Source organism: Coregonus lavaretus (genome assembly GCF_964263955.1).
Source record: "Coregonus lavaretus genome assembly, contig: HAP1_SCAFFOLD_352, whole genome shotgun sequence".
NCBI lineage: Eukaryota > Metazoa > Chordata > Actinopteri > Salmoniformes > Salmonidae > Coregonus > Coregonus lavaretus.
Genome location: NW_028164143.1, coordinates 426,334 through 491,742, shown reverse-complemented (window position 1 = coordinate 491,742; position 65,409 = coordinate 426,334). Strand labels below are relative to the sequence as shown.

Genomic DNA, 65,409 nt, shown 5'->3' with positions numbered 1-65,409 from the left:
AGGAGACCGGATGACCAACACTGTGTCTGAACTAAATAACACCCTATTCCCTATGTAGTGCACTACTTTTCACCAGGGCCCATAGAGCAAGGAGCCGTGGTGACACTGCCTGTGTCCCAAATGGCACCCCGTTCCCTTTATAAGTACACTACTTTGGTTCAAAAAGTAGTTCACTATGAAGAGAATAGGGTGCCATTTGGGACGCACACACTGACGCAGCACATGGCTTAGTATTTGGCCCTGGTCTACATTCAAATACCAATGGAATAGGCCTAACAATGCAAACTAAATGCAATCAAGCGCTCCTCCAATACGTGTTTGATTTTGCCTGTGGTCAGCAGCACAGACTGCCGTGTGAACCATCTTTGTCTTTCTATCTGCAGAGTAAAGATGGAAAGACCCCCCTCCACATGACGGCCATCCACGGACGCTTCTCCAGATCTCAAGCCATCATCCAGAATGGTGAGTCGCTGTGAATGCTCTCAACTGAATATATATGAACCAGTAGGCTCTTCAGCATTGTCTTTAGTCTTCAAACCATGATTCACTGGCACAGAGCAATGTTACTTGCAATGTGGTTGAACATGATGCTTCATGATGCCTCTTGGGTCAAGTGGTTGACGTGTGTGTGTGTGTGTGTGTTCTGTAGGTGCTGAGATCGACTGTGAAGATAAGAATGGAAACACACCCCTGCACATCTCTGCTCGCTACGGCCACGAGTTACTCATCAATACACTCATCACGAACGGAGCTGACACAGCCAAGTGAGAACACACACACAGTTTCCAGCAATAATGCAACATGCATCTGCAATTCTGTCATTGACCGAATTGCCGCTTGGAGACTATGCTCAACACATTGTGGTGTGTGGGGGGTTGATAGACAGGGCATTGCAGCATGCTGATGTGTTGATCTGCTGTGGGGTTTAATGAGGACTGTGATGTGGTGCTGTTTCCAATCTTAGCTGAATGAACTGTAAGTCGCTCTGGATAAGAGTGTCTGCTTAAAGTCTAAAATGTAAAAATGTGTTGCAGGCGAGGCGTCCATGGGATGTTCCCCCTCCACCTGGCTGCTCTCAGTGGGTTCTCTGACTGCTGTCGGAAGCTCCTCTCATCAGGCTTTGATATAGACACCCCTGACGACTTTGGAAGGACCTGTTTACATGCTGCAGCAGCTGGAGGGTGAGTGGACTGGTCCAGGCTTTACACCAAGGAATATTTAGTTCATGAACTGGAAAGCCACCAGAAAGAACAAACACATATTCACACTCTTACATTTCACATGGTTTAGCAGTATTGTTTAGAGTTATTTAAAAAATCGTATAGATCATTAGTGCGGTATCATTTCTGTATAATGTGGTTCCATGCCATGGTGGTATTGACTTGCGCTCTGGTCTAAATTGTCTTTATATCTTCTTGAAAGAGAAGAGAAACCTGCAAACTGCTCTTGCTAGTATCACTTTTTATTATTGCTTTTAGTAGCATTATAGAAACAGTGATACTAGCAAGAGCAGTGTACGGGTTTCTCTTTTCTTTCAGGTTCTCATTGTTACCATCCACCTGATAGCTCAGATGAACGAGAGCCTTTCTGAACTTGATATCTTTTTACCATCCACCTGATAGCTCAGATGTACGAGAGCCTTTCTGAACTTGATATCTTGTTACCATCCACCTGATAGCTCAGATGTACGAGAGCCTTTCTGAACTTGATATCTTGTTACCATCCACCTGATAGCTCAGATGTACGAGAGCCTTTCTGAACTTGATATCTTGTTACCATCCACCTGATAGCTCAGATGTACGATAGCCTTTCTGAACTTGATATCTTGTTACCATCCACCTGATAGCTCAGATGTACGAGAGCCTTTCTGAACTTGATATCTTGTTACCATCCACCTGATAGCTCAGATGTACGAGAGCCTTTCTGAACTTGATATCTTGTTACCAGGAACCTGGACTGTCTGAATCTGCTGCTCAACACAGGGGCAGACTTCAACAGAAAGGACAGCTTCGGAAGGTCTGTCTGTGGCATCAAATAACTTTCATATGTGATCTTTATGATAATGGGGAATATAGTATAGGGGCATATAGGAATTATTATGGGAAAGATTGGGCGGCAGGTAGCCTAGCGGTTAAGAGCGTTGGGTCAGTAACCGAAAGGTTGCTGGTTCGAATCCCCTAGCCGACTAGGTGAAAAATCTATGTGCCCTGCAGCAAGGCACTTAACCCTAATTGCTCCTGTAAGTCGCACTGGATAAGAGTGTCTGCTAAATGACATAAATGTAAAATGTAAATGTTATACAGCTCCAATAAGCTGTTTCTGTTGTTGATGTTGAATGGTTTCTGTGCGTTCTTCTAGGAGTCCTCTGCATTATGCGGCAGCCAATTGTAACTACCAGTGTCTGTTTGCCTTGGTGGGGTCTGGGGCCAGTGTGAACGATCTGGATAAAAGGGGTTGCACCCCGCTCCACTACGCTGCTGCCTCTGACACAGACGGAAAGTACGTCTCACACCTCTCTTACTGTTGTGTGTGTTGTGGTGCCATGACCTTTCACATTTCACTGTAGTCTGGAGAGTATGTTGTGGTGCCATGACCTTTCACATTTCATTGTAGTCTGGAGAGTATGTTGTGGTGCCATGACCTTTCACATTTAATTGTAGTCTGGAGAGTATGTTGTGGTGCCATGACCTTTCACATTTCATTGTAGTCTGGAGAGTATGTTGTGGTGCCATGACCTTTCACATTTCACTGTAGTCTGGAGAGTATGTTGTGGTGCCATGACCTTTCACATTTCATTGTAGTCTAGAGTATGTTGTTGGCCGTGTTTGAATGCATACTAGTGTTAAAATCTGCAGTGTGAAAGCTTGGCCACGTCTCCTTTGGGAAAGTGTCTCTGCTTGCTTATCTGTCTGTCTTGATGTTGGTATAATGATTAGTGAACTCTTGACCTCTGACCTCTAGGTGTCTGGAATATTTGCTGCGAAACGACGCTAACCCAGGGATCAGGGACAATCAGGGCTACAACGCAGTCCATTACGCGTCTGCGTACGGACACCGCCTCTGTCTGGAGCTGGTGAGTCAGAACCACAGGGTACTAGACGCCCTGCATTCACAGACCATTTTGTCTGCGTCCCAAATGGCTGTAGGGCCCATAGGGCTCTGGTCAAAAGTAATGCACTATATAGGGAATAGGGTGCCATTTGGGACAGACGTTGATATTCAGTAGGTTTTAAGGTGTGGTTGCATGTTTGTCGTGGCCGCATCGTCACTCTTGATGTTCTTTTTCCAGATTGCAAGTGAAACACCTTTAGATGTGGTAAGTACCAGTTGGTTACTTTTCCTCACACTAGCTTGTTTAAGATACGAATGCAACACCCCAGTATGTCTGCAGGGGCTGGTCACTGAGATTTACAACATGAAACATGCTACTAGACTAACCTTCAAAGTAAATATGTTACAAGTCTAAACTGGCCCGTCCTTGTCTTTCCCCAGCTAATGGAAACCTCAGGGACAGACATCCTGAACGACTCTGATGTCAGAGCTCCCATCAGCCCCCTACACTTAGCTGTGAGTAAAGCCTACCTGCTCCTGTAGGGGTCTCGCCACATGACAAATGGCACCCTATTCCCTATTTAGTGCACTACTTTTGACCAGAGCCTTATGGGCCCAGATCAAAAGTACTGCACTACATGGGAAATAGGGTGCTATCTGGGATGCAGGCATGGTGTTGTTTTTCCACGAAAAGTTGATTGTCCAGACACTCACACACCATGTTCCTATCTGTTCCTGATTAGTGTAAAATACATGCATGTTTTGACACAGTGATGATGAGGATGATTTCCTTATTTTGCCATTTGAGTTAATCAACCTCCAACAGAGGAGAAGTAGAGTGTTTCTAAATCTCACGCTTGACAGGGACCTTCGATGTTGATGCTGGGCGGGAGAAAAAATGGGCACCCGATTTGAGAGACACTGGTCTACTTTAGGGGTCTAGGACTGTTTCTGTTCAGGCATACCACTGGTCTACTATAGGACATTGATTATATTAAGAGTGTATTTCTGTTCAGGCGTACCACTGGTCTACTATAGGACATTGATTATATTAAGAGTGTATATCTGTTCAGGCATACCACTGGACTTTGCTTCAGACTGTGTGTTTGTTTCCATTCAGGCGTACCACGGCCACCACCATGCTATGGAGGTCCTGGTTCAGTCTCTGCTGGATCTAGACGTGAGGAACAGCCAGGGGCGCACCCCTCTGGACCTGGCTGCCTTTAAAGGCCATGTGGAGTGTGTTGACGTCCTCATCAACCAGGGAGCCTCCATCCTGGTTAAAGACTTCACCCTGAAGAGGACCCCCATCCACGCTGCAGGTACGCATAGGATATCACGTAAGACCTAGAGATTCTGTAATTCAAAAGTTTTCCTTACCAAGATGGACATTTGTTTGGTCATGTTGCTAGGACGCCAATGTCCACTCTAGGGATATTATATAGCATAGTGTGAAAATGCCCAATACACACTGATCTAAGGTCATTTTTTGTCATTATTGCTGAGGATCTGGGGAGGGTAAGCTGATCCTAGATCAGTGCACAGGGGGACTTCTATCCAGAGCCAGGTACACAGCTAGCAGGTGACAGGCTTCGAGGGCCTCAGCCCCAAAATGTTTTATTATCTGCTGTGTTAACATCATGAGGATGTCATCTACCGATACCACTGTTCTAGAAATCTGTCTGTTCATGTGAAGGTAATAGTCGTCCAGCAATCAGCTCATATCCTCTCTGTTTAGCCTCCTCTAGCTACCAACGGTCAATCATCTCACATTCTTATATCCCCTCTGTTTATCCTCCTGTAGCTACCAACGGTCAATCATCTCACATTCTTATATCCTCTCTGTTTATCCTCCTCTAGCTACCAACGGTCATTCGGAGTGTTTGCGTTTGCTGATTGGAAATGCTGACCTCCAGAGTGCAGTGGACGTTCAAGACGGGAATGGACAGTAAGTCAATTGGGTTTTGGATACAATTCCTGAAATAAAGAGATTTTGACACTAGGTCAACGTCCCAAATGGCACCCTATGCCCTACTTGGTGCACTACTTTACTTTTGACCTGAGCGCATAGGGTTCTGGTTTAGTGTACCATATAGGGAATAGGTTGCCATTTGGGACTCAGCCTGGTTATTACCAGTTTGTAATATGACCTTGTTGTCTTGTGTATCAGAACCCCTCTGATGCTGTCGGTGCTGAGCGGACACACAGACTGTGTGTACTCACTGCTCAACAAGGGAGCCAGCGTAGAAGCCAAAGACAAGTGGGGCAGAACAGCGCTACACAGAGGGGTGAGGAGGAGAGCTGGCTGTATACGCTCACACACAGAAAGAGACGGGGAGGCTCAAATATACATATTATCTTCAGAAAAGTAGTTGTCCATGGGTAGTGGTGTATTCATCCCTGTAGGGTGACCTGCCTCCAGACATCATTTGTAATAATTGATGATTCATTATTATATCATTGATTATTAGTTATTTCAAATCCATTCTTGTCTCCCCGCCCTTCCTCCCAGGCGGTGACGGGTCATGAGGAGTGTGTGGAGGCCCTGCTGCAGCACAGCGCCAGCTTCCTGGTTCGGGACTGTAAGGGGCGGACCCCTGTCCACCTGGCGGCGGCATCCGGACACATCGGGGTGCTGGGGGGACTCCTACACGCCGCCCAGTCAGTGGAGACCCTCCCCGTCATCACAGACAACCAGGGCTACACGCCACTACACTGGGCCTGCTACAACGGTACGTACTGGACTAACGGAACACTAGATATTTTCTGATTTTCTCTCTTCAGCACTGTAAACATGTCCCTGAATTAGGCAGGCCATACAACGGTACGTACTGACTAACTGGACTGTAGCTCTGTTCTCTCCTCCATGAAGTGTACACTCATTCACTCCCTCTTGTGGCTTGAAAAGCATTCGATTGGTGTGGACGGAGCCATGTGGGGGAATGAACAAGACTACAACAGAATTAGGGGTTATGACTCTCAGTGGGGGTCCTTACACTGAAACAGGACTTTGTCAGGGATTGACATAGCATATGTTGTAGCTAAAACATATTTTGTGACTTCACCATTGTCAGATGTGTAGCTTTCTCTGAGAGTATTGTTGTGGTCTGCAGCGACGTCATCTTTTTCCTGTATGAATCAATCTTCCACTAGGCCATGACACGTGTGTAGAGGTGCTGCTGGAACAGGAGGTTTTCCACAAGACCGAGGGCAACTCGTTCAGCCCCCTCCACTGTGCTGTGATCAATGACAACGAGGGGGCTGCAGAGATGCTGATTGACACTCTGGGGCCGGCCATTGTCAACGCCACTGACACCAAGAACCGGTAACTACAGCACATGACAAAGTCCTTTTCTTCTGGAGAATAATGTTGTCTGGGGAATAAAATGACCTCTGGGGTTGGATGAGGGATTGTAGATTACTTTTAATACATCTATTAGTGATTTTATATTTCTATGGTATAAACAGGGTTAATTGAACAAACTTGTTTAACAGTCCTACATGATATCGGTGAAATAAGTTTCCTCTCTCTCCAGGACCCCCCTGCATGCGGCGGCTTTCACGGACCACGTGGAGTGTCTTCAGCTGCTGCTAGGCCACAACGCCCAGGTCAACTCCCCCGATGCCTCCGGGAAGACCTCCCTCATGATGGCTGCTGAGAACGGACAAACCAACGCTGTCGGTACGCAGCCCCCTCTCCTCCGCTTTGCCTCGCCCAGCCGGCTTAAGTTCAACATGTCTGTTTTACATTTTAATAAGTCGCTTCATTTCCTAATTGAGTTTCTTTATGTTTCTCTGTCTGTGTCAGAGCTGTTGGTGAGCAGTGCCAAAGCAGAGCTCACCCTGCAGGATGCAGTCAAGAACACTGCTCTTCATCTGGCCTGCAGTAAGGTGAGCATCCCCACATGAAGATGACGTTCATCTGAACAGTTGGCTCTCTCTGGTTGAAATTTTGGTCTGACATGTTTGACTCTGGTTTTTAAAGGGGCATGAAACCAGTGCTTTGTTGATATTGGAGAAGATTACAGACAGGAACCTCATCAACTCGACTAACGCAGCCTTACAGACGTACGTATGGTTCAGCTGTATTAATTGGGCTCTGGTCAGAAGAAGTGCACTATATAGGGAATAGTCTGGCATTTGGGAGGTATCCTCATTTGCTGCTGGCTAATCTGACGGTACTTTCTCCTCAGGCCGTTACACGTTGCAGCCAGAAATGGTCTGACGGTGGTGGTTCAGGAGCTACTAGTGAAGGGTGCTAGCGTGCTAGCAGTCGATGAGAATGGTAAGATCCATAACGCTAACACCGTTTTCTTCTGTACTTCTCTTCTCAATGTGTCCACAAATGTTTCTCTCTAGTCCACTGTTTGGTTATTGTCTTAACTTTATATCTCCTAGCCTGCTGTTATTTCATGTTTTTCACCAAAAGTGTTGTAGTAAACAGTGATGCTCCTGAAGTGACCCTCTGCTGTTCTGTTTGAACCCCTCAGGTTACACGCCTGCCTTGGCCTGCGCCCCCAACAAAGACGTGGCGGACTGCCTGGCGCTGATCCTGGCCACCATGATGCCCGTGTCCCCCTGCAACCCGGCGCCCAGCCTGTCCTTCAGTGCCATTAACCACTACACCACCAGCCCCTCCAAGAGTGTGACCTTCGACAGCCTGCCCGTGCTGCGCAGCGAGCACAGCTCCTACTGCAGCTTCAACAACATCGGCCACCGCGACCACGATGGAGGCTTCTACAAGGATGAGGAACTCAACGACTCAGACTCAGAGACATACTGAGGGGGGTGGTGGTCGCTGCCCAGGAGGGGAGCCAAGGGCAGGCGGATGGACAGTGAAGTGGGGCAGAGGCCACAAACAAATACACACATACACACCGTGTCTTAAATCACCATAGCCAGCTTTGGGAGGGCACGAGCCGAGACAGTCCGCACAGGAGCCTTAAGAGTCCCGCAGATGGAGAGAGAGAAATGGAGGGAGGGAGGGAGAGGGGGAGGCACAACAGGCTGGCTGGCCACACTCATCCTCTCGTACCACCAGGTGTCCTTCCAGCAGATACTGGACTTCAGAGGAACGGCTGCTGCTATACCCCACCTTTACCTTTACCCACAAAGGTCCTAAACGGTAGAAACTGTCCAGCCAACAGACAGACGGACACCTTATGACGGCAATAACCTGTAGTCCAAGGGGATAGTAGCACTTCACTGAGTGAAAAACAGACATGGACCAAAAGATGTGGAAGAAGCCTTTTCAAAACCTGTTTTGACAGTAGAAATGGGATTGAGCGTTTTGGCCTGAGAAAAAACATAAGGAGTGATGTTTCATTTAAGTTTTATGAGAGTGATGGTCATGTTTATCCGCACACTAAGACAGTCAGAACGCACCTAGCCTCTTGTCTGTAATCCATGTGGGAGGAGGGGAAATCATTTATTTTTTATGAACAAACATTTTAATAACATCATTCATGTCTTAAGCTCCTGACCCTCTGTGGGAACCAAAAAATCGTAGTATTTGCTCTCATGAGTAATTTCAAAGAAATTCCATCCCCAATGGCACCCTATTCCCTTTATAGTACACTACTTTTGACCAGGGCCATAGGGTTCTGGTCAAAAGTAGTGTACTCTATAAAGAATAGGGTGCCATTTAGATTTTGCATTTGTATGTGAGCGACAGGACTTTTTACATTTGCGTTATTAAACCTACCTGTCCTTTGCCCTCTAGAAAATATTTTAGAAAGTAAATTATTAATTCATGTATTCTTTCTTGTGATATTTATGTCATCATTTTGTGCCTTCTTTAGTTACTGAGGGGAGGTTAGGAGAGTAGAGGCAGCTGTATGAGCGAAAACAATGATGCACACTAAGTACTACAACGTTTGTGAAAAGCACTGATACTATTCCGAGGCATACGAGGCAGAAAACATGCCTCCCTTGGAGAGGAGAAACACTGTAAACCAATGGTAGGACAGCAGCATTTAGATTTTCTTCTGTTGAAAAAAATATATCTATATTATTTGTCTTGGTCTTATAAGCAATGTATTTTGACAGGTTTTGCTTGCTTTAACTTCTTCAAAAAAATGAAACCACTCAATCCTTTTATGTGATTGCTTGTTCAAACCCCCGTTTTTGTCTGTTTTGAAAATCATTTAAACTGGAAATATGTACAATACATATGCTATGTTCGTCAAATCAGGAACAGGAGGTTCACAGATTTTTTCGTGTCCTTTTTTTTCTTTAAAAGGATGAAACTAGCATGTACATATGAAATAGTGACTGAATTCGAAACTCCCATGAATTCTTTCAGTATCTGAAGATTGCTGTATATTTTATGAGTAATAAAATAAAGAAATGAGTTATGTTATTTAATAATGAACTATGGGTTATCTGTTTTATGTGACAACCGCAGTATCAATTTCTAGGTGACAGTGGTGCTAATCCCAAAAGAAAGGCTACATACAACAAGGAACAAGAAGTCTATTGGCAAAGTGATGAATATTGCATGTACCTTGGCCTAACGGTGTGGGTTATGTATTTTATTTTTCATGGCGTCCTCAACATTACAGTTTTAAGGGCAACAATAGCCTAAATTTGTTTACAACTCGCAGGATTTCCATACATGAGCTTTCAACAACACAGAGTGTTGCATCAGCACGAGATCGAAAGTGCGTCAAATCTGTACAGGTCATTGTTACGTCATCACTGATAAACGTTGAAACTGATGAAAAACCGCTGGAGCAGTTCAGTCTAAACCTCCCTAGTGCTGGAGGATTGCGTTTGTTTTCGCTCTGGATGCGCGTTCATTTTGGCAAGGAAATGTGCTGATTTTGCAAGGAGATGGAGAATAAAGAGTTCAAGGTAGGCATGTTATTTATTTTTAAATCTTCAATTATATTAATTACTGTGGATTAAATATTGTTTAACAAATGAAATAATGTGCTATTCATGCTGTAATATCAAACTAGAAAGTCTATGGCCGGGGAGTCATGAGAGTTGGCTAAAGGTACAGTAGGGTCAAATGGGGGTCAAATGTTATGACAGCACCTTCATAATTTCGTCCAAAATGGCACCCTATTCCCTATGTAGGCTAGTGTACTACTTTTGACCAGGAGCCATAGAAGGGTTGGCTGACGTCACGAAAACGATGCCCGCGCATCGATGGCCCGAAGTCGTGTATCTTGTTATGATTCTGAACCTCAGCTAACAACAAGCTGCCATGTGGGGAATCGTAGCTCTGTGGCATGTTTCAGCTTGTTGTATGGTGTTATTGATACCATGTCTTGTTTTGAGGTGTTTTGACTGATATCATGTCTATGCAATGACTCAAATTCGCTACCTAGCTAACCAACAACAACTGTAACAATGTATTTGAGACGAGTTCATTGTTCAAATGTATTTATGTTTGCATTAAACATTTAGAGACTAAATATAGTTTACATGTTGTCAACAGTCTAAGTCAAACCCTGTCTATTTTGCCCCATAGTTGCATGCCAGTTTTGTTGCTTAACAACCAACCCCTCTATAGAGTCCCACAGTGGAGGTGTGATAATACCCAAAAAACCTAGCGGTCAAACAGGGACATGGTTCCAATCGTTTTTCCACCATTCATTTTTCCCATAGCCGATTTTAGAAACACATAAAATAAGGGCTGTATTTCGTGTAGGCTTACCCTGGCGTGACGTTTTTGTAACCATGTAAATCTCTCTCGGACAAGTTGACTTTTATCAGTATATTTACATTTTACATTTATATCATTTAGCAGACGCTCTTATCCAGAGCGACTTACAATGGTGCATTCAACAATTGGTGTATTCAACTTATGATAGCCAGTGGGACAACCACTTATTTTTCTTCTTTTTTTTTATGGGGGGGGAGGGGGGGGGTAGAAGGATTACTTCATACTATTCCAGGTATTCCTTAAAGAGGTAGGGTTTCAAGTGTCTCCGGAAGGTGGTCAGTGACTCCGCTGTCCTGGCGTCGTGGGGGAGCTTGTTCCACCATTGGGGTGCCAGAGCCTGAATGTAAGGAGGTGCCGTTCCTCTCACAGCTCCGTAGGCAAGCACCATGGTCTTGTAGTAGATGCGAGCCTCAACTGAGCGGGGTGACATGAGAGAACTTGGGAAGGTCGAACACCAGACGGGCTGCGGCGTTCTGGATAAGTTGTAGGGGTTTAATGGCACAGGCAGGGAGCCCAGCCAACAGCGAGTTGCAGTAATCCAGACGGGAGATGACATGTGCCTGGATTAGGAACTGTGCCGCTTTCTGTGTAAGGTAGAGTCGTACTCTGCAAATGTTGTAGAGCATGAACCTGCAGGATCGGGTCACCGTTTTGATGTTAGCAGAGAATGACAGGGTGTTGTCCAGGGTCACGCCAAGGCTCTTTGCACTCTGGGAGGAGGACACAATGGAGTTGTCAACCGTGATGGCGAGATCATGGAACGGGCAGTCCTTCCCAGGGATGAAGAGCAGCTCCGTCTTGCAGAGGTTCAGCTTGAGGTGGTGATCCGACATCCACACTGATATGTCTGCCAGACATGCAGAGATGCGATTCGCCACCTGGTTATCAGAAGGGGGAAAGGAGAAAATTAATTGTGTGTCGTCTGCGTAGCAATGATAGGAGAGACCATGTGAGGATATGACAGAGCCAAGTGACTTGGTGTATAGAGAGAATAGGAGAGGGCCTAGAACTGAGCCCTGGGGGACACCAGTGGTGAGAGCACATGGTGCGGAGACAGATTCTCGCCACGCTACCTGGTAGGAGCGACCTGTCAGGTAGGACGCAATCCAAGAGTGAGCAGCGCCGGAGATGCCCAACTCGGAGAGGGTGGAGAGGAGGATCTGATGGTTCACAATATCAAAGGCAGCGGATAGGTCTAGAAGGATAAGAGCAGAGGAGAGAGAGTTAGCTTTAGCAGTGCGGAGAGCCTCCATGACACAGAGAAGAGCAGTCTCAGTTGAATGACCAGTCTTGAAACCTGACTGGTTTGGATCAAGAAGGTCATTCTGAGAGTGATAGCAGGAGAGTTGGCTAGAGACGGCACGCTCAAGAGATTTGGAGAGAAAAGAAAGAAGGGATACTTACTTGTCTGTAGTTGTTGACATCGGAGGGATCGAGTGTAGGTTTTTTGAGGAGGGGTGCAACTCTCGCTCTCTTGAAGACGGAAGGGACATGGCCAGCGGTCAAGGATGAGTTGATGTGGGAGGTGAGGTGAGGTGAGGTAAGGGAGAAGGTCTCCGGAAATGGTCTGGAGAAGAGAGGACGGGATAGGGTCAAGCAGGCAGGTTGTTGGGCGGCCGGCCGTCACAAGTCGCAAGATTTCATCTGGAGAGAGAGGGGAGAAAAAAGTCAAAGCATAGGGTAGGGCAGTGTGAGCAGGACCAGCGGTGTCATTTCACTTAATAAATGAGGATCGGATGTCGTCAACCTTCTTTTCAAAATGGTTGACGAAGTCATCCACAGAGAGGGAGGAGGGTGGGGGAGGAGGATTCAGCAGGGAGGAGAAGGTGGCAAAGAGCTTCCTAGGGTTAGAGGCATAGGCTTGAAATTTAGAGTGGTAGAAAGTGGCTTTAGCAGCGGAAACAGAGGAAGAGAATGTAGAGAGGAGGGAGTGAAAAGATGACAGGTCCGCAGGGAGTCTAGTTTTCCTCCATTTCCGCTCGGCTGCCCGGAGCCCTCTTCTGTGAGCTCGCAATGAGTCGTCAAGCCACGGAGCAGGAGGGGAGGACCGAGCCGGCCGGGAGGATAGGGGACATAGAGAGTCAAAAGATGCAGAAAGGGAGGAGAGGAGGGTTGAGGAGGCAGAATCAGGAGATCGGAGGGAGAATGATTTAGCAGAGGGAAGAGATGATAGGATGGAAGAGGAGAGAGTAGCGGGAGAGAGAGAGCGAAGGTTGTGATGGCACATTACCATCTGAGTAGGGGCAGAGTGAGTAGTGTTGGAGGAGAGCGAGAGAGAAAAGGATACAAAGTAGTGGTCGGAGACTTGGAGGGGAGTTGCAGTGAGATTAGTAGAAGAACAGCATCTAGTAAAGATGAGGTCAAGCGTATTGCCTGCCTTGTGAGTAGGGGGGGACGGTGAGAGGGTGAGGTCAAAAGAGGAAAGGAGTGGAAAGAAGGAGGCAGAGAGAAATGAGTCAAAGGCAGAGACGTAGGGAGGTTAAAGTCACCCAGAACTGTGAGGGGTGAGCCATCCTCAGGAAAGGAACTTATCAAGGCGTCAAGCTCATTGATGAACTCTCCAAGGGAACCTGGAGGGCGATAAATGACAAGGATGTTAAGCTTGAATGGGCTAGTGATGTGACAGCATGGAATTCAAATGAGGAGATAGACAGATGGGTCAGGGGAAAAAGAGAGAATGTCCACTTTGGAGAGATGAGGATTCCTGTGCCACCGCCGCGCCGACCAGATGCTCTCGGGGTATGCGAGAACACATGGTTAGACGAGGAAAGAGCAGTAGGAGTAGCAGTGTTTTCTGTGGTAATCCATGTTTCCGTCAGCGCCAAGAAGTCGAGGGACTGGAGGGTAGCATAGGCTGAGATTAACTCTGCCTTGTTGGCTGCAGAACGGCAGTTCCAGAGGCTGCCAGACCACTAGGTTTTATGGGTATTATGACTCATACTGTGGGACTCTATAGGGCTCCAGCCAAAAGAAGTGCACTATATTGGAACTAGGGTGCTATTTCGGACACAAGCATAGATATGATGCATTATTATGTGACCATAGAAATAGAATCACTAGAAAGGATAGAGCCTCTGACCTTGGCAATTTGACTGGTAAACTGAACTGCACACCTGATATGATGTTCTGGTGATTCTATTTCTCTGAATATGATGCATTATGATGTGACAATGAGAGTTGGGTTAATGGTGCTCTCAAGGCAACTGGGAACTCGAAAAAAATAACTAGGTCAAATCATGACGTCCGTGATCTTCAGGTCGGAAAGTCGGAGCTCTAGAAAGATGCCAGAGTTTCCGACTTGGAATTCCTTTTTACATTTTGTGGTGGTAATTTTATCCCCTTTTTCTCCCCAATTTTTCGTGATATCCAATTGGTAGTTACGATCTTGTTACGATCTTGTCTCATCGCTGCAACTCCCCAGCGGGCTCGGGAGAGGTGAAGGTTGAGTCAGGCGTCCTCCAAAACATGACCCGCCAAGCCGCGCTGCTTCCGACTTGGAATTCCGAGTTGGATGACTGTTCAAAACGATTTTTCCCAGTCGGAGCTTGTTTTTTTTTCCTATTTCCCAGTTGTCTTGAACGCACTGAAGTCGGAAGTCAGAGATTTCCCAGTTGTTTTGAACACGGCAAAAGGCGACACAGTAGGTGACATCTAAACATGACTTTGTGCTGTCTTTCAGAGGTCAGAGGTCAATGGAAATGACCTCACCCTCATAGACCTGGATGACCCCATCAATGAAGCTGATGTTATGAAGGAAGTCAGGTAAGTGATTTACACTAATTACACATTTGTGACTGGTTACAGGATCACATAGGCCTACAGATACAGATTCAGTAGTAGGTCAAAGGTCACCGCCTATGGAGAGGTAGGCCCAGAGCCATGTATTTAGAGAGTTGGGACATTGAGATATAAACTCAGCAAAAAAAGAAACGTCCTCTCACTGTCAACTGCGTTTATTTTCAGCAAACTTAACGTGTAAATAACGCATCTCCCGAGTGGCGCAGTGTTCTAAGGCACTGCATCGCAGTGCTAGCTGTGCCACTAGAGATCCTGGTTCGAATCCAGGCTCTGTCGTAGCCGGCCGCGACCGGGAGACCCATGGGGCGGCGCACAATTGGCACAGCGTCGTCCAGGGTAGGGGAGGGAATGGCCGGCAGGGATGTAGCTCAGTTGGTAGAGCATGGCGTTTGCAACGCCAGGGTTGTGGGTTCGATACCCACGGGGGGGCAGTATGAAAAAAAAAAATATATATATATAAAAAAAGAATAAAAATAAAATAAACAAATAAAAGAATGTATGCACTCACTAACTGTAAGTCGCTCTGGATAAGAGCGTCTGCTAAATGACTAAAATGTAAAAATGTAATGTAAATATTTGTATGAACATAACAAGATTCAACAACTGAGACATAAACTGAGATGTTACCCCCTCGTCCACCAAGGCACCTGCAAGTTCCCAGACATTTCTGGGGGGAATGGCTAAATCCTAGCCCTCACCCTCCGATCCAACAGATCCAGGCTCTTCATGGCAGAACACTGACATTCCTGTCTTGCAGGAAATCACGCACAGAACGAGCAGTATGGCTGGTGGCATTGTCATGCTGGAGGGTCATGTCAGGATGAGCCTGCAGGAAGGGTACCACATGAGGGAGGAGGATGTCTTCCCTGTAACGCACAGCGTTGAAATTTCCTGCAATGACAACAAGCGTAGTCCGATGATGCTGTGACACACCGCCCAAGACCATGACGGACCATCCACCTCCAAATCGATCCCGCTCCAGAGTACAGGCCTTGGTGTATCGCTCATTCCTTCGACGATAAACACGAATCCGACCATCACCCCTGGTGAGACAAAACCGCGACTCGTCAGTGAAGAGCACTTTTTTGCCAGTCCTGTCTGGTCGAGCGACGGTGTGTTTGTGCCCATAGGCGACGGTGTTGCCGGTGATGTCTGGTGAGGACTTGCCTTACAACAGGCCTACAAGCCCTCAGTCCAGCCTCTCTCAGCCTATTACGGACAGTCTGAGCACTGATGGAGGGATTGTGCGTTCCTGGTGTAACTCGGGCAGTTGTTGTTTCCATCCTGTACCTGTCCCGCAGGATGTTCCGATCCTGTGCCGATGTTGTTACACGTGGTCTGCCACTGCGAGGATGATCAGCTGTCCGTCCTGTCTCCCTGTAGCTCTGTCTTAGGCGTCTCACAGTACGGACATTGCAATTTATTGCCCTGGCCACATCTGCAGTCCTCATGCCTCCTTGCAGCATGCCTAAGGCACGTTCACGCAGATGAGCAGGGACCCTGGGCATTTTTCTTTTGGTGTTTTTCAGAGTCAGTAGAAAGGCCTCTTTAGGGTCCTAAGTTTTCATAACTACCGTCTGTAAGCTGTTAGTGTCTTAATGACCGTTGCACAGGTGCATGTTCATTAAGTGTTTATGGTTCATTGAACAACATTTTACATTTTAGTCATTTAGCAGACACTCTTATCCAGAGCGACTTACAGTTAGTGAGTGCATACATTTTCATACTGGCCCCCCGTGGGAAACAAACCCACAACCCTGGCGTTGCAAGCGCCATGCTCTACCAACTGAGCTACAGGGGACTAGCATGGGAAACAGTGTTTAAACCCTTTACAATGAAGATCTGTGAAGATATTTGGATTTTTACGAATTATCTTTGAAAGATCCTGAAAAAGGGACGTTTTCTTTTTTTGCTGAGTTTATGTATACATTACATGACACAGTAGATATCCATATGACAGCTGGCTCCCCATGGGCAATGTTGACATTTTAAACAATGCTATGTAACTGAACATCTATAATTAGAATTTACTTATAATGAAAGGATAAATGAAAGGCTCCAAGGCGCTAACATGGAGTCCTTTTAAAAGTTGGCAGAATTCTCTAAATATTTGGCTCTGGATAGGCCGAGTCATCTCAAGAGTATTGGAGCCATAGAATTTGAGTGATTCTATTCTAATTCTAGAATGATTCATTCTAATTCTGTGATTCTAATTCTATAATTACACATCCTCACACTCACATTATAGCAGTGACCTAAGAGATATTCCTTTTCTCTATCTAGATCCCATAAAGATCACAGAGAGGCTGAGAGACTGACCAAGTTGGACGAGGCTGTTCTAGACACAGATACCCCAACTCAGTCACAGGAGGTTGAAGAAGAGAGTGAGTTGGACGAGGCTGTTGCCATCCCATCTCAGTCGCAGGAGGTTGAAGGAGAGAGTGAGTTGGACGAGGCTGTTGCCATCCCATCTGAGTCGCAGGAGGTTGAAGGAGAGAGTGAGATGGACGAGGCTGTTGCCATCCCATCTCAGTCGCAGGAGGTTGAAGGAGAGAGTGAGTTGGACGAGGCTGTTGCCATCCCATCTCAGTCGCAGGAGGTTGAAGGAGAGAGTGAGTTGGACGAGGCTGTTGCCATCCCATCTCAGTCGCAGGAGGTTGAGGGAGAGAGTGAGTTGGACGAGGCTGTTGCCATCCCATCTCGGTCGCAGGAGGTTGAAGGAGAGAGTGAGTTGGACGAGGCTGTTGCCATCCCATCTCGGTCGCAGGAGGTTGAAGGAGAGAGTGATTTGGACGAGGCTGTTGCCATCCCATCTCAGTCGCAGGAGGTTGAAGGAGAGAGTGAGTTGGACGAGGCTGTTGCCATCCCATCTCAGTCGCAGGAGGTTGAAGGAGAGAGTGAGTTGGACGAGGCTGTTGCCATCCCATCTCAGTCGCAGGAGGTTGAAGGAGAGAGTGAGTTGGACGAGGCTGTTGCCATCCCATCTCAGTCGCAGGAGGTTGAAGGAGAGAGTGATTTGGACGAGGCTGTTGCCATCCCATCTCAGTCACAGGAGGTTGAAGGAGAGAGTGAGTTGGACGAGGCTGTTGCCATCCCATCTCAGTCACAGGAGGTATGATGTATTTTTCTATTACATGGATGACATTTCATTGAGATATTTTGTGTTTTAATGACGCAAAATTGAATTCCAGCCTAACTCTGCTTTCTGTTGTCGCCATCAGGCTGCAGTGGTGACCTTCACTACCGTGACCCACAAGGATGAAACTTCCCAGACCAGTCTCACCCTCAGCAGGGGAAAGAGAAGCTACCCAGACCTACACACCTTTGTGCAGGACATGAAGGACGAGTAAGTTGCTCTTTGGCTTCCCCATGCATCCCCTAGATATGTTCCCTATCTCAATTGCATACTCCTCGTGTCCTCTCTTCTCAAAACCCATTGGATGAGAAAGCCAGAGGTCCCGCCCTTCTGACCTTCTCATCCAATGGGTTTTGAGAAGGAGGTGAGGAGATTGAGAGTCTCCCATAGTCTCGGGCCAATACAAAGGACTCAACGGACCAAATAACCAATCAGGGATGTCTGGGTGTGGCCTAGTTCCATAGAGGTCCATCCTTAACGTAGTCTAAGATAATAGAGGTAATGTCCATCCATAACGTAATCAAAGATAATAGAGGTAATGTCCATCCATAACGTAATCTAAAATAATAGAGGTAATGTCCATCCATAACGTAATCTAAAATAATAGAGGTAATGTCCATCCATAACGTAGTCTAAGATAATAGAGGTAATGTCCATCCATAACGTAATCTAAGATAATAGAGGTAATGTCCATCCATAACGTAATCTAAAATAATAGAGGTAATGTCCATCCATAACGTAATCTAAAATAATAGAGGTAATGTCCATCCATAACGTAATCTAAAATAATAGAGGTCATGTCCATCCATAACGTAGTCTAAGATAATAGAGGTAATGTCATGTAGTTCATTGTGTACTTGCATTTATTTACTTTTCAGCCATTGGAATCTGCTGAGTGAGAATATGCGTGCCGGGGTGAGTTATAGTCACCTCTAAAGTAGTTAATGTTGGTAAAATGGACCAAACATTCATTTGTGGAAATCCTGCAGGACCTTTAATCCTGAACCACTGCTTTAATTGACTAGCTTGAGTAAATGGTTCTACGTTTTATATCAGTGCAGCCCCTTTAACAAACTAACTCTGGATGGTCTTTTAACATTGCAGATGAGCAGACATGAGTTTAGTGCCAAGTGCATGGATATTGTAGCATGGGTGATGGAGTCTACATCCACTGTGGTTGTTCCCGCCCTTGACCTCACCATGCAGATAGAGCTCTCTGATTCGCCAAGCTCTTCTGGATCAGGAAGTAATGAGGCAGGAGAGGTGACCTCTCTTGGCCGCAGCGTCAGATTCAGCTGTAGTGGAGGACCCAGCAGGTGCACCAGCGCCAGAACCGCCTGCAGCACACGCACTCCCACGCCTTTCCCCTCCTCTCACAGGTACCTAGCCCTATCCCCTCCTCTCACAGGTACCTACCCCTCTCCCCTCCTCTCACAGGTACCTAGCCCTATCCATGCCTCTCACAGGTACCTACCCCTCTCCCCTCCTCTCACAGGTACCTAGCCCTATCCATGCCTCTCACAGGTACCTACCCCTATCCCCTCCTCTCACAGGTACCTAGCCCTATCCATGCCTCTCACAGGTACCTAGCCCTATCCCCTCCTCTCACAGGTACCTAGCCCTATCCTCTCCTCTCACAGGTACCTAGCCCTATCCCCTCCTCTCACAGATACCTAGCTCTATCCCCTCCTCTTTTTGCAGGTCTTTCCTGTTATAGGTACAAATATCCATTCCAGATCCACTTAGTGAGAAATACTACTTAGATACTACACAACCACTCTAAAAAGTTTACTCTAAATGTTAATGTTTGGACTGAGTGTGGTTTGAGATGGTTCACAATGCTTCCTTTGAATAACAATAACAAGGTTGAGTTTGTGTCCCAAATTCTTGGATCATATTTTTTTATTTTGTTACCATGTATTATTAATTTCTATTGTGCATTCTGCAGGTGTTTGACCTCTTTGCTGAGTGAGGACAATGAGCGATATGTCTCCTCACCTGAGGGTGGCGATAGAGAGATGAGACACAGACCACACTCAGCACCACTGAGATCTGTGTTTGGCATCTCTGAGGACTCTGTCTTCGACATGGTCCAGAGCGGCCAGTCGCAGGGCGACATCGTACCGCCGCCCAAACGGAGTAGACAGGAGAAATACAGACCTAGCAAAATGTCAACGGACGGCAAGTTTATGATGGGTATTGTCGAGTTGGTTATAAACCTTCTCAACTCCAGATGGGCTGAGCTAATGCGAAGTGTCAGTCAGGGAACTCTAGTTCTGCTGACTGGAAGTATCTCAGCAAGTCAACAGTTTGCCCAAGAGATGCTAAGCATGGCGACTTCTAAGATGTATTCCCATGCCATAGAGCATATTGCGCTCGGCCACAAGTCTCCCCTTGAGTTAGAGAGGGAGCTTGAGGCCATCTTGGGTCCTCTGGCTGGACAGGTCATAGTCATCATCATAGATAGCATCATCAAGGCTAAAACCAACGGAGGAAATGAGGGGAGAGCGACCAGCCCCTTGACCTATTTTCTAACTGCCATTTCGGCAGAAATACAAAGCCTAGTGGTTCACAGATCGGCTAGCAGACCATCCACCAGACTGTCCAACAACGACCCACTGCTGAACATTTCCAAGTCGAAGGTCTTAAGATCAGTTCTGCTCAAAATGGCAGAGCTCTTTGGCCAAGGTCCAAGTGAAACCTGTCTAGTTCCACTAGTCCAGAGTCAGTCCAACAACTCCATTTGCGACTGGACTGTGAATGCAGGCACCATTCATCCAAGTACATTTCTGTCCGACAACAGAATGATAGAAGTGTCATCCGATGTTGTGGATCTTGTACTTGAGGTTTTTTGGATAACAGGATTTTTGGATAACAGGAACCCGTCAAGGCCACAGAGTGCCTGCTCCCACAACTCAGCTAGTGGAGCAATAGATATGAGAGCTCTTGCTGGGGACTTGGTCAGACAGGTGTCTGTCAAACTCAGCCCGTTTGTCTCTGAGAGTCAACTCTCCACCATGTCCATGACAGATCTGTCATCATCTTTTTCTGACTCCACCTTGAAGCAGTTGTGTTCTCGCTCTGTTGTTGCTCTGGTAACTGCCTGTCAAGCAATCAAAACAGAGCTCGAGAACCAGAGACCTACCAACCTGGCAGCCAGAGACCTACTATCGTCTCTGGTAGAGACCATTGAGGACATGGATATCTCTGACATCCTCCGGGGCCCGTCGGCCATTTTGGAGGTGGCTGCTGTGATAAAGCACCCAGAGATGTCCACCTCGACAATATACAGATCTCTGCTTCTCGACTCATCTCTCGCCTCCTCTAAGATGGTCACTGAGAGCATTATCTTCAACAACCCATGCCCATCAGAGGAGAATGTGAGTATTCAGAAGGAGCTCCCTGCTGATAAAGTTGACATCCTCCATGGTCAACCAGTGGAGGAGTATATTGTCAAAGCTGAGCAATGCATCACTCAGGTCATTCAGGATGCAGCTGTGACATATACTGCTGCGCTGGATAAAACCGACACTTGTGGGAAACTGTCGGAAATCCTATCTGTCCATGTTTCCTCAGAGAATATTGAGGAGGCATCCTCTGATCTCTTTGGTGGAATTATTTCCGACCTGCTTGAGGTATATGAGGTCAATAAGGCCTCCAAGCGTACGAAATCAGGTCGCAAAATGTTCTGGGTGGAAGTGAGTTCAGGTTCCCAGAAGATTTATACCAAAACCCTGGACAAACTAAGGAAGCTGTTCACCTCCCACCATCTCACTGAGGGAAAAAATACTCCTGTGCAAATCGAGCTTTCTGCAACTGGACTACTTGTAACTGAGGCCACTGTGCAGGAATCTCCTGTAACTGAGGCCACTTTGGCAGTGTCTCCTGTACAGAAGACAGACAGTAAGACCCCTTCTAAGTCCTCAGCCTCAGCCTACCAGCTCACCCTCGACACCTGCACTAAAGGGGTAATCAAACAGGTGATCTCGGTGCTGAGGGTGGACACTTCAAAGGAAAACTGCTCCGCTTCCGTTGGGGAGAGCACGTCAAATTCATCCTTCGACTTCAACCAGAAGTTGGACTCGATAATTTCGAAATTGGAGGACCTCACCATTTCGAGTGATGTGACGTCAGCCGAGATTGCCACACTCACGCGATCTCTTAGTGCAGCCAGCAGAACCTCTAACATTTCTATCCAGAGCTTTCACAGTGCTGAGTTCCGAGCTAAGGCCAAACACATTGTGAATGAGACCATTCTCAGAGCTGCTAGCAAAGCCAGCCATTCTTTGCTACAGAGCATGCCTAGCACCACCTTCTCACACCATGCGGTTTCTACAGCCGAAGATATAGTAAATATTATCATGCAAGACCTTGAAAGTGTATCCCAGTACACTGTGGACGACGCAGACTCCTTCCCACTAGGAGAGAAAAAGCTGGAGTTCCAGCTCAAACCCAGAGTTGTCTTTGACAACTTATTGGATGCTGCTCAAACCATGTACCACAGAGTAAAGGATAGACTGAACATCTTTTTCTCTTTTCCACCAGTGTCAGTCACCACAGCCAAATATGTGCTGGACTCCACCCCTGTGGAGACACTCAGACGTTCTAAGTCCGCTGACACTGCTCTTGTTGAGGACAGGAGCCGCCCTCCGTCTGTGAGAAGTGAGAAGCCTTTGTCAAAAGTCTGTTTGGCTAAAAGGTCTAAAACCCTTCTGTCTTCGAGTGGCTCTTCAACAGACCACCATGTAATTGACACATGCAGTGAGGATGTCACTCTGCCCACCAGGAGTATGTCAGTTGTGAGCAACAACAGTTTGAAGAGAGCCTCTCCTCTCCACGGCAGTGGATTGAGTGAAAGTTGCAAACCTCTTGTGGCTCTAAAAGACGTAACAGTGGCAGTCAGCCAAGAAGGCTTTAGCAAAACTGCAAAGAAGACGCTCAGCTTGATCCTAAATGTGATCAAGTGTAGATTGGCCAACTCTGAGAGTTCATCTGTTGGGCAGATTGCAAGTGAGGAGTGTCTGATAGCCACTAACATGTTAGACTCTGTACTGGAGAGCCTTGACCAGTTGCCTGACATGAGCGCTGCCGATGAGATCACAAGGACAGAATCCCATACCTCAATCGCAATGGACGAGACAGGTTCACGGTCAATGCTTGTGAGCCAACAAGAAATAAACATATCTGACACCAATATCATAGTGAAAACTATAATGGACACATTGAAGACGGACGACCCAGAGATGACTTCAGCAGAAGAACATCTGGATAGGCTCCTGTCAGTTGAAGCCCTTCAAGGTGCATCTGGCAACCTGATCGCAAAGGTCCATGGTCTCATTCAGGAGATAACCATAAACCGTCAGCTTCAATCCATGGTTGGCCACAGAAGCCTCTCTCAACCAGCGCTGCCTAAACCAGCCCTGAGGAAGCTGTCAAAGGACGATGCCTCAGAGCTCATTTACAACTTTGCCCAGACTTCTGTTAGGAGACTCCTGGGGCAGTGTATGGGAAGGCCTTTGCCACCATCAGCTGAAATGGTTTTGGATCAGGTCATCAAGTTGATGACAGACGTGGTGATGGACAGCCTGACTTATGTGTCCAAGTCTACAATGGAGGATGGTAAGTGAAAGTACCTCTTTTCATCTGCATAGGACTTAATTGTAACATGATGCTCAATACATTGCGTTTTATGATGTAAAATTCACTGGTTGTGTCCAAAATGGCACCTTCTTCCATATTTAGTGCACTACTTTTGACCAGACCCTATGGGTCCTGGTCAAAAGTAGTGCACTATAAAGTGAAGAGAATGCCATTTGGGATGCAGTGACTGACTTCAATGGCTGCGTCCTCTTCTCCCAGTTATTGTACACAGGTCGGTCACACTAGCGTGCTCTTCTCACTCAGACACCAGCAATGCCACAAGTGACATCACTCATGGTGTTGTAGCTGACCTTAATGCTACTGAGGAATTCCCTGCCAGGAGCCTTAGCCCGGCTGATGTAAAGGCTGACGGCATGGCCCGCCTTCCCTCTGCCAGAGGGGAAGAGACTAAGAAGAACAGGAAGTGGCGTTTCCTACCGAAAATGCATAAGTTTCCAAAGATCATGATTAAGGTAGGGTGCTCTGTGTTTTGAGATTACCTCTGTAAGGCAGGGCTGAATTTTACCCTACAGATTCACTACACCCCTATTGTCTCTCAGCATTAGAACAAAACTGTTGTCATTGTCTTTAGGAGGTTGAGTGAGGACGCTGTAATGCAATCCTAATACACATGGGAGAGAGTCAATGGCTATGTCCCGAATGGCACCCTATTCCCTATATAGTGCACTACTTTTTACCAGCGCTCTATGGGCCCTTTTCAAAAGTAGTGCCTTGCGTAGCGAATAGGGTGCATTTTGGGATGCACACTCTGTATTTTACACAGGCTCAGTTGTCCTGATGTGTTTTGTCAACAGCTGTTCAAGACAAAAGGGGAACCGAAGAGCCACCCTAAACAGGATGCACTGCCTACCAAACGTCTCAGAGAGACTCATATTTCACAGGGTAAGTGATAAGCATCGATAATGTCATATTGATGTATCACCCTATGACAAGCTTGTTAAAACAGTGACAACAGATACAGGCAGACCGACGGACAGACAGGCAGACGGACAGGCAGGCAGACAGACAGACAGACAGGCAGGCAGGCAGACGGACAGGCAGACAGACAGACAGACAGACAGACAGACAGACAGACAGACAGACAGTCAGACAGACAGACAGACAGACAGGCAGACGGACAGGCAGGCAGACGGACAGGCAGGCAGACAGACAGACAGGCAGACAGGCAGACAGACGGACAGGCAGACGGACGGGCAGGCAGACAGACAGACAGGCAGGCAGGCAGACGGACAGGCAGGCAGACGGACGGGCAGGCAGACAGGCAGACAGACAGACAGACAGACGGACAGGCAGACGGACGGGCAGGCAGACAGACAGACAGACAGGCAGGCAGACGGACAGGCAGGCAGACGGACAGGCAGGCAGACGGACAGACACAAACACACACATTCATTTTCTGATTATGAAATGTTCTTATGACAGATGCTGAGTGTGAGGTTCCAGAGGTTCCATCCACTTCCCCTCCCAAGGAGGACCTGACAACCACACCGGCCCCTGCTCCCCAGGAGTCCCAGTCCCGTAAACGCCCACTCATAGTCAGGGTGTTACACGCTCTCTCCAGAGCCATCTCCAAACCATTCAGAGGAGCTTCTGGGAAGAAGAATTAGCCAAATGCCTGATTTTATTAATATTATATTTTAATCAGAGCCTTTATTTAATAAAACATTACTGCATTGATTTCTGTCTATAGTAGTCTTCATGTATGTGCAAGATAACGGTAAAGTACTTCAAATCACATAGTCAAAAGTATTCATAGTGAAGTACCGTTTATGATTATTGATTGTGGAAATACACATAATACAGAAAAGTTGTTGTCACATACAAAGACAGACATAAAGGAGAACTCCGTAGACCAGTCACATTCTCAAGCCATAACTAAATCCATGAATGGATCTCCTATAAGATGACAGGAGAACATTTGTAACACTTTCTATGAATCCAGGCTCTGTCGCAGCCGGCCGCGACCGGGAGACTCATGGGCGGCGCACAATTGGCCCAGCATCGTCCAGGGTAGGGGAGGGAATGGCCGGCAGGGATGTAGCTCAGTTGATAGAGCATGGCGTTTGCAACGCCAGGGGAGTGGGTTCGTTTCCCACGGGGGGCCAGTAAAAAAAAATATATACATATATATATTTATTCACTAACTGTAAGTCGCTCTGGATAAGAGCGTCTGCTAAATGACAAAAAAAAAAAAAAAAAAAAAAAAAAAAAGCCTATATCTATAATGCATACACTCAAGTCATTTACATTTTAGTCATTTAGCAGAAGCTCTTATCCAGAGCGACTTACAGTTAGTGAGTGCATAATTTTTATTTTTTTTCATACTGTCATACACTCATAATGACTTAATTGAGTTAAGTGTTAAGTTAAGTGCAGTTATAAACACATAATGAGGGCTTATTATGTATTTCTTGCAATAAAAAAAGAAAAATGCTACTAGTTTATTAAATATTCATGACTGCTATTGCACGGCTCATGTCCACACTTCTGTACAATAGGGGGCAGTAATGCACCATAACGTTGGATGCCAACTGTCTATAAACCCCACTGAAGAAGAAAAAGCTACTCATGTAATGCATGCTGGAAAGCAGACAAAAACTAATGATTTGCAAGAGATCTAAACACGATTTATAAGCTACTGAACAACAAGTCCAAGAAAGCATTGCTAACCGCGTTTGCACTTTGAACAGATTTCTCGACAATAATAATGGAAGATGTGACTGGGGCTCAGCTCATTGCAGAGGCACTAAAAGCTCAGGTGAAGTGTGTGCAATTTATATAAAACAGTGTTATACTGTGTAACCGTGTTGCTAAGAATATATTAGTCGCTGATCATGTCCTTGGCAGTGAGAATGTAGCACTACGAGTTGTGAAAGTGTGCCATAGGTCATTGCACTGGTATAGCTAACTATTCATATTGTTGTAGAAAAACATTTAGATGTTTATGTGGAATAGCATATGTTAACATAGTGAGTTTTTGTCCTGGGTCCGCCTGGGTCCTGCAGTCGGTGAAAAGCAATTGCACTGCCTGCATCTCAGAACTGCGGCTGCCTTGATCTCATGAGGTTATCGTTGCCCGCGTGTGCATGACGTCAGAGAAAGTCGGGATCAAGTCGGACACAAATCTAACCAGCATGCATTGGGCGGTGATCGCTGGTAATCGATTCTGCGCAGACCTGGCTCATCTCAAATGGGCCTCTTGTCTATGATCTGTCGGCATGGTTATACTGGCCTGTGGCCTTCTTGGAGGCCTTGATGATATCGGAGGGGGGCTCCCATTTGAAGCAGGGCTCCAGATTGGCCATCTTTATGGTCATTATTGAGGACAGGGTGCCATCCAATGCTAGGCTGTTTCTTCTCTTGGTTTTGTTCAGTCCCACAACTGAAAACACCCTCTCAGCATCTGCGTTTGCATGGGGCAACACCAGGACAAGCTTGGCGACGGCAGCAAGCCTCTCGAATTCTTTGGCTCCTGTCACCTATGGAAAATGCACCAAAACACAATGGAAAAACATACCTTGATTTTTTTCCATGAAGCTCTTCCAGTGGCAGCTTCTTAAGTGCATAGTCCACAGCACTTGTCAGGAAACACAACACAGCTTCATGGAATGAATCCACCTGCTGTGGTGTGATGTCACCCTCGTCGAGTAATCTGTTAATTTTAGCCCTGGTTGTGAACCCAATACAGCATATCGGTATAATGTACAAGGCTAAATATCACATATCACAGTGTTTGATCATAATAATAGTCAAATACTAACCTGGTAAATGGTTTGCCTTTTCTTCAAAGGCAATTTCACAAGGCTCCTCATGGCACTGCAGAGCTGCTGGAACCATAAACTTGGAACATAGCTTGCGTACGAATTTCACCATCTATAACAGACATTTACAAAAATAGTAGGTGAAACCTGTTTTAGAGGACCCCTGCAGATATCAGCAAGAAACACAGAATGGAAAAAAACTGCAAAATCCAATCCCACCTCATCATGTAACAAAAATATTGATGACTGCTCTCTCTGAAGCAGCAAGTTGAAAGAAGTGAAAGTTGGTACGGTGGCTTGGAAGAACAGCAGGTACACTTCTGTCATGGGGACAGTGAATGTCTGCACAAGTCTCTTGAACCTGGCCTGATTTTCATCTTGAATCAATCAATAAATAACACAAAACAAGAGGTTGTCATTAATACAAGTATGTGACTAACAATCCATGTAGTTGCTGCATAATGAAATTGAAAATTGATGACCATACTAGCAGATTTGTAGTAGCTGGCCAGAGGTTCATACAGCCTCAGGATCCTGGTCACACAACGTTCAAGGCTTAGCCAACGGACCGAGATATGCAGGAGGACCTCCATGTACTCCGCTTCATGGAGCTCACAAAACTCTGTTTTAGACATTAAATCCATATCATATATTTTCTACAGCTCAGCATTTCAGTATTACACTTAATAGTATCAAACATGCATACCTGACAGGTATCCTTTCCGATTTGAGCTACCCTTGAACCAGTAACCGATGTCCACTACCATATCCTCAAAATCAAAACCGTACACCTGCAATGCATAAATCAATCGTAACGCATTCAGTCAATGCACGTAATTAGGATACAAATAAAAAGTTACATGTAAAGATAAATCAGGCCTTAACTCACTTTAAAACATCTTTAAAAAATCCCACTCCTGCAGCTTTGGCGGTGTTATGTGCCACATGACAAGGATAACCATGAATATAGGTGTTGGGATGCTTCTGGAGCACCCTAGAGGCAATGGGATTACGTGGTCCAATGTTCACAGCTGCATTGTAAACTGAGAGACCAATGCAGTTCTCCCAAGGGATGCCATGCTCCTCTATGGTGGAGTTAATTTTGGTGAAGATCTCACTTGCTGGCCCACATCTCCTCCCACTTGTTGTGCACGTATTTAAGAACTGGTGGACAACTTTGCTGCCCATGAAGACCCGGACAGTAAGCGGGTTCATCTTTTCCACTCCTATAATGACAAGTTAGAATCATACAGATGTTCATGTTATTAGATGTTTAAAAATACACAAAGCACATGTTTTGCAGATGAGAAAAATCTCAAATAGTTTGTGAAATACCAGTGTCATTCGACCCATCCGTAACAAGGGTATACGGGGCTTTTTTCATCTCCTTCACAAGCTCCTGTGTGAAATATGGTGCGAGTGCTTCATTGGTAATGCAGGATGACTTAGTCCTGGCACACCTGTACTCCTGCGCTGTCTTCGAATCTCCGAAACATTATTTTAGGAGAGGCCCCAGGTGGTCCGCAAAGGCTAGGGGGACGTTGTGAACTACCAACCCAGCTGTCATTTTGACCTCAGCCCTTCTTGTCTGTAAGAAATTAAAAATTATTAATCCTCCCAAAAGACCATAGTTTATTTAAAATAGACGCCTGCGATAATAGGGCACAGGTAAAAAACACATTCAGCAACTAAGATCTCAAATTAAGAAAACTGGACTGTACTACACTGAAATACAAACCACAAATTAGTCAAAACTATCAACCATGACTTTACCGTGATCAACTAGAACACAAAACTCTTGATTGAACCTTGACAGAATCATTACACATATCATACCTTAACCTCTTGTGCAGACATACCCCCAACAGATGGAACGGCCATTGCATATTGGGATATTGTGGCTGTGGACAGGAGAGCTCGTTGCTTATCTTGGTGGCCTTTTGCTTTTTATATGGCGCACTACATCTGTCACACCCTGGTGGCAACATGAGTTTTCAATACGGCAGACTGCACACCAGTAGTGCGTGTTGAGGCTCCCTCTGGTAATAAATGGCCATGAAGAGGTCCACTCATTTTTGAAAATGGATCTATATGTTGCTGCTCCAGCCAGAGCACGACTCTTCTGGCCCTGCTGTTGGATTGGGGGGGTCTCTTCTTTCTGTCCCTCTGTGTCTTCTTCCATCTGCCCTGTTGGTTGTTCTATTTGTCCTGTCTGTTGCTCCTCTGCATGTGCGTCAATCTGTCCTGTCTGTTGCTCCTCTGCTTGTTTGTCAGTCTGTCCTGTCTCCTGCTCTCTCTGTCCTTTGTGTTGCTCCTCTGTCTGTTGTCCTGTCGTTTCTATCAATCGTTCTGGCTGTTCTGTCAGTGTGTTTGTCTGTCTTTTCTCACTTGGCTGGTTCTTTAAATAAAATAAAAGGTTTCGCTTTTGTCCTGGCAAAGGTCTCTTACGGGACATCTTTGAAACCTTAAACAATTAAAATGGTCATGTTGGTTTAATAACTCTACTCTCAGTTACAAAAACATACCTACTTCTATTGCACACATTTCCTGTATTTATGTTAAATTCTTTGGAATACATCTTACCTGTTCGAAATCAGCTGAGTTTACATTCACCACACTAAATCATGTTCACACGCACAAACAAATAATTTATTTCAAGATTTAAAGTTTAAGAGAGTGAGTATTCAATTGGACGACATTTCATTGTTACATACCTAGTCTCAGCTCAGCTTCTTATCAGACTTCTTCAGGGCGGCAGGTAGCTTAGTGGGTAAGAGCGTTGTGCCAGTAACCGAAAGGTTGCTGGTTCTAATCCCTGAGCCGACTAGGTGAAAAATCTGTCGATGTGCCCTTGAGCAAGGCACTTAACCCTAATTGCTCCTGTAAGTCGCTCTGGATAAGAGCGTCTGCTAAATGACAAAAAAAAAAAAAAGGTAGTGACCTGCTCATCTTATGTTGACTTTCACGGCAATGGTATCTCTTCTTCTGTCGCTAACTTCGGGGTGCAGCACATATGGTTCATTGGCGCTCATCAGCGCCATCTACCGTCGGGGAGTTTGAAAAAAGGAACGAACGAGTCTCTGCCGATTTTTTTTGCTTGAGAAATTGGATGTGTGGCGTGAGTGCGTGTGAAAACAGGCAAAAACGTGTGTCACACGGCGAAAGCGTGAGAGTTGGCAGCTCTGTGTTAACACCCTTGTTGATGCATGCCAATGTGTGTGTCAATGCAAAGAAAATCTAAACTACATTGTAACAATTCATATACAATTCAGAATGAAAATGTATGCACTCACTAACTGTAAGTCGCTCTGGATAAGAGCGTCTGCTAAATGACTAAAAATGTTTTAAAAAATGTAAATATACTGTATCTACATGTATCTCTCTACAGAATGTAGAATATATGTTTGGAATAGTTGGTGTTCCAGTCATTGAAGTAGCTATGGCAGCTCAAGCCTCAGGAATCAAGTATGTGGGAATGCGCAATGAACAAGCCCTAAGCCACCTTTTTATTACTAAACCAGCTCTCCCCAAATCATGTGATATTAACTACCCTTACATAGACTACAGGAGCGTGTAGTGTGTGAGGGTCAGTTTCATAGCTTTTTTGCATTGCTAATTATGTCTGCCTGTCTGTCTGACCCTTTGTGTGTCTGTCTGCCTGTCTTCCTGTCTTTCCCTCTGTCTGTCTGTTCCTCTCCAGTCCAGGTGCATGTCTGGTTGTGTCTGGACCGGGACTCATCCATTCACTTGGTGCAATGGCCAATGCTAACATGAACTGCTGGTATGCTAGAACTCCACAAACAGAAGACCCTACTACTCATGTTCAGTGGCCTTTCAAAAGAAGGGATGCTATCCGCACACTGCAAAAAATGATCTGAGGACTCCAAACTATCTCAGCTTGTCAGTTGATGTCATTGTGTGATACCTCTCTCTCTGTAGGCCTGTGATTGTTATTGGAGGCTCCTCTGATAAAAACCAAGAGACCACTGGGGCGTTTCAAGAGTTTCCACAGGTACCGATTCAACCATGACATTTATGACTATTGAACATTAGGGGATGGTATCCCGGGACACAGATTAAGCCTAGTCATGACCTAAAAAGCAAACTCAATAGAGAATCTCTGTCTGGGAAACTGGCCCTAGCAGTTTAATTGCTGAAAGAGGAAATCATTTGTTATTTGTGGTCCTCTTTCTCTGTCAGGTGGAGGCATGCAGATTGTACAGTAAGTTCTCTGCTAGGTCTAGCAGTCTGGATATGATCTCCTCAGTGGTAGAGAAGGTATACAGTCTACTCTGACTCCCTCTGTGTAGTCCTCTTCATATCATTTGGTATCACCTGCAATTGTCTGTTTTCTGACCTCTAATTTTCCAGCTTAGCAAGGTACCTTAACTGCTTCATAAGAGCACAGCACAGCCTTAATTGATCTGAATGGAAGGGTGTTTGGTCTGTCTAAGGCAGCACGCACTAGCATGTATGGACGTCCAGGTGCTGTATACGTAGACATATCTGGGGACATGGTCAATGCTAAATTGGACAGGAGCAGAGCCAGGTTAGTGGCCATCACTGTCTTTCATCCATTTAAAATGTATACTAATGCGTTACTGTTGAATATGTATACCTCTGAATTCACATCACCGTAGTCATTTTTATTTTATTTTGTTATACCTTTTAACGTCTGAAGTGAACCAGAAATTAAATTACTTAGAAAATATAGCACTATATCAAAATATTCTCATCAGAGAATAGCAATAAGCCTCAATAGACCTTCATGATGTATTTACATATGCAATACAGTTGCTAGGTAACATGTTTAATGTTTGACCTATTATTTATTATTTCCTTTGTCAGAGAGGTGCCCTGTAGTCCACCTCCTCCTGTGAGTATGGCTGACCATATGGCGATCACAGAAGCACTGGCGGTCCTGAAAGGAGCCAAACGGCCTTTACTCATCATTGGCAAATATAGGCATTGCTTTTTTAATAGCCAGATAATCTGGGGGAAACAGAACTAAAATGTTGCATAATTGCGTCAGATACTTGGTTAAGGTCTGGGGAGATGTTAAGAGAAAGATACTAACGCCACTTGCGAAGTTTCCACCCCCCTAAACGGAAACTCTCTGCAAGTTTCAGGCAAGTTTATGGGCCAAATGTCCCCTCCCCTTCTGAAATTGAAAAGATGCGAGTACCTGCGAAATCGTGATTTGTCCAAATGATTAGTGGTGAAAAATCAGCGTACCGGAACAAAGTTGTCACATCCCAGTCTGTTGACAGACGCTACTTCCAGTTATGTTACGTGCGTCTGTCCAGGAGAGATCAATAGCCAGGTGAGACGCACTGTAACACATATAGCACTGTACCACAGCCGGGGCGGCAAGTAGCTTAGTGGTTAAGAGCGTTGTGCCAGTAACCGAAAGGTCGCTGGTTCTAATCCCCGAGCCGACTAGGTGAAAAATCTGTTGATGTGCCCTTGAGTAAGGCACTTAACCCTAATTGCTCATGTAAGTCGCTCTGGATAAGAGCGTCAGCTAAATGACTAAAATGTAAATGTACCACGGTTCAGTCGAAAATAGGGCCACGTTCAGTAGACAAATGTTGTTGACATGATTTCTCATTCTACCTGTCCGAGAGGCACGTTCGTTCTACATGCTATATTTCTATCTGAACGTTGCACAACGTTTTGCTCAGCTGAATGCATCCCAGTTGTGAAGGCCAGTCTGTTGAAATCCGTGTGGCAGTGCCCTCTGTCTGTGTCCCTCTGCAGGTGCAGCCCATGGAAGAGCAGAGGGGGCTCTGAAGGAGCTGGTGGAGGGGTGTGACCTGCCCTTCCTGCCCACCCCCATGGGTAAAGGGGTGCTGCCTGACGATCACCCCAACTGTGTTGCTGCTGCCCGCTCCAGGTCAGCCTCTCCTTCTCTCAGCTGGCATCATATTCATGTACAGACCATTGACTGTATAAGTAGGACCAATAATTTCCCTGACCATTTGAACGGACCACGAAACTCCTGAAATCCCTATCTATAACTAGTCTCTCCTGGCCAGGTCATGTCAATGTAAACTGGTGTCAATCAAACAACTACACTACTCCTATAACTAGCCTCTTTTCATTACATTTTGTTTTGTCCCTGCTCTCCTCCTCCTCTCTTCCTATCCTCCTCCTCCTCTCTTCCTATCCTCCTCCTCCTCTCTTCCTCCTCCTCCTCCTCTTCCTATCCTCCTGGTTCTATGGTCTTGGTGGGGACTGCAGAGCTCTGCTCCAGTCTGATGTTGTGGTCCTACTTGGTGCCAGACTCAACTGGATCCTGCACTTTGGCCTTCCCCCCAGGTTTGACACCCAAGTAAAGGTCATCCAGCTAGGTCAAAGGTCACCAGTAGGGTTTCTTTTTTTTCCTTCTTTTTTTCGGATTTTCTTCTTATTCCGTTCTGATTTCTGGAATCTTCCAACAGGGATTTCTGGGAATTTTGGGAAAGTAACTGTAATTTTGCAACCCTAGTCACAGGTCATTTCATAGTGAACTACATTTCATTGTAACCAGGTATAAAGGTATTTGACTCAGTCTATTGGATTTAGTCTATCAATTATATAGCTTCTCTATAAGTCTTTGTGGTCTCTCCAAATAATGTCATGGCTGTCTTAGTGCTGTACAGTACATCTATATTTAAGCAATAAGGCCCGAGGGGGTGTGGTGCAACGATGCAACGCGGAGTGCCTCGATACAGCCCTTAGCCGTGGTATATTGGCCCTATACCACAAACCCCAGAGGTGCCTTATTGCTATTATAAACTGGTTACCAACGTAATTCGAACAGTCAAAATACATTTCAAATCAAATCAAATCAAATTTTATTGGCCACATGCGCGGAAATACAACAGGTGCAGACATTACAGTGAAATGCTTACTTACAGCCCTTAACCAACAGTGCATTTATTTTTAACAAAAAAGTAAAAATAAAACAATAACAAAAAAAGTGTTGAGAAAAAAAGAGCAGAAGTAAAATAAAAGAAGAGTAGGGAGGCTATATATACAGGGGGGTACCGGTGCAGAGTCAATGTGCGGGGGCACCGGCTAGTTGAGGTAGTTGAAGTAATATGTACATGTGGGTAGAGTTAAAGTGACTATGCATAAATAATTAACAGAGTAGCAGCAGCGTAAAAGGATGGGGTGGGGGGGCAGTGCAAATAGTCCGGGTAGCCATGATTAGCTGTTCAGGAGTCTTAAGGCTTGGGGGTAGAAGCTGTTGAGAAGTCTTTTGGACCTAGACTTGGCACTCCGGTACCGCTTGCCGTGCGGTAGCAGAGAGAACAGTCTATGACTAGGGTGGCTGGAGTCTTTGACAATTTTGAGGGCCTTCCTCTGACACCGCCTGGTATAGAGGTCCTGGATGGCAGGAAACTTGGCCCCAGTGATGTACTGGGCCGTACGCACTACCCTCTGTAGTGCCTTGCGGTCGGAGGCCAAGCAGTTGCCATACCAGGCGGTGATGCAACCAGTCAGGATGCTCTCGATGGTGCAGCTGTATAATTTTTTGAGGATCTGAGGACCCATGCCAAATATTTTCAATCTCCTGAGGGGGAATAGGCTTTGTCGTGCCCTCTTCACGACTGTCTTGGTGTGTTTGGACCATGATAGTTCGTTGGTGATGTGGACACCAAGGAACTTGAAGCTCTCAACCTGTTCCACTACAGCCCCGTCGATGAGAATGGGGGCGTGCTCAGTCCTCTTTTTTTTCCCTGTAGTCCACAATCATCTCCTTTGTCTTGGTCACGTTGAGGGAGAGGTTGTTATCCTGGCACCACACGGCCAGGTCTCTGACCTCCTCCCTCAACGTGACCCATGTTATACGGTCAGATATACCACAGCTTTCAGCCAATCAGCATTCAGGGCTCGAGTCACCCGGTTTATAAAAGGGAACGTGTGTGTGTCAGCCTTAGCATTATGTGGTGCTGCCTGGTTATTTCTGTTGTGTTTAGCTTGAGGTTTGGCCACTCCTCCAGCTGCTGTTACATGTGTCACGCACGGCGCTCTTCCTGTCGTGTCGTTGCTGGTATGTTGTAGTAACGTTCCACATACGTTATTTATGTCAAGGTCAATGTCAAGGTTGATCTGTGTGCTGAGGAGATGGGGAACAACATGCAACCTGCTGCTGCTCTCCTGGGGGACATCAATACTATTGTCAAGCAGGTAACACAACACAGTCCTGGGGGACTGGAGATCCTGGTTTGAATCCAGGCTCTGTCGTAGCCGGCCGCGACCGGGAGACCCATGGGGCGGCGCACAATTGGACCAGCGTCGCCTAGGGTAGTGGAGGGAATGGCCGGCTCAGTTCGTAGAGCATGGTGTTTGCAACGCCAGGGTTGTGGGTTCGATTCCCACGGGGGGTATGACATTTTTTTATAACGTATGCACTAACTGTAAGTCGCTCTGGATAAGAGCGTCTGCTAAATGAGGGCAATGTGGGGCATTCTTATTTTTCCTCCACTGATGATGATATCCAATCTGTTTATTCTTACTTTTGTGAGTCAGTACCCAAGAACAACACAGTCATTTTTCAGAACACAATGAGAATTACTCAGAATGACAGTTTGTTTTACACCACTGTGCTAGTACAGGATAAAGTTGAGCTGAAGGGGATGTTAGATAGTGGGTCCATGGCTACTACTCTGCGCGCAGATATTGTACCTCGGTTGAGGGAGGCAGGAGTGGTAGAGGGGAACTTTCTAGCTCCTTCAGACATCATCCTGGTGGGTTGTGGTGGGAACAAACTAGCCCAGTGGGCATGTGTGACTTAAAAATGCAACTTTATGGCTTCTGTTATGTAGTCCCAGTGCTTATTGTTGATGGGCAGGTTGATGAACTCATTGTGGGAACTAATGTGTTGAAGTCTCTGATTAGACAGTGAGTTTCTATGTGCTCACGCAGGTGCCCGAGAGCTGTGGCTGCACCAAGGGCTAAGCTATTGTGTGTTGTCTCTTCGTGTACAGGTATGTCATTTATTTTGTCAGAATTATGTTGTATATCATTTTACTTGTATTGTATAGTGTGTTGTTAGGCACTGAATGTGTGCATGCAGCACCTGTTCTCTTTTGCCTGACCTTCAACTAGCAAGGTGCCCGAGAGCTGTGGCTGCACCAAGAGCTAACATATTGTGTGTTGTCTCTTCGTGTGCAGGTCGAATAAAAATTATCCAACCATCAGAATTCCAGTTGTGGCAGTGTCCTAATTACGTGACCTGCCGACTGGTCAGCTCAAGCCGACCGCCGGAGCTGTGCATGTGGATGAGGTGCACGACCTGCGCATGTGAATTTGTTGATGGCTTACTGTAAGTGAATATATACTGTAAACAGTGAAAGTGAATGTAGCATATTCATTAGATACAGGTATTCGTGCTTATTTGTATGTTTTGGATGAATTTGTTTATTGCATTTATTTTTTTTGGTATTTGAATGCACTAAATTACATTGTATTTTAGTGCTCTGTTGAGCCATGGAAGATTCTCAAATCCATAAGACGTGTTATGCTGGGGATTTTAGTGTGGGTAGAGGGAGGGGTGTCCTTCCATTTACACCAATTGTACAGTCAGCTCCTGGGAGTAGAGCGTTTGCTAGTCCTGAGTTTGCAAGCACTGGGAGGGGTAGGCTGTTTGTTCCACCTGACCAGGGTATCCCACCTCTGTCTTTTGAAGTACCATCATCCACAGTACTCGGTGATAATGGGATGCCTCCGAGTCAGCTTAGTGACCTTATTAAGCAGATTGGTTCAGAGATAGGAGAATCTATCAGAGCGAGTTTACTGCAGCCTGGGGTTTCAAGTCTTTCTCCTGCCCGTCCCCCTCACCAACCCCAGCAGTTTCCCCTGCCTGAGCAGTGTGGGTCAACCTTTATTGATGCGTCCAAGCTGAATCTGGTTGTGAAGTCAGATGTTAGTGCTCCACCTCTTTTTAGGGGTGATGGCTCAGATAAGTACTCTGTCCTGGAGTGGGAGGAGTTAATGGAAGTCTACCTAGAGAAGAGGGGTTACACTGGGTCTGGGAATGTTGGGGAGGTGATGTCTAGGCTCATGGGGAGGGCACGGGATGTGACCAAAGTCTGGAAGCGTAACAACCTTGTTGTCACAGATGTTAAGGCGGTGTTCAGTGTTTTCAAGCAACACTTTGGGGATACTGTCTGCTCAGGTATGCCATTAGCTGATTTCTATTCAATCAAACCATATGCTAATGAGGGTCCAATAGATTTCTGGATTAGGCTTAACAAAGCTGCAGAGGCAGCCGACCAGTACCTTGTGAGTGAGGGCAGGACCTTACCCAATCAGTGCTCAGAGTTGGCAGTCATGTTTGTACGCAACTGTCCTGATAAAGAGTTGGCCCAAGTGTTCAAGAGCAAACCCATTCGTGACTGGACAGCCAGTGAGGTACAGGATCGGTTGGATGAACTGTTAAGGGAACGTAAAGCATGTAGAACACAACTTTCACAGCAGGTTGCTGCTGTTTTTGACTGCCCTCAGGAGGGAGTGGGTCCTGTGAAAAGACCTAATGTGTCATCTTTTTCTCAATGTGGCCGTGAACCAGACCAGGCACCATCTGTATCTGAGGGTGGGACATTAATGAAAGTTTTGACTTTGTTAGAGAAGGCTCTGGTCAGCAATACTCAGTCTGTGAGTGGCGCAGTGGTCGAAGGCACTACATCGCAGTGCTAGCTGTGCCACTAGAGATCCTGGTTCGAATCCAGGCTCTGTCGTAGCCGGCCGCGACCGGGAGACCCATGGGGTGGCGCACAATTGGACCAGCGTCGCCTAGGGTAGTGGAGGGAATGGCCGGCTCAGTTCGTAGAGCATGGTGTTCGCAACGCCAGGGTTGTGGGTTCGATTCCCACGGGGGGTATGAACAAAATGTATAACGTATGCACTAACTGTAAGTCGCTCTGGATAAGAGCGTCTGCTAAATGAGGGCAATGTGGGGCATTCTTATTTTTCCTCCACTGATGATGATATCCAATCTGTTTATTCTTACTTTTGTGAGTCAGTACCCAAGAACAACAGTCATTTTTCAGAACACAATGAGAATTACTCAGAATGACAGTTTGTTTTACACCACTGTGCTAGTACAGGATAAAGTTGAGCTGAAGGGGATGTTAGATAGTGGGTCCATGGCTACTACTCTCGGTTGAGGGAGGCAGGAGTGGTAGAGGGGAACTTTCTAGATCCTTCAGACATCATCCTGGTGGGTTGTGGTGGGAACAAACTAGCCCAGTGGGCATGTGTGACTTAAAAATGCAACTTTATGGCTTCTGTTATGTAGTCCCAGTGCTTATTGTTGATGGGCAGGTTGATGAACTCATTGTGGGAACTAATGTGTTGAAGTCTCTGATTAGACAGTGAGTTTCTATGTGCTCACGCAGGTGCCCTAGAGCTGTGGCAACAAAAAATGCAACTTTATTTTGTCAGAATTATGTTGTATATCATTTTACTTGTATTGTATAGTGTGTTGTTAGGCACTGAATGTGTGCATGCAGCACCTGTTCTCTTTTGCCTGACCTTCAACTAGCAAGGTGCCCGAGAGCTGTGGCTGCACCAAGGGCTAACATAATTTTTTTGTCTCTTCGTGTGCAGGTCGAATAAAAATTATCCAACCATCAGAATTCCAGTTGTGGCAGTGTCCTAATTAAAAGTACACAACGCAGAACGAACCACGCTACATATGCATAATGATGTAGTAAACAACATCGCTCTGCGTGGGAACTTTTGGTGGGGGGGAAGTAGCCTTTATAAGTCTCCATGGTGGGTAAAGACCATCACTTCGTTGTCTTGTTGGGAATAGTAATAATTTGTGACAGTACGCATTGTATTAGTCTAACGGTTGTTTTTAATTTAGTTTCTCACATTAAACAGACATTTGAGAAGGATTTGAGAAGCGAATTGCTTGCAGTTGTACCTATGACGCACAGACACACTAAAGCTGTAAAGTGTAGTTAGAAAAGTCAATTTACATTATTTGCAGATGTGTTCCCTTTTATTTACAAATCGAAAAATGTAACATTTGAAATGAATGTGGCAGAACAGTTAAGCATAGAGTTCCTGTGGGAGTCTTCTCCTTCAGTCTTTTTGCCTCCTATGCCTCGTTTCCCATTAGATGGGATTTTCCCAATGCCAAGTTCACCTGAGACAGCCGCTATCCAGTGTCATGTGTTGCTGAATTACAGATCTCGCTATCCCAATGTCGCTGCTGTCCATGGTGCTGAAATATCCAATCTCGGCTATTTGCATACATAGGACCAACCACACTTGACACCACACACACAAGTTAATGCTAATATCACACACACTTTTGAACATTGCACAACCTGCAACAAGACACTGAAACAGCACTTAATTTCAAGTTTGTTTGTTTCTGAATAAAGATGCGAAGAATGAAATCAATGTGTGGAAGGAGATTGGACAATGTATAGGCATTCCCTATAGCTGTATTTGACTGGAGCATGATCAGATTGCTTTGTTTCAGCCAGAATGGAAATTTGGTCTGAGAAACTATGCCCATTATAGCATGACTATTTCAGACAGAATTCACTTAATATTGTCTGTAAAAATATAAATAAGGCAATGTTTATATGACCCCCTTTCAAACATTCACATATTTATCATTTTCTTGCAGATATACAGTACATTCAGAAAGTATTCATACCCCTTAACTTATTCCACATGTTGTTTTCTTACAGCCTGAATTCAAAATGGATTCAATTATAATATTTTCTCTCACGCAGCTACATACAATACCCCATAATGACAAAGTGAAAACACGTTTTTGAAATTTTTGCAAATGTATTGGAAATGAAATACAGAAATATCTCATTTATATAAGTATTCACACCCCTGAGTCGATTAAAGCTGTGTCTTTCTGGGTAAGTCTCCAAGAGCTTTGCACAACTGGATTGTAAAATATATGCAATATACATTATATAGACAGCCATTTTTTTTTTTTGCCATAAGTTTTCAAGCCGAATTAAGTCAAAACTGTAACTAAGCCACTCAGGAACATTCAATGTCATCTTGGTAAGCAACTCCAGTGAATATTTGGCCTTGTGTTTTAGGTTATTGTCCTGCTGAAGAGGGAATTTGTCTCCCAGTGTCTGTTGGAAAGCAGACTGAACCAGGTTTTCCTCTAGGATTCTGACTGTACTTAGCTCTATTCTGTTTCTTTTTATCCTAAAAAAGTCTCTAGTCCTTGCCAATGACATGCATACCCATAACATGATGCAGCCACCACCATGCTTGGAAATATGAAGAGTGGTACTCAGTGATGTGTTGTGTTGGATTTGCCCCAAACATTACACTTTGTATTCAGGACATAAAGTTAATTTCTTTGCCACATTATTTGCAGTTTTACTTTAGTGCCTTATTGCAAACACAATGCATGTAAGGTTTCCTTCTTTTACATTTACATTTTAGTCATTTAGCAGACGCTCTTATCCAGAGCGACTTACAGTTAGTGAGTGCATACTCTGTCAATTAGGTTAGTATTGTGGAGTAACTACAATGTTGATGATTCATCCTCAGTTTTCTCCTATCAAAGCCATTAAACTTTCTAACTGTTTTAAAGCCACCATTGGCCTCATGGTGAAATCCCTGATAGTTTTCCTTCCTCTCCGGCAGCTGAGTTAGGAAGGACGCCTGTATTTTTGTAGTGACTGGGTGTATTAATACACCATCCAAAGCGTAATTAATACCTTCACCATGCTCAAAGGAATATTCAATGTCTGCTTTAATTGTACCCATCTACCAAAAGGTGCCCTACTTTGCGAGGCATTGGAAAACCTCCCTGGTCTTTGTGGTTGAATCTATGTTTCAAATTCACTGCTGGACTGAGGGACCTTATAGATAATTGTATGTGTGGGGTACAGAGATTATGTAGTCGTTTGAAAATCACTATTATTGCACACATAGTGAGTCCATCTAACTGATTATGTGACTTGTTAAGCACATTTTTACTCCTGAGATTATTTAGGCTTGCCATAACAAAGGGGTTGAAAACTAATTGATTAGATTACTAGATACTAGACTCTGTCAATATGTTTTTGGAAGTGGCTCTGCATTTCTTGCATACACATCATATTTATGTAAGGATTATGACGACCTTCTAAAAGGACAAAGCTGTTTATGTGTGTTCCCTTGTCTCCACTGTCACCACATCCCTCGATGTGTGCAAACAGAGCATCTATATCAGGGATGGGCAACTCCAGTCCTCGGGACCTGATTGGTGTTACACTTGTTCCCCAGCCCCAGCTAACACATTTGACTCTAATAATCAAGTACTCATGGGCTTCAGTTTAGAATGCAATACGTTTAATCAGCTGTGTTTGCTAGGGATGGGGAAAAAGTGTGACACCACTCCGACCCCCAAGGACTGGAATTGTCCATGCCTGATCTATATGGTAGGACCAGTACCAGATTAATATGGAGGCGAAAGAAACGCACACCTATTTAGGCGAGGTGCTGGCTATCGGAGTAGAACACTTGAAAAAGAAAAGGAGAGCCGCACACTCTAGGAGTGTCAGGTTTTGGCCATGACTGTTCGGGTTTTGGTCACTAGATGTCCCCATTGCACCTTTTTTGTACCTTTTGTTTTTTCTTGATATAATTATTGTTTGCACCTGTAGGTCATTCCCTTGTTAGTATTTAAACCCTGTGTGTTCCTCAGTTCCTTGCTCAGTGTTTGTAAGTTAGCACCCAGCCCCAGCCCAAGCCTTGTGTTATATGGATATTTCTCTGGTGGGATTTTTACCACTTTGTGGAGTTTCTTTGTTTTTTTGGAGGTTTTCCTCTTTGTGCCTCTTGGCTTTATTTTTGGACATTGTGGATTTAGTTTCTTTGCCTGAGGATTTTGTTCTTTATTAAACCACCATCTCTAGTACTGCTGTGTCTGCCTCATCTTCTGGGTTCTGACAATTATTAGTGACTGTTTCTCGCACCGGGTCGTGACAGAAACACTGAGCCATTATTATGAACCCAGAGGCAGCCAGTACCCAGGATTTTTGTTCCATGCTGTCCCACCATGAGGGGACTGTCCAACGCCACGAAGCTGCTCTGGTTCAGCAAGAGGCCTTAATGGCTAGACATTCTCAACTTCTGTCAGAGATGCTGACGTCCATAAAGCAGATTTCGGATCGACTTTCCCCGGCAACCGCTTCTGCTCCAGTTCATCCGATTCAAGGGCCCCTGGCAGTTAATCCCCTGGCGGAACCTCGTCTGCCGCCTCCCCAACGGTTCTCAGGGGATCCAAGTGTTTGTAAGGGGTTTTTCACCCAATGTTCTCTCTCCTTTGAGCTGCAACCATCGTCGTTTCCCACCGACCGGTCCAAGATAGCATATATCATCACCCTGCTGTCGGAAATGGCTCTAGCCTGGGCTACTGCTGTGTGGGATGCCCAAAGTCCCTGCTGTGCCAGCTACTCTGCCTTTGCTGAAGAATTCAAGCGAGTGTTTCAAGGTCCTACCAACGGCCCTGACTCAGCCAATCAGCTCCTGACTCTCCGCCAAGGTCGGCGCAGCGTGACGGACTATGCCATCCAGTTCCGCACTGTGGCAGCAGCAAGTGGCTGGAACGACGAGGCGCTCACAGTGTGTTTTTTGAAGGGTCTTTCTGACACCATCCAAGATGAACTGGCCACTCGGGAACCACCGGACAACCTCGAGTCCCTTATCAAGTTGGCTTCACGCATAGACCAGCGTCTGAGAGAGAGAGAACAAAACCATAGACCGCTCACCCTAGTTCCTATCGGTTCCAACTCTGAGTCTCCACCTTTATCCTCGCTGGCTCCACCAGAACCCATGCAGGTTGGACGCATCTCCCAGGCTGAGAGAGACCGCCGGATGAGGGAGCGATGCTGTCTATATTGCGGCAAACCGGGCCATTTCCGCTCCACATGTCCCGGGCTCCAGGGAAACGCACTCTCCCGTGCAGGCCTGGGAGGACTGTAACGGGAAACATAACCTCCTCCCATCCATCCAACTCCCGCCTGCTCATTCCTGTTACCCTTTCCTGGGACGACCACGAGGTTTCTCTTCAAGCCTTGGTAGACTCTGGAGCCGCAGGTAACTTCATGGATGGGATCTGGGCGAAGGAGAATGGCGTTCCTTCTGAACCTCTAAGTGACCCCATAAGGGTTACTACGTTGGATAGAAGTCCTTTGGGATCTGGACTTGTCACTCGTGCCACTACCCCCTTACGACTTTCAGTTTCCCAACACAAGGAAGTGATGAACTTTCATCTGATCGCCTGTTCCGAGTTTCCTCTCGTCCTTGGCTATCCCTGGCTTCACAGCCATAACCCTCACATCGACTGGTCTGTGGGCACTATCAAGCAGTGGGGTCCCACGTGCCAAGCCACTTGTATCTTCCCGAGTTCCCAGAGTTCTCCTTCCGAGTCTCTAGAATCCATCGACTTGTCCCGAGTTCCCGAGTGTTACCATGACCTCAAACTGGTATTTAGCAAACAGAGGGCCACCAAACTACCACCCCATAGACCTTACGATTGCACCATCGACCTGTTGCCGGGGACCTGCCCTCCCAGGGGTCGGATCTTTTCCCTTTCTCCACCCGAACGAGCTGCTATGGATACCTACATCAAGGACGCTCTGACAGCAGGCCTCATGCGTCCATCTACCTCGCCGGCGGGAGCAGGGTTTTTCTTTGTGGCCAAGAAAGACGGCGGATTACGACCTTGCATCGACTACCGGGGACTCAATGCCATAACTGTCCGTAACCGCTACCCGCTACCTCTTATGGCCACAGCCTTTGAGCTGCTCCAGGAAGCAGTTGTCTTCACTAAGCTTGACCTTCGGAACGCATACCATCTTGTGCGGATCAAACCCGGGGACGAGTGGAAGACCGCTTTCAACACGCCTACTGGTCACTACGAATACTCGGTGATGCCCTTCGGCCTGACCAACGCTCCGGCTGTGTTCCAAGCGCTCATAAACGATGTGCTTAGGGATATGCTTAACATCTTCGTGTTTGTGTACTTGGATGACATCCTCATCTTTTCGAGCTCCCTTCAAGAACACACTAAGCATGTCAGACAAGTGCTCAAACGCCTCCTAGACAGCCATTTGTACGTTAAGCCGGAGAAGTGTGAATTCCATTCCTCTCGAGTACAATTCCTGGGATTTATTGTGGAACCCGGACGAGTCCAGATGGACCCCAAGAAGGTAGAGGCGGTAGCGGATTGGCCCACCCCCAAGTCCGTTAAGGAAGTTCAACGTTTCCTGGGCTTCACCAACTTTTACCGCAAGTTCATCAAGAACTTCAGCTCGGTGGCAGCCCCTCTCTCGGCGGTAACCAAGGGTGGCAACACAAGGTTTCTGTGGGGGAGAGAAGCTGAGACGGCCTTCCAAGGACTCAAGCAGCGCATCCTCTCTGCTCCCATCCTGACACTACCAACGGCGGAGGAACCTTTTGTGGTGGAGGTAGACGCATCAGAGGTTGGGGTTGGAGCTGTCCTGTCTCAGAGGGGTGAAGACAAGAAGCTTCATCCTTGCGCCTTCTTCTCTCACCGGCTTACCCCGGCCGAGAGGAATTACGATGTGGGGGACCGTGAACTCCTAGCGGTTAAGATGGCATTGAAGGAATGGAGACACTGGCTCGAGGGGGCTTCTCAACCGTTTCAAGTGCTTACGGACCACAAGAATCTGGAGTATATCCAGCAGGCGAAGCGGTTGAACGCCAGACAAGCTCGATGGTCTCTTTTCTTCAGCCGATTTCAGTTTATCCTCACCTATAGACCCGGGTCGAAGAATCTCAAACCGGACGCCTTGTCACGAATCTACTCTCCTGCCATTCGAGAAGATACTGACATGACTGTCCTTCCGGCCGCTAAGATCGTGGCTCCGATCTCGTGGCAAGTGGAGGATACCGTGAAACAAGCTCAAGCCATCGAACCGGGCCCTGGTGGAGGTCCTGCTAATCGGTTGTTTGTTCCCAAGGCAGCAAGGTCCCAAGTCCTTCGGTGGGGGCACTCCTCTCGCCTCACCTGTCACCCGGGCATAGGCCGCACCTTGGAGTTCATCCAGCGTAAGTTCTGGTGGCCCACCATGAAGGAAGACGTTGCCACTTTCATCAAGGCCTGTTCCGTGTGCTGCCAGGGAAAATCTTCTCACCTTCGCCCTCAAGGACTCCTTCACCCTCTATCTATTCCCCACCGACCCTGGTCCCATATCTCATTGGACTTTATTACTGGCCTTCCTCCGTCCCATGGTAATACTACGATCCTAGTCATCATCGACAGGTTTTCTAAGGCGGCCAGGTTTGTTCCTTTGACCAAATTACCTTCTGCCAAGGAAACAGCTGAGTTGGTGATTAACCATGTGTTCCGAGTCTTTGGGATCCCGCAAGATATGGTTTCCGACAGAGGTCCCCAGTTCGCCTCAAGGTTTTGGAAGGCCTTCTGCCAACTCATAGGGGCCACGGCCAGTTTATCTTCCGGGTACCATCCGGAGTCCAATGGCCAAACTGAGAGGATGAATCAGGAGCTGGAAACCACCCTCAGATGCATGGTTTCCAACAACCCGTCCACTTGGTCATCCTTCATTGTTTGGGCCGAGTACGCGCACAACACCTTGTGCTCCTCCTCCACTGGTATGTCCCCGCATGAGTGTCAGTTTGGCTATGCACCTCTATTGTTCCCGGACCAGGAGGCAGAAGTCAGAGTGCCTTCAGCCTCGAGGTTCATCAGACGCTGTCGGCTTACGTGGAAGAAGGCACGTCTTAATCTTCTGCGTTCCTCTCAGCAGTACCAACGACAAGCAAACAGAGGTCGCCGTCCCGGTCCTACCCTGTACCCCGGCCAGAGAGTATGGCTCTCAACTAAGAACCTACCGCTACGGGTGGAGTCTCGCAAGCTGTCCCAGAGGTTCATCGGTCCCTTTAAGATTGCCAGGAGAGTCAATCCCGTTACTTTTCGCCTGCACTTACCCAGATCCCTTAAGATCAATCCAACATTTCACATTTCTTTATTAAAACCTGTTGTTTTTTCTCCCCTTATTCCGGCAGGCAGACCTCCCCCTCCGCCCCGTGTCATCGGTGGCCAGTCGGCTTATACCGTCCACCGGATACTGGATTCCCGCCGGGTGCAGCGGTCCTGGCAGTATCTGGTGGACTGGGAAGGCTACGGTCCCGAGGAGCGCTCCTGGGTTCCTGCCAAGGACATACTGGACCCTGACCTCATTCGTCAGTTCAGGGCCCTCCACCCTGAGAAGGCTGGTAGGAACGTCAGGAGCCGTTCCTAGGAGGGGGATTCTGTCAGGTTTTGGCCATGACTGTTCGGGTTTTGGTCACTAGATGTCCCCATTGCACCTTTTTTGTACCTTTTGTTTTTTCTTGATATAATTATTGTTTGCACCTGTAGGTCATTCCCTTGTTAGTATTTAAACCCTGTGTGTTCCTCAGTTCTTTGCTCAGTGTTTGTAAGTTAGCACCCAGCCCCAGCCCAAGCCTTGTGTTATATGGATATTTCTCTGGTGGGATTTTTACCACTTTGTGGAGTTTCTTTGTTTTTTTGGAGGTTTTCCTCTTTGTGCCTCTTGGCTTTATTTTTGGACATTGTGGATTTAGTTTCTTTGCCTGAGGATTTTGTTCTTTATTAAACCACCATCTCTAGTACTGCTGTGTCTGCCTCATCTTCTGGGTTCTGACAATTATTAGTGACTGTTTCTCGCACCGGGTCGTGACAAGGAGCTCAGATGCAATAATTTAATAACTTAATAACCAACGTCAGGATACCCTGATGAAGACAGCTTGTCTGTCGAAACTTTGGTTATTAGGTTATTAAATTATTGCATCTGAGCTCCTAGAGTGTGCGGAAAAAGTGTGACACCACTCCGGCCCCCAAGGACAGGAATTGTCCATCCCTGATCTATATGGTAGGAACTGTACCAGACCTGAATGAATGTGTCTGTTTTGAATATTCACGGAGACAGAATGATGTGGTTGATAGCAGAGACGTCATGCCCAAAGGGGGCACAGGGTCACCTGCCCCCTCAGATTTGTGATGTTTAAATTTGTCTTGTTATTTTTTCTCTGTCATACTACTAACCATGAAGTTGGCTTTAGCTAGCCCAGATAGGATCCCATTCTCCCAACCTAATAACTACACTGAACAAAAATATTAACGCAATATGTAAAGTGTTGGTCCCATGTTTCATGAGCTGAAATAAAAGCGTGAAATATTTTGTTCGCACAAAAAGCTTATTTTTCTCAAATTGTGTGCACAAATTTGTTTACATCCCTGTAAGCGAGCATTTCTCCTTTGCCAAGATAATCCATCCACCTGACAAATATGGCATATCAAGAAGCTGATTAAACAGCATGATAATTACACAGGTGCACCTTGTGCTGAGGATAATAAAATGCCACTCTAAAATGTGCAGTTTTGTCACACAACACAATGCACAGATGTTTCAAGTTTTGAGGCAGCGTGCAATTGGCTTACGGACTGCAGGAATATCCACCAGAGCTGTTAACAGATACGTTTATGTTAATTTCTCAACCATAAGCCAAGGCGGCTTTAGAGAATTTGGCAGTACTTCTAACTGGCCTCACGACTTCAGACCACTTGTAAAGCAGCGTATGGGCGAGCTGTTGGCTGATGTCAACGTTGTGAATGCTCCATGGTGGCAGTGGGGTTATGGTATGGGCAGGCATAAGCTACAGACAATGAACACAATTGCATTTATCGATGACAATTTGAATGCACAGATATACCGTGGGATAGTGTACGTGCACAAAGTGAGTTTGTAACATGTATATCATTCTTACTTGTTGTTCTTTATATTTACTACCATTGCCTATTGTAAGTTGCCTCTCTGTGTTTTACTGTGTTGTGTAATACTCCGCAGGTAGCATTATGCCATTAATACAGCCCTTCCTTTGTTAATAGCGTTGTTGCTCTACTTGTGCTCTCAGTTATTGTGCATATTCATTACCCCTGTTATCTGTCCATTACAGGACCACTATCATTCCACTACCTTTCCATGTCCATTTCATCCGTGTGTGTCAATAAAGTATCCTTGAATGTAACTCTGAGGTTGCCTTATTCCCCTCTTACCGGGGGAGGTGAAAGCGCAACCTGGTCTCAGAACATTTCGTATTATTCTGTATGTACAAAGCTGTGATCAAGGCAAAGGGTGGCTACTTTGAAGAATCTCAAATCTGAAATATATTTTGATATGTGTAACACGTTTTGGGTTACTACATGATGCCATATGTGTTATTTAATAGTTTTGATGTCTTCACTATTATTCTACAATGTAGAAAATACACAAGACACAGAGGAGGAGAAACTATCCAACACCCTGGGAGAGAGAACGAGTGACCTCAGTCGAACTCACAGCCAGAAAGATGGGTTAGATACAGGAGAGGAGGAGGTTACCCCGGATGCCATCACCCCTGCTCCTGTGAACAAGGAATGAGAGGGGAAGCCTTCTAATCAGGCCAACGGGCAGGCGGAGCGAGAGGTCATAGTGATAGTGATTCACACCCAGAGAGAGACAGACAACCCATACAACCTCTTGGCTGAGATTAACCACACAGAGGTAGAGGCAGAGGGCCTTCAGGGCAAGCCAGTCAGCCTGCCTGCTCTGATCCTCAAGTCAATTGTATTTAAATTCATATTCATTAAAGATTTTTAGTCAAGACTTGAAAAGTGCCATTTATTTCAAATGATAATTATTCAGTGTCTGCAACCCTCAAGAAACAGGGTGAGTCTGGGTCCCCCTTTAACTGGGCAAACACAACTTGCATATTGTCATAGACTAGGCCGAAACGTTAATCTTTTAACCTTGCTTAAATAAAACAATGCATTTTTAATAGTGAGCAAGAGTTTTCTATGATGATTAAAGTTTTTTTGTCGCGCCCTCCACTTTTTTGTCAAATAATACATCTAAAAAAAATGTAATAAGTTAATTATTAAAAGCATTAAAATTGGGATTGGGATGTTTCCCACCTATTTATACAACCTACTCCACAAAGTTTAGAGAAATGTTCTGAAATTAATTAAGAATTAAACAGAAGAAAATCAGAATTGAAGGCAACTATAATGCAAAGAATTTAATGGTATATGGTTCAATCCTGTTTCTGGTCTAATGAATAGTTAATATTGTTCCTCCTCTTCCTTGTGGCAAGCGCAGCAGCACACTGCCCTCCAAAGCCTGCAAAAAAAACGCTGGACTGCCCCTTTCCTCGCCCTGGATGGAACATCCAGGGTCACGTCCTTGGTGACGTGTGGGGTGACGTCCAGGGTGACCACAGCAACATCCTCTGGAAAGGGACAAAAGCGGGACAGAATGTAAATAAATGCAAACCGTAGGTTCTAAACACTGGCCAGTTGAATGGGATCTTTTATTTCAGCTCATGAAACATGGGACCAACACTTTACATGTTATCATGATGAACGGCACCTGTCAGAGTGCTTTCTATAAGTCTTACTCACCTGCTTGGATGTCAGATGGCAGAGTGGCGTAGACGGCCACCATGAGAGGCTTTTCTTCAGGTGTGACGTCCACAACCTCCAAGAGTGAAGAAGCAGGGTATGCATCTGTGTTAGGGGTGAGGTCCACAAGCTCCAGGTGGGAAGAAGCAGGATCTGCCTCTGTGTTTGGGGTGATGTCCACAACCTCTAGGTGGGAAGAAGCCGGGTCTGCATCTGTGTTAGGGGTGATGTCCACAAACTCCAGGTGGGAAGAAGCAGGATCTGCCTCTGTGTTAGGGTTGATGTCCACAACCTTCAGGTGGGAAGAAGCCGGGTCTGCCTCTGTGTTTGGGGTGATGTCCATAAGCTCCAGGTGGGAAGAAGCCGGGTCTGTCTCTGTGTTAGGGGTGGTTTCCACAACCTCCTGATAGGAAGAAGCCGGGTCTAACTCTGTGTTAGGGGTGATGACCACAAACTTCAGGTGGGTAGAAGCCGTCTCAGCCTCTGTGTTAGGGGTGATGTCCACAAGCTCCTTGTGGGAAGAAGCCAGGTGTGCCTCTTTGTTAGGGGTGATGTCCACAACCTCCAGGTGGGAAGAAGCAAGGTGTGCCTCTTTGTTAGGGGTGATGTCCACAACCTCCAGGTGAGAAGAAGCCGGGTCTGCCTCTGTGTTAGGGGTGATGTCCACAACCTCCAGGTGGGAAGATGCTGGGTCTGCCTTTGAGTTATGGGTGATGTCAACAACCATACGGTGGGAAGAAGCAGGGTCTGACTCTGTGTTAGGGGTGATGTCCACAAACTTCAGGTGGGTAGAAACCGTCTCAGCCTCTGTGTTAGGGGTGACGTTCACAACCTCCAGGTGGGAAGAAGCCAGGTGTGCCTCTTTGTTAGGGTTGATGACCGCAATCTCTAGGTGGGAAGAACCCGGGTCTGCCTCTGTGTTAGGGGTGATGTCCACAAGCTCCTGATGGGAAGAAGCCAGGTGTGCCTCTGTGTTAGGGGTGATGTCCTCAACTTCCAGGTGGTAAGATACCGGGTCTGCCTCTGTGCTACGGGTTTTGTCAGCAGCCTCCAGGTGGGAAGAAGCCAGGTGTGCCTCTGTGTTAGGGGTGATGTCCAAAACCACTATGTGGGAAGAAGCCGGGTCTTCCTCTCTGCTACAGGTGATGTCAACAACATCTAGGTGGGGAGAAGCTGGGTCAAACTCTGTGTTAGGTGTGAATCCCTCAACCTCCAGGTGGGCAGAAGCCGGGTCTTTCTCTGTGTTAGGGGTGATGTCCACAACCTCCGGGTGGGAAGAAGCTGGGTCTGCCTCTCTGTTATGGGGGATTTCCACAACCTCCAGATGGGAAGAAGCCTGGTCTGCATCTGTGTTAGGGGTGACAATTAAAATCCTGATTGGCTCTACTACTACAAGGCACCAGGATGTCATGACAAAAGGCATCTGTCAGAGTGCTTTCTATGAGTGCTACTCACCTGCTTGGATATCAGCTGGTAGTGTGGCGGAGAAGGCCACCACTAGGACAGGGGGAACTCGCAGGGTGTCTGCAGTAGGCTGGAAGTAGCTTTTCACCTCGTCCGCCACAAAGGCACAGACAGAGCTCATAAAAAAAGGGGTCTTGAGGTCATCCAGGGAGAAGGACTGGCTGATTCTCCCGAGGATCGACCTCACAGAGTCAAAAGCAGCAGCCCGGGAGAAAGGGGTGTGAGGAGAAGAGGCCTTCAACGTGTTGGAGAGCTTCTCCCCTACGGCCACCACCATACTCACAGCCATCCCACTTAGGAGGATGGGGTGATCTGAATGGCCTTCCTCTGGCTGAAGCCACAGGGCCAGGAGGATCCTGGGCACCAGCTCCACCACCACCTGGGATGGGCTGAGCAGGTTGCTACAGGGCTTATTGGACAGCTTGTCCAGAATGCTCCTCACAGCTCTCTCCACGATGATGTGGACCTTGGGGTCGCTGAAATCAACAAAAAGCAGCAGAGAAAGCTAAACGATGTGCAATGTTCACACAGAGAACACTGCCCTAGTTATTTTCTGCATAGCTCCAGATGTGTAGATGAATGGAGCAAGCTGTATGCAGGGCAGTACATGGAACTCACATGTCAGCACCAGCTGGAGAGGTGGTGTGCATAGAGCGGCGGAGCTTGCAGACAGCCTTGTGCTCCATGTCAATCATTTTTAGGCAGGTGTTTACTTCCCAGGTCTGCCGTAGGAAACAGGAAGTCCCATTAGTGTAATTTCACAACAGATATATTCTGCTGTACTGACTAGTTGTTGAAAGGCTAGAAAGGAGCTCACTGACTGATAGTCTAAGTCTCTAACTCTCATTCTCTTACCAGCCGAGCGAGTTCGTTCCCCTCCTCCAGGGTTTCCTTCCACACCCTTCAAATAAAACACAAAGCATTTCAACTTTCCTGGCTTCCTATTTATCTGTTGTTTATTTTACCCACACCTCCTGGAGTGCTGCTGGTGACAGAGAATGGCAGTGAAGGTGAGAGCTGACGTGGTACTCACCTCTCCCTAAGGGATTTTTTGCCCTGAGACACCAGCCAGTCGCTCATGTGCTCCATGGTGACATGGGGCGAGACCTGGCCTCGACTCTGGAGCAGCAGATAGTGGACCATGAACTTCTTCTGCAAGATGAGGTAAGGTGTGAGACCGTGCCACTAAAGACCATATAATGTGCTTTCAGAAGGGCCTCTCGCAACATTTCACAACTGCTCATGTCTCACAATTTGCAAGTGATATTAAAAACTCTTATGACCATCTTCTCTAAACTGTCTTGAAATAAAACTCTTGTTTTGGGATTAAATCTATCTATTTTTTTCTGTGGTTACTTTTTTTGTGGGATGAATCTTACCTGTTTATTGTAATATGCTTCCTCCCAGCAGGCCTGCAGAGTCTGAAAATAAAGGCTGCTTCTACAGAATTCCTTTGAAGATAATTAAAACAATTATGCTTTATTAGGTACATTATGCACAGGCATTTACAGTATGCCAAAAGGAATATCTCCTAAGATTACCTTAGTGGGACCATAAGTGAACTCAGGAATGCTCCCAACCCTATCCATGGTCAGAGGGGGACGAAATGCAGCGCTATAAATATACGGGATGCTCTAGAGATAACAGGAATGACTTAAAGTCGCGAATGATCAATGCCTGTGGAGTCGTCCAATATGCTGCGCTGAGAATTGAGTTGTAGGCGATATTTGGATATGTTTGGCGCAATTTACATGTTTACATTCTATTGCCATGGAGAAATTGAGTTTCTAGAACCTGTTTTCTTCTATGTCTTTATTTCGTGAAATATTAAGATCTTTATTTTGTCATAATGTGTATATGAGGACGTTGGAGCCCGTTCCGATTCATGACGCGGTTATCCAGGTGCATGTTGCATAGACCTACTAATCCAACCTTGGCTTACAAGTTAAATTAAATTAGTATATATGCCTATACAAATCTATTGACCACATCCATTTAAATCAATGATTGTCAATTGAAAATGTGGTAGTTGTGTTATCCTGTTGTGCGTGTCAGGGCTCCTCTTAAGCACGTTATTCCAATATTTCCTAGAATTGACGCAGGTTACACTTTTGTAAAACTACTAGGTTAAAAATAAGAGCATGAATGACAATAAAGGTATGACTTGAATTATATGTGTAGTAGTGTGATGTTGTTCCCCTAGATTATGCACCAAATTGCACACAAGGACAGTTCAAGTAGGCCAGGTCAAGAGGGGATGTTAATAAATTAATAATAATAATAATTCAATGTGGTTTCTTTATTTAATTACAGCTGCATAGCTAATGTTATTTTTTGGTGTATAAACATTTTTATGTATCTATATTGCAAATACACCTAATTGTAAAAGTTGTGTATATTTTGGTTTGGTCCATCGCGGGTTATCTGTATTTATGTACCCTCTTATTGTTCTCTTTTGCCTGACCTTCAACTAGCAAGGTATGTTGTCCTTGGCGCCGTAATTTGTCGATATAAAACTGTGGTAAAGTTACACAAAGTGCTGTTACGCAACTACAGGTTTTGTTACAATGTGGACAATATAAAGATGTATGTTAACAACTTTCACCGAGCTCGCTAATTAGGGTACCTATTGTAACTCGGGAGTATTTGGGGCAGTGTTTGAGTGAGTTTCTATGTGCTCACGCAGGTGCCCGAGAGCTGTGGCTGCACCAAGGGCTAAACTATTGTGTGTTGTCTCTTCGTGTACAGGTATGTCATTTATTTTGTCAGAATTATGTTGTATATCATTTTACTTGTATTGTATAGTGTGTTGTTAGGCACTGAATGTGTGCATGCAGCACCTGTTCTCTTTTGCCTGACCTTCAACTAGCAAGGTGCCCGAGAGCTGTGGCTGCACCAAGAGCTAACATATTGTGTGTTGTCTCTTTGTGTGCAGGTCGAATAAAAATTATCCAACCATCAGAATTCCAGTTGTGGCAGTGTCCTAATTACGTGACCTGCCGACTGGTCAGCTCAAGCCGACCGCCGGAGCTGTGCATGTGGATGAGGTGCACGACCTGCGCATGTGAATTTGTTGATGGCTTACTGTAAGTGAAAATATACTGTAAACAGTGAAAGTGAATGTAGCATATTCATTAGATACAGGTATTCGTGCTTATTTGTATGTTTTGGATGAATTTGTTTATTGCATTAATTGTTTTGGGTATTTGAATGCACTAAATTACATTGTATTTTAGTGCTCTGTTGATCCATGGAAGATTCTCAAATCCATAAGACGTGTTATGCTGGGGATTTTAGTGTGGGTAGAGGGAGGGGTGTCCTTCCATTTACACCAATTGTACAGTCAGCTCCTGGGAGTAGAGCGTTTGCTAGTCCTGAGTTTGCAAGCACTGGGAGGGGTAGGCTGTTTGTTCCACCTGACCAGGGTATCCCACCTCTGTCTTTTGATGTACCATCATCCACAGTACTCGGTGATAATGGGACGCCTCCGAGTCAGCTTAGTGACCTTATTAAGCAGATTGGTTCAGAGATAGGAGAATCTATCAGAACGAGTTTACTGCAGCCTGGGGTTTCAAGTCTTTCTCCTGCCCGTCCCCCTCACCAACCCCAGCAGTTTCCCCTGCCTGAGCAGTGTGGGTCAACCTTTATTGATGCGTCCAAGCTGAATCTGGTTGTGAAGTCAGATGTTAGTGCTCCACCTCTTTTTAGGGGTGATGGCTCAGATAAGTACTCTGTCCTGGAGTGGGAGGAGTTAATGGAAGTCTACCTAGAGAAGAGGGGTTACACTGGGTCTGGGAATGTTGGGGAGGTGATGTCTAGGCTCATGGGGAGGGCACGGGATGTGACCAAAGTCTGGAAGCGTAACAACCTTGTTGTCACAGATGTTAAGGCGGTGTTCAGTGTTTTCAAGCAACACTTTGGGGATACTGTCTGCTCAGGTATGCCATTAGCTGATTTCTATTCAATCAAACCATATGCTAATGAGGGTCCAATAGATTTCTGGATTAGGCTTAACAAAGCTGCAGAGGCAGCCGAACAGTACCTTGTGAGTGAGAGCAGGACCTTACCCAATCAGTGCTCAGAGTTGGCAGTCATGTTTGTACGCAACTGTCCTGATAAAGAGCTGGCCCAAGTGTTCAAGAGCAAACCCATTCGTGACTGGACAGCCAGTGAGGTACAGGATCGGTTGGATGAACTGTTAAGGGAACATAAAGCATGTAGAACACAGCTTTCACAGCAGGTTGCTGCTGTTTTTGACTGCCCTCAGGAGGGAGTGGGTCCTGTGAAAAGACCTAATGTGTCATCTTTTTCTCAATGTGGCCGTGAACCAGACCAGGCACCATCTGTATCTGAGGGTGGGACATTAAATAAAGTTTTGACTTTGTTAGAGAAGGCTCTGGTCAGCAATACTCAGCAATACTCAGTCTGTGAGTGGCGCAGTGGTCTAAGGCACTGCATCGCAGTGCTAGCTGTGCCACTAGAGATCCTGGTTTGAATCCAGGCTCTGTCGTAGCCGGCCGCGACCGGGAGACCCATGGGGCGGCGCACAATTGGACCAGCGTCGCCTAGGGTAGTGGAGGGAATGGCCGGCTCAGTTCGTAGAGCATGGTGTTTGCAACGTGTCAAAGTCACGTCAATTCAAATCTGGTATTAGGAACAAAAGAGGTCAACACGACTTCTAAGATATACTAGTTATTTTAATTAATGCAAAAACCTTCAATGGTAAATATGATGTTTCGTATATACGGGCTCTTTGAAATACCTCGCAGGGCACTTAAGAGAACTAAAACATTGTTTCAGATCCAATACTCAAATACTCTGACAGAGAAAGTTTCCCACTTCTCTGCTGGCCAATTAGAGTAAAGGACTGAGTGTGGTTTAAACTTTACTCAGCCAATCCGTTGGTTCAGGTGTTGGTCCCATCTCCTCGGCGCCATTTGTTGCACACTTCAGCCAGGCACAAGTTTATCATAACAACCTGTCATAGTGAGAAGAGCCAGCTCCCTTAGACATCATTCCTACGTCCAAGGAAGGTTCACAGATCACAAAGAACCAGTATAGTCTAGCATTTGGAGACACAATCCTTATCTCATTTTACCCCCTAAAACAGCTCTTCACATCAATCACAGCCTGCCAGGTGTCACAACCTACATTAGCCCAGTCAAGAATGCATTCTTTCTAAGTTAGTCATCCCATCAATTTAGGAGAATAATAAATCCCCAATAATCCCCCTTTTCACACCTAATAAGGTGTGATTCAAAAAATAAGAAAACACAGATTGTCATTCATTATAATACAATACAAACAAAAAATCACACTTTTATTAATAGGCCATAATGATACTAAAAAATGTAAACCCTCAGTTCATCTACACCCAACTTGCAAATTGTTACCAGTCATCAAAGAACTTCAAACCATATAACACAGGATTAATAGAACACAAAACATAAAACTATTAACACATAAAACACAAACAAAGAAGGACATTTTGACTCCCTTTTGACACCCTCTAGGGTGTGATTCCAAAAATGTGAAAGGGAAAATGTAAGATTCCCTCTGTTGACACCATTTATGGTGTCACTCCAAATAACAGTTTGAACAGAATATAAACAACCCTGAGTATAACAGGATATGGAAATTAAATCACATCAAAAAATTAATAAACAAAAAATAATAATTCTAACCCTCTATTTCTCCCCTACACCTAACATGTACTGAGTTGGCTACCAGCCACCCAGGAATCCTTTACCTTCACCTCAGGAGGAATAAACAATCACAGTGGTTAGTAAAAACACAAGGTAATAAATGAGCAAAAACTGAAATTAAATGCGTGTATATATTTTACTAGGCAAACCATGGATCATCCAACTTGGTCTCAGAGTCAGTGGCAGAGTCACCCGCAACTTCCTGGGCTGGCAACAACGGCATCACTCCTGACACCCGCACCACTCCTACCACTGACTTCCTGAGACAGGGAATGATACAAGCAGCACAACACATCAACAATAAAAACACAATTACTAGGGTCAGAAACCCAGTAACCACCATAGAAGAATACTTACCGAACCAGTCACTTAACCAGGAGAACAGCCCACCACTCCCCACTCCAGCCATGCTCTTCATTTCTGCTGACAACCTTCCAGGCCAACTAGGGCCTTTGTGATGCTCCCGTCCGGGCTAGTATTGTTAGGAATAAACGTACAGCATTGTTCCCCAAACATCTTACACACACCCCCTTGGTTAGCAAGCAACATGTCAAGTGCTAGTCTATTTTGCCTAGCCACCCTAGAGGTGGCCTCTAGTTGTTCCGACATTCCAGTCAGGGCAGTGCGTGTATAGTTAACAAATCGCTGTTGGTTATAATAGATGTAATTTATCCAAGATCGCTGTTTAGCAGCATCTATGGCAGGTCCTATGATTGGCAACAAATGCCACAACCCATCATTCCTGTTGAGTGCCTGGAACTGTAATGGTACTCCCACAGGCACCCCCAACAGGTTAGAGTGGATCTCCTCTCCTGCTGACCATGGGGCACTACGTTTCCCCCGCCTCATTCTCTCTCTGTCTGGGGCTAGCTGGGCGATGCCCAAAAGTTGGTCTGAGGAAACATGAATAATGGTCAGAGGTATAATCAAACTGGCTAATGCACACGTGCCCTGCCAGTCCCCCTTTAGAATCGGGGTTAGTTTTCTATTTGGTCCACAGATCCACCACACATCAGCCACCCCTTTTGTCTGGGTTTTACCCTCTACTGGCCAAGTGCTGTTCATAGTTACATTCACAGCACAGTCCCCTGGTGGTAGCCTACCATAGTTAACACCCTTACCTGTTCCAGTAATGCAACTGTAATTACCTCCATAAGCCTGAACTCCTTCAGGTGCCTTTTGTGGGGGAACCTCAGGGAAAATCAAACTTAGGGCTTTGCACAGGGTGGTGTTTGGCAGTGAATGTTAGAACTCTTCCAATATGCACTGCCATCCTTCCCCTTCTCCTAAAGCGAATTTTGCTAGAGATGACATGCAGGAGCTTGCAGGGATTTGTAGTTTTGCATGATGTCTACTTTGATGCTAATTAGCATTTTCGAATCTGAGAGTAAATAGAGCCAAATATACTGATAAAAGTCAACTTGTCCGAGAGAGATTTACATGGTTACAAAAACGTCACGCCAGCCCTTATTTTAAGTGTTTCTAAAATCCCCAATGGGAAAAATGAATGGTGGAAAAACGATTGGAACCATTTCCCTGTTTGACCACTAGGTTTTATGGGTATTATGACTCATACTGTGGGACTCTATAGGGCTCCAGCCAAAAGAAGTGCACTATATTGGAACTAAGGTGCTATTTCGGACACAAGCATAGATATGATGCATTATTATGTGACCATAGAAATATAATCACTAGAAAGGATAGAGCCTCTGACCTTGGCAATTTGACTGGTAAACTGAACTAAATACCTGATATGATGTTCTGGTGATTCTATTTCTCTGAATATGATGCATTATGATGTGACAATGAGAGTTGGGTTAATGGTGCTCTCAAGGCAACTGGGAACTCGAAAAAAATAACTAGGTCAAATCATGTCCGTGATCTTCAGGTCGGAAAGTCGGAGCTCTAGAAAGATGCCAGAGTTTCCGACTTGGAATTCCTTTTTACATTTTGTGGTGGTAATTTTACCCCCTTTTTCTCCCCAATTTTTCGTGATATCCAATTGGTAGTTACGATCTTGTTACAATATTGTCTCATCGCTGCAACTCCCCAGCAGGCTCGGGAGAGGTGAAGGTTGAGTCAGGCGTCCTCCAAAACATGACCCGCCAAGCCGCGCTGCTTCCGACTTGGAATTCCGAGTTGGATGACTGTTCAAAAATATTTTTCCCAGTCGGAGCTTGTTTTTTTTTCCTATTTCCCAGTTGTCTTGAACGCACTGAAGTCGGAAGTCAGAGATTTCCCAGTTGTTTTGAACACGGCAAAAGGCGACACAGTAGGTGACATCTAAACATGACTTTGTGCTGTCTTTCAGAGGTCAGAGGTCAATGGGAATGACCTCACCCTCATAGACCTGGATGACCCCATCAATGAAGCTGATGTTATGAAGGAAGTCAGGTAAGTGATTTACACTAATGACACATTTGTGACTGGTTACAGGATCACATAGGCCTACAGATACAGATTCAGTAGTAGGTCAAAGGTCACCGCCTATGGAGAGGTAGGCCCAGAGCCATGTATTTAGAGAGTTGGGACATTGAGATATAAACTCAGCAAAAAAAGAAACGTCCTCTCACTGTCAACTGCGTTTATTTTCAGCAAACTTAACGTGTAAATATTTGTATGAACATAACAATATTCAACAACTGAGACATAAACTGAACAAGTTCCACAGACGTGTGACCAACAGAACAAAGGGGGGGGTCAAAATCTAAAGTAACAGTATCTGGTGTGGCCACCAGCTGCATTAAGTACTGCAGTGCATCTCCTCCTCATGGACTGCACCAGATTTGCCAGTTCTTGCTGTGAGATGTTACCCCACTCTTCCACCAAGGCACCTGCAAGTTCCCAGACATTTCTGGGGGGAATGGCTAAATCCTAGCCCTCACCCTCCGATCCAACAGATCCAGGCTCTTCATGGCAGAACACTGACATTCCTGTCTTGCAGGAAATCACGCACAGAACGAGCAGTATGGCTGGTGGCATTGTCATGCTGGAGGGTCATGTCAGGATGAGCCTGCAGGAAGGGTACCACATGAGGGAGGAGGATGTCTTCCCTGTAACGCACAGCGTTGAGATTTCCTGCAATGACAACAAGCTCAGTCCGATGATGCTGTGACACACCGCCCAAGACCATGACGGACCATCCACCTCCAAATCGATCCCGCTCCAGAGTACAGGGTGTATCGCTCATTCCTTCGACGATAAACACGAATCCGACCATCACCCCTGGTGAGACAAAACCGCGACTCGTCAGTGAAGAGCACTTTTTTAGCCAGTCCTGTCTGGTCCAGCGACGGTGTGTTTGTGCCCATAGGCGACGTTGTTGCCGGTGATGTCTGGTGAGGACTTGCCTTACAACAGGCCTACAAGCCCTCAGTCCAGCCTCTCTCAGCCTATTACGGACAGTCTGAGCACTGATGGAGGGATTGTGCGTTCCTGGTGTAACTCGGGCAGTTGTTGTTTCCATCCTGTACCTGTCCCGCAGGTGTGATGTTCGGATGTTCCGATCCTGTGCAGGTGTTGTTACACGTGGTCTGCCACTGCGAGGACGATCAGCTGTCCGTCCTGTCTCCCTGTAGCTCTGTCTTATGCGTCTCACAGTACGGACATTGCAATTTATTGCCCTGGCCACATCTGCAGTCCTCATGCCTCCTTGCAGCATGCCTAAGGCACGTTCACGCAGATGAGCAGGGACCCTGGGCATTTTTTTTTTGGTGTTTTTCAGAGTCAGTAGAAAGGCCTCTTTAGGGTCCTACGTTTTCATAACTACCGTCTGTAAGCTGTTAGTGTCTTAATGACCGTTCCACAGGTGCATGTTCATTAATTGTTTATGGTTCAATGCATTGAACAACATTTTACATTTTAGTCATTTAGCAGACACTCTTATCCAGAGCGACTTACAGTTAGTGAGTGCATACATTTTCATACTGGCCCCCCGTGGGAAACAAACCCACAACCCTGGCGTTGCAAGCGCCATGCTCTACCAACTGAGCTACAGGGGACTAGCATGGGAAACAGTGTTTAAACCCTTTACAATGAAGATCTGTGAAGGTATTTGAATTTTTACGAATGATCTTTGAAAGATCCTGAAAAAGGGACGTTTTCTTTTTTTGCTGAGTTTATGTATACATTACATGACACAGTAGATATCCATATGACAGCTGGCTCCCCATGGGCAATGTTGACATTTTAAACAATGCTATGTAACTGAACATCTATAATTAGAATGTACTTATAATGAAAGGATAAATGAAAGGCTCCAAGGCGCTAACATGGAGTCCTTTTAAAAGTTGGCAGAATTCTCTAAATATTTGGCTCTGGATAGGCCGAGTCATCTCAAGAGTATTGGAGCCATATAATTTGAGTGATTCTATTCTAATTCTAGAATGATTCATTCTAATTCTATGATACTAATTCTATAATTGGAACACATCCTCACACTCACATTATAGCAGTGACCTAAGAGAGATTCCCTTTTCTCTATCTAGATCCCATAAAGATCACAGAGAGGCTGAGAGACTAACCAAGTTGGACGAGGCTGTTCTAGAGACAGATACCCCAACTCAGTCACAGGAGGTTGAAGGTGAGAGTGAGTTGGACGAAGCTGTTGCCATCCCATCTCAGTCACAGGAGGTTGAAGGAGAGAGTAAGTTGGACAAGGCTGTTGCCATCCCATCTCAGTCGCAGGAGGTTGAAGGAGGGAGTGAGTTGGACGAGGCTGTTGCCATCCCATCTGAGTCGCAGGAGGATGAAGGAGATAGTGAGTTGGACGAGGCTGTTGCCATCCCATCTCAGTCGCAGGAGGTTGAAGGTAGGAGTGAGTTGGACGAGGCTGTTGCCATCCCATCTCAGTCGCAGGAGGTTGAAGGAGAGAGGGATTTGGACGAGGCTGTTGCCATCCCATCTCAGTCACAGGAGGTTGAAGGAGAGAGTGAGTTGGACGAGGCTGTTGCCATCCCATCTCAGTCACAGGAGGTTGAAGGAGAGAGTGAGTTGGACGAGGCTGTTGCCATCCCATCTCAGTCACAGGAGGTATGATGTATTTTTCTATTACATGTATGACATTTCATTGAGATATTTTGTGTTTTAATGACGCAAAATTGAATTCCAGCCTAACACTGCTTTCTGTTGTCGCCATCAGGATGCAGTGTTGACATTCACTACCGTGACCCACAAGGATGAAACTTCCCAGACCAGCCTCACCCTCAGCAGGGGAAAGAGAAGCTACCCAGACCTACACACCTTTGTGCAGGACATGCAGGACGAGTAAGTTGCTCTTTGGCTTCCCCATGTATCCCCTAGATATGATCCCTATCTCAATTGCATACTCCTCGTGTCCTCTCTTCTCAAAACCCATTGGATGAGAAAGCCAGAGGTCCCGCCCTTCTGAACTTCTCATCCAATGGGTTTTGAGAAGGAGGCGAGGAGATTGAGAGTCTCCCATAGTCTCGGGCCAATACAAAGGACTCAACGGACCAAATAACCAATCAGGGATGTCTGGGTGTGGCCTAGTTCCATAGAGGTCCATCCATAACGTAGTCTAAGATAATAGAGGTAATGTCAATCCATAACGTAATCTAAGATAATAGAGGTAAAGTCCATCCATAACGTAATCTAAAATAATAGAGGTAATGTCCATCCATAACGTAATCTAAAATAATAGAGGTAATGTCCATCCATAACATAATCTAAAATAATAGAGGTAATGTCCATCCATAACGTAGTCTAAGATAATAGAGGTAATGTCATGTAGTTCATTGTGTACTTGCATTTATTTACTTTTCAGCCTTTGGAATCTGCTGAGTGAGAATATGCGTGCCGGGGTGAGTTATAGTCACCTCTAAAGTAGTTAATGTTGGTAAAATGGACCAAACATTCATTTGTGGAAATCCTGCAGGACCTTTAATCCTGAACCACTGCTTTAATTGACTAGCTTGAGTAAATGGTTCTACGTTTTATATCAGTGCAGCCCCTTTAACAAACTAACTCTGGATGGTCTTTTAACATTGCAGATGAGCAGACATGAGTTTAGTGCCAAGTGCATGGATATTGTAGCATGGGTGATGGAGTCTACATCCACTGTGGTTGTTCCCGCCCTTGACCTCACCATGCAGATAGAGCTCTCTGATTCGCCAAGCTCTTCTGGATCAGGAAGTAATGAGGCAGGAGAGGTGACCTCTCTTGGCCGCAGCGTCAGATTCAGCTGTAGTGGAGGAGCCAGCAGGTGCACCAGCGCCAGAACCGCCTACAGCACACGCACTCCCACGCCTTTCCCCTCCTCTCACAGGTAACTAGCCCTATCCCCTCCTCTCACAGGTACCTAGCCCTATCCCCTCCTCTCACAGGTACCTAGCCCTATCCACGCCCCTCACAGGTACCTAGCCCTATCCCCGCCTCTCACAGGTACCTAGCCCTATCCATGCCTCTAACAGGTACCTAGCCCTATCACCTCCTCTCACAGGTACCTAGCCCTATCCCCTCCTCTCACAGGTACCTAGCCCTATCCCCTCCTCTCACAGGTATCTAGCCCTATCCCCTCCTCTCACAGATACCTAGCTATATCCCCTGCTCTTTTTGCAGTATTTCCTGTTATAGGTACAAATATCCATTCCAGATCCACTTAGTGAGAAATACTACTTAGATACTACACAACCACTCTAAAACGTTTACTGTGTTTGGTCTGAGTGTGGTTTGAGAGTTCACAATGCTTCCTTTGAATAACAATAACAAGGTTGAGTTTGTGTCCCAAATTCTTGGATCATATTTTTTATTTTGTTACATTATACTATTCATTTCTGTTGTGCATTCTGCAGGTCCATGACCTCTTTGCTGAGTGAGAACGAAGAGCGATATGTCTCCTCACCTGAGGGTGGCGATAGAGAGATGAGACACAGACCACACTCAGCACCACTGAGATCTGTGTTTGGCATCTCTGAGGACTCTGTCTTCGACATGGTCCAGAGCGGCCAGTCGCAGGGTGACATCGTACCGCCGCCCAAACGGAGTAGACAGGAGAAATACAGACCTAGCAAAATGTCAACGGACGGCAAGTTTATGATGGGTATTGTCGAGTTGGTTATAAACCTTCTCAACTCCAGATTGGCTGAGCTAATGCGAAGTGTCAGTCAGGGAACTCTAGTTCTGCTGACTGGAAGTATCTCAGCAAGTCAACAGTTTGCCCAAGAGATGCTAAGCATGGCGACTTCTAAGATGTATTCCCATGCCATAGAGCATATTGCGCTCGGCCACAAGTCTCCCCTTGAGATAGAGACGGAGCTTGAGGCCATCTTGGGTCCTCTGGCTGGACAGGTCATAGTCATCATCATAGATAGCATCATCAAGGCTAAAGCCAACGGAGGAAATGAGGGGAGAGCGACCAGCCCCTTGACCTATTTTCTAACTGCCATTTCGGCAGAAATACAAAGCCTAGTGGTTCACAGATCGGCTAGCAGACCATCCACCAGACTGTCCAACAACAACCACTGCTGAACATTTCCAAGTCAAAGGTCTTAAGATCAGTTCTGCTCAAAATGGCAGAGCTCTTTGGCCAAGGTCCAAGTGAAACCTGTCTAGTTCCACTAGTCCAGAGTCAGTCCAACAACTCCATTTGCGACTGGACTGTGAACGCAGGCACCATTCATCCAAGTACATTTCTGTCCGACAACAGAGTGACAGAAGTGTCATCCGATGTTGTGGATCTTGTACTTGAGGTTTTTTGGATAACAGGATTTTTGGATAACAGGAACCCGTCAAGGCCACAGAGTGCCTGCTCCCACAACTCAGCTAGTGTAGCAATAGATATGAGAGCTTTTGCTGGGGACTTGGTCAGACAGGTGTCTGTCAAACTCATCCCATTTGTCTCTGAGAGTCAACTCTCCACCATGTCCATGACAGATCTGTCATCATCTTTTTCTGACTCCACCTTGAAGCAGTTGTGTTCTCGCTCTGTTGTTGCTCTGGCAACTGCCTGTCAAGCAATCAAAACGGAGCTCGAGAACCAGAGACCTACCAACCTGGCAGCCAGAGACCTACTATCGTCTCTGGTAGAGACCATTGAGGACATGGATATCTCTGACATCCTCCAGGGCCCGTCGGCCATTTTGGAGGAGGCTGCTGTGATAAAGCACCCAGAGATGTCCACCTCGACAATATACAGATCTCTGCTTCTCCAATCATCTCTCGCCTCCTCTAAGATGGTCACTGAGAGCATTATCTTCAACAACCCATGTCCATCAGAGGAGAATGTGAGTATTCAGAAGGAGCTCCCTGCTGATAAAGTTGACATCCTCCATGGTCAACCAGTGGAGGAGTATATTGTCAAAGCTGAGCAATGCATCACTCAGGTCATTCAGGATGCAGCTGTGACATATACTGCTGCGCTGGATAAAACCGACACTTGTGGGAAACTGTCGGAAATCCTATCTGTCCATGTTTCCTCAGAGAATATTGAGGAGGCATCCTCTGATCTCTTTGGTGGAATTATTTCCGACCTGCATGAGGTATCTGAGGTCAATAAGGCCTCCTTGCGTACGAAATCAGGTCGCAAAATGTTCTGGGTGGAAGTGAGTTCAGGTTCCCAGAAGATTTATACCAAAACCCTGGACAAACTAAGGAAGCTGTTCACCTCCCACCATCTCACTGAGGGAAAAAATACTCCTGTGCAAATCGAGCTTTCTGCAACTGGACTACTT

At 46.0% G+C, this 65,409-nt stretch overlaps 1 protein-coding gene and 1 long non-coding RNA gene across 2 annotated transcripts; both read left to right on the top strand.

The window, feature by feature from the left end:
* Positions 1–9,824: 9,824 nt before the first annotated feature.
* LOC311117427 lies at positions 9,825–16,840 on the top strand. Its single transcript, XR_014611626.1, has 3 exons — positions 9,825–9,906; positions 14,406–14,488; positions 16,808–16,840. It is a non-coding gene; the product is annotated as an uncharacterized lncRNA (long non-coding RNA).
* A 6,354-nt stretch (positions 16,841–23,194) lies between these two features.
* Positions 23,195–35,302, top strand: LOC311117426 (2-hydroxyacyl-CoA lyase 1-like; the record flags this gene model as incomplete). Its single annotated transcript, XM_084192362.1, has 10 exons — positions 23,195–23,209; positions 24,116–24,203; positions 30,788–30,863; positions 31,022–31,094; positions 31,283–31,360; positions 31,537–31,631; positions 31,931–32,043; positions 32,843–32,978; positions 33,326–33,431; positions 35,177–35,302. The coding sequence occupies 10 exons, from the start codon at positions 23,195–23,197 to the stop codon at positions 35,300–35,302; spliced, it is 906 nt and encodes a 301-aa protein (XP_084048488.1).
* Positions 35,303–65,409: the final 30,107 nt, after the last annotated feature.